The sequence below is a fragment of the Hydra vulgaris genome, chromosome 09, assembly GCF_038396675.1.
Source record: "Hydra vulgaris chromosome 09, alternate assembly HydraT2T_AEP".
Classification (NCBI taxonomy): domain Eukaryota; kingdom Metazoa; phylum Cnidaria; class Hydrozoa; order Anthoathecata; family Hydridae; genus Hydra; species Hydra vulgaris.
In genome coordinates this window covers 51,075,382-51,129,134 of record NC_088928.1, presented here as the reverse complement: position 1 = coordinate 51,129,134, position 53,753 = coordinate 51,075,382, and the positions used below count along the sequence as shown (strand labels likewise).

Here is a 53,753-nt window from a genome sequence, read left to right as displayed (position 1 = left end):
CGATTCATCACTGAACAGGACAGTTCGCCATCTCTTCACATTCCAGTCAATATGAGATGTAGCAAACAGGAGTCTTTTCTTCTGGGTTTTTTAGTGAAATCAGCGGTTTCTTTGCAGGGCGTCAAGAAAACAATCCGGCTTCAACAGCACGTCGTCTGATTGTTCGGTCCGATACAGGCAGCTCTAATTGCTTTTGTATCTCGACTGATGATATCCAGGGATCCTTCTTGACGGATCTGAAGATCATAGAATCCTCTCTAGAAGTGGTGGAACGCGGTCTTCCACCTTTGTTATCTGCTACCAACTTCCCCGTAGAACGATATTTGGAACATAGTCTTGATACGGTCCATTTTTTCACGCGATTTTTATCACAAATACTTTTTTGTGACATTCCACTTACGTAATTGCCAATAATTTTCTTTCTTAGTTCCAATCCAAGACTGTTGGGAGCCACTTTTGCACTTGAAGTCATAAAAATAATAAAAATAAATAATCACGCTTCTCAAGGCTTACCGTGATAAAACTCACTTCGATAAACTGTCTTGATAATACTGACTGATTGACTTCCATATACTGACTGAATTACATGTCGACTTACATGTCTCTTATATAGTAAAATGAACCTGTGTGAACCTATTCTGGAAGATTCTAGATGCTTCTTTTCGATGCTTCTGAAAGCTTCTGGATGCGTCTGGATGCTTCTGAATGTTTCTGGATATTTCTGGATGCTACTGAATGCTTCCAGATGCTTCTTCTGGAAACTTCTGGAAGCTTCTGCATGCTTCTAGAAACTTCTGGATACTTCCTTTAATTATTAAAAAACTTCCGTGACGTTAACACGGACCATGCTATGACTCTAGACTCCTGAAATGTTTGCTGTGGTAGTATAGTTCGTTTCGTTTTTAAGACATGTAAAATTAAGAACACTTTTTAGCATTGTTCGATGTTGGTTGCAAATGTTTTGTCCAATACTGTATAAACATCATTATTGTTTTACTATTATATTCACTAAAACTTTTACACGCCCAGGCATCACTCTTCAGCAATAATAATGTTTTCTTGCATTTGAACTTGTTTTTAAAATATTTTCAAAAATATTGAATCTTTCAAATGAACTTATTGTATTTTTTCCATATTGTCATCATTTAAAATAAACACCTCCACTTTGTTCGATGGTTTTAAGCCTATCAAGGATTTGGGCTTGCAAATCTTAAATCAGCTAAAAAAATTTCTGCAAATTTAAAGCTAAGTGTATTGAAATTCTAAACAAAGAATGAAATCAAAAAAATAGATACATGGAGACATTCATGTATCAACAAGATTCATGGATGTATCCAAGATACATGAATGTAACAACATTAAAAAATCTTTTATTTTAGAGTAATATTTTTTTAACAGTTTTATAATCATTGTTCCATAGTAGTGTGACATAAATAGCCTTGCTGTTTCGTCTCTTAATGAAAATTGCCATCCCTTGAAATATGTATATATATATATATATATATATATATATATATATATATATATATATATATATATATATATATATATATATATATATATATATATATATATATATATATAAACTTTATATATATATATATATATATATATATATTTTTAAACAAGTTTATATATATATATATATATATATATAAACTTGTTTCTCCGCAAGGTTCGTGTTTCGGAGTTATAGAGTTAAGAGAGGGCTATAACCACAATTAAATAGCCTCCTCACCTGAAGTGGCCATCTCAGCCTTGGGGAGGTGAATTACAAAAAAAAAAAAGATAAAATAAAATAAAACTACCTTCACTTGTTTTTCTTAACTTCTCAACGCATTTACAGCTTTTTCTATCATCGTTGTCAATAATTTTACAAGAATTAAAGCAACAGGTTACAAAAAATAGCTACCTTTTCTTTTTCTTTAACTTCCAACTTGTTTAAACATAAATTTGTTATATATATATATACATTTATATAAATACATACATATATATATATATATATATATATATATATATATATATATATATATATATATATATATATATATATATATATATATATATATATATATATATATACATATACATATACATATAGAAGTAGTAGGAAATGCCGTTTCTGGCTCAAAAAAAAGTTCATTATCAAAAAAAGTGTGTGTGTTAAAAAAGTATGGTATTATTTCAACCATTTTCAAAAAAAAAGTGTGAGCTAGAAAGTATAATACATCTCAACCACTTTTCAACATTTATATTAAGGGATCTCTTCAGCATGACATGGTATTAATTTAATTATTATTTCAACAAAGAAATAATAATTATAAGGTGAGCTTAAGCGTAAATGTAATATAGCCTAAGCGTAAAACAAAACTTGTCCTACTAAATCATAAAAACTTCCAGATTGTCAAACTTGTGCATTCCCAAAGTTTATCGTAACTACAAATTTTCTTCCACTATTTTTTACAGACTTATCAATTCTTTATTGTCAACCCATGAGTTGAACGAATCAGGATATCCATACTACTTTACTAATGATTTGTTTTTGAGTTTACGAATAACTTTTTCAATTCTAAATATTTTTTGATCAGTTTTTTGCATTTCTTGTTCACAAAATGTACCTTGTATTTCTTCACCATTATCGTCAGTTAATTTATACGTTGGTGGATCTGTGAACTGAGTCTGTGACACAGTAAAACCTTCCTCAGTCCATCTCGGTGTGTATTCTTTTTCAAATGCTATCTTCTTTTTAACTATCCTAACTCTATCACCAATTGAAAACTTTGGTTTTACGGACTCTGATCGTGCATTTCCATTTAGATTCAACCAAACAATGTTTTCATTCTTTTTATCGCAAGCTTCAACTGGTGTAATTTTAATTGAAGAATGCCTTGTGTGGTTGTATTTATTTACCATTTCATCTAAAACGTCAATATATTTTCTAGTAGAAGTAGCTGAAAAGTATTTGAACATTCTCTCTTTCACTGTTCTATTCCAACGTTTAACTGCACAACTTCTTTCTTCATTTTCAGTTGAATATAACTGAACACCCAGCGCTTTAACATGCTTATTATAAAATTCTAAGCCTTTATCAACCCATATCTTATTACACCTTCTTTCTTCAAAGATTTTATTTAATGCATCAGCAACACCAACTCCAGTTTTACTCATCAATAGAACAATCCATCCGTACTTTGAAAAAACATCTATCACCGTTAATAAGTATTTTATGCCGTCATTCAATTTGGAAAAAGATTGCATGTCAACTAAATCAACAGCCCATAATTCATCGATTCCATTTACAATAACTTTTCTTTTTCTGAAATGTTTTACAACTGGTCTATGAAGTTTGTTTGCAAGTTTGTCAGTCCATTTTAATTCTTTATCCTCGTCTTTTTTACTGATCGTTGGTAGTTTTTTTGAACACCCAACCCAAACTTTGCTTTAGATGATATAATTGGTTTTATAATACCTCGTTCAATTCTTTCAGGTATTGTTGGATTTTTTATAGCATCCATTTCTTCGAGCATAATTTTATCAGCTAAATTTCTTTTTGCCGTGTCTTCAAAGTATTTATAAGCAAGATAATGATGGTAAGCTGCATTATCAATTCTATCTACAGGTTTCCTCCATTCTTTATATGCGTAAGTAGAAGTTAATCGTTCATCTAAATTAGTACCAGGACCTGCAAAGTTCATACCAAGTAAATGCATTTCAACTGGAAATTTTGACCACGGTAGTTTTATTTTACTTGTTGCTGAAATAATTGAACTAACTAAATCACCTCCTTCTTTTGCTGATACGAATTTAGTTTTTGTTTTTCCACAAATAGCACAAGTTCCACGTTGCATATTTCTTTTGTTTTTACTCACAACATTTTGTAAGTTTAGTGTATTTGTTTTGTTTTTGCATTTAACACAGTATATTTTTTTATATATAGTAAATGAAAAAATGGATATTATAGATTTATCATGGAATGTAAATAACAATAAGAGAAATAATAATAAGTTGTTACCTAAAACTATAAGAGGAATTATAGTTGGAAAGTCAGGTTGCGGAAAAACTACTTTCTTATTGAATTTACTTTTGAGACCCGGTTTGTTAGACTATAATAATTTACAAGTTGTTGGAAAATCTCTTTTTTAACCAGAATACAAAATATTAAAACAATCTTTTGAAAAAAAATTAACAAAAAAAAGTTATTCTTGAACTATTTAAGTTACAAGACAAAATAGAAAAATTAAATGCAAATCCTGAGCTTATAATTGAAGACATTTCCAAAAAACTTAAATGAGAAAAAGTATATGGAGTGCAAGTTTTTTGAAACAGCTGAGGATGTACCAGATCCCAAAGATCTTGCTATTCATAAGAATAACTTGATGATATTTGATGATTTACAATTAACAAAGCAAAATAAGTGTGAAAAATGTTATATAAAAGGAAAGCATAGTAAGATTGTTTCTATCTTGCACAAAATTATTTTATGTTACCTAGACAAACTATTAAGGAAAATACAAATTTTATTTGCTTATTTCCACAAGATTCAAAGAATTTAAATCATATTTATAAAGATTATGTTTCAAGTGATATGACAAAAGACGAGTTTATAAAATTTTGTAAGGATGCCTGATCAGAACCTCATGGACTTGTTATTATAGATCTATCTTTTAAAAGAGATTATGGAAAATATAGAAGTGAATTAGATAATTTTTATATACCAACTTGTGAATTTAAAAATTTTTAATAAAAAAAATTATAAAATTTTTTTTTTCTTGTATATATAAAAAACAAAATGTCATATTTATTAGTGAGTGGAAATAGCAATATCTTAAAAACAAAGTTTGCCCCTATTATTGAACTTAGACAAGATAAAGAATATGAAATGGCTCTAGTTAAATTAGAGACATATTACAGTTTTCCTAATATCAATTCTTCAAACAACAATTTTAGATATAGCGCAGGTAACGGAGCAACTTGGAAGGATATAAACATTCCAGATGGATGTTATGAAATAACTGATATAAATAAATATATTCAATTTATTATGACAGGAAACGGTGATGCAAGTGGAGGAGTTGCAAATATTACAATGGAAGGGAATAATAAATTAAGGTTAGCTTTAACTATTGCAACTGGTTATAAAGCTGGTTTTACAACTTCAAATTCAATTCTACAAATTCTACTGTCAAAACCAAAAACAGTTCTGTTTTTGGTTTTGACAGTAGTTTTTGGTTTATTCAGCAGACTACAATATATCAACTAATATCGTAAACCTATTAAATGTTAATAGTACACGTATTACAAGTGATATAATAGAATCATCGTATATAAATGGAGGAACTGATAACGTTATATACTCATTTTTCGCAACTGTAGGTCCTGAATACAAAATTGCTCTAGAGCCATATAACTTAATTTATTTACTAGTAACACTAAAAACAATTTCAAAAATGCAAAATAATTTGCTTGATCAAAATGGAAATCTTTTGAATTTACGAGGAGAAGAAGAAACTATTACATTTCATATAAGCGATGTAAAATAATTTTTTTATATTGTATATAAAAAACAAAATGAGTAAATATACTGATATTAAAATAAATGTTTCGCAAGGGCAATTAGAAAAAACTTAAAAAAGCAATTGAAGATGGTTATGGAGCTAGTATTAAGTTATCACATTCAGATCTTAATGGTGAACATGTATTAGCTGTAACGAATACACAATTGAATAGAATTAGAAGAGCATATAAAAAAGGTACTGGTGTAATAATTAATTTAAGTAAAACACAACTAGCTCACAGTTCTCAAATAGAGGGGGGATTGATTGGTGCACTTTTACCTTTACTTGGTACAGCTGGAAGATTTTTCTTATCAAGCGTTGCTCCAGCACTTGCAATAGAACTATTAACAGGAGTAGGTTCAGCAACTGGATCAGCTATGGTTGATAAAATTGCTGAAAGGGGTGTTGTGTACTTAAAAAAGAATGGAAAAGGAGTTAAAATGACAGCTGCAGGATTTGGTTTATATTTGAGACCATGGCATAAAGGAGGTTCTGTAGGTGATGGAATGTACTTACGTAGTGGGAATGGATATACATTAGCAGGTTCTGGTTTATTATTAGGACGAAATTCACCATTTGCTAATATTCCATTCTTGAATATGATTCTCTGATTTCTTAAAATTTTTTTATATGTATAATAAAATGCCAAGATATAATCCGCCATTACATAAATTTATAAACAAAAATATACTAGATGAATTTCCTAAAATTCTTTTTAAAGTACATTCTAAGATACACAAAGATTTTAAGCACCCTTCAGTATTAATAAATGGGAATAATTATGAAATATTTGCACAACACGACATTACAAAAGAGTCTTTATCACATCAAAATATTATTTTAAAGTTTGGTGTAGTAGTTAATGAAGGTGTTGCGTTAGTTTCACTAAAACAAGAACTTAAACTAAAAATGTTATCAACAGACTCTGATATTACAGAGTCTTGTAAACTAAAGTTTACAAGACTCTGTAATATCATAGTCTGTTGATGATCTTGTAGTAAATGTTGTTAATAATTCTAATTCTGATGTATCAATCAAAAAAGGAGATAGTTTATGTTTTGTTTAAAAAATATTTTATTTTACCTATTAAAAATAGAATATAAGTTATACTTAACTCTTCCAGATGCGCCTAATGAAAATGAGGTGATTAATGAACATATATATAATATTAATAGTCTAAATAATATCAATGAGATTCAAAAAGAAATAGAGAGAGAGAGAAAAAAGAAATATGTTAAGTAAAAAGTATCATAGAGCTTTAAAAATAATTTCAGCAATTGATAATGCATTAATAGCAAGCACTATGACACTTGGAACTATTGGAATTGGCTTTTTAGCAACCATAATTGCAGCACCAGTAGTTATTGCATGTGAGGGTATAGCATTAGGAAGCAGGTATTTTATCATTAATAGGAGGACAAGTTAATAGAAAATTAAATTTAAAAGCAGAAAAGCATGAAAAGATTAAGGTACTTGCTGATTCAAAACTAAATACAACAAGTGGTTATATTTCTAAAGCTTTAGTAGATGGTTATATAAATGAAAATGAATTTGAACTAATTCTTGGTGAACTTGTAAAATTTAAAGACATGCTTGAACAAATTAGAACAAAAACAAAAGCTGAAATTAATGAACAAACTAAGGAATCATTAATTAAACAAGGAAGAAATGAGGCAGTTAATATACTCCAAATTTATATACTCCACTAATTTACAGTTAGTCAAGCTGGATTAAAAGAAAACATATCTAAATTGAATGATCAAGCTAATAAATTTGCACTCACTTTTTTAAATGCTCATCCTGAAATAATGGCTGTGCATGCATATAAAGAACTAACTTCTTCTTATGAAGAAAATAAGGACTCGAGGCTTGGAAAAGTTGCAACAGATTATCTAAGAATGTATACTAATAGTAAGGAGTCTACAGATACTACATTTGGAATACATTCTAAAGATGATAAGTTATGCATTGGAAAAAAACCAATATTTATTAATCATGATGATACAACTATTGATAAAACATATTATGGTACTCCTGGTCTTTTGGAGTTGATAACGAAGTTTAATCCTGATAAAAACTTATATATTGAAGATGATCTTAAAAATTATAAAAAGATATTAATACAAATAGATGCAATTACTACCGAAAACCCATACAAACCAAGGTCATCTAGGAGTGGAAAATACAGGGAAATAATAGTTCCAATTTGGAGAGATATAAGGAAAAATGAGAAGCGTGAATCAGAAGGAACAGGCATGTGAGGCTTTCCTCTCGTTTGAAGGAAGACTTCTTAAAGCTGATGGAACAGCTTATGCTAATGCAGATGCAGTGTCACTTACAAATAATGGTAATATGCACTTATTTAGTCAAATAACATACCAATTAGCTAACCGAGAAGTAGAATCTGTTTATCATCCAGGTCAAGCAACTACAATGTTAGAAATGCTTAAATACCCAAACGACTTTCAATTAGCGCAAGGATTAAATCATTTGTGGTATAAAGATTTTGGAAGAACAGCAGTATTTGCTGATAACTCAGGGTTTGCATTAAGACAAGCATACATAATTCAGAAACCAACTACAAAAGAAAAATTTTCATTTTGCACACCTTTAAGACACATTTTTGGATTCTGTGAAAAAGTGATGATGATGCAATATTTAAGCTTGCTACTGTAGCTGCAAGAAAAATTTATCTTAATAAAATATCATTGTTTATACCACATGTGATCCCATCAGATGTAGAAAAGATTATTTCTTGTAAATGTATTGCATTAAAAGTTACACTTCCAATAAGTTTTTATGCACGGCAGTGTGATACTATATCTGTTCCGCAATCTACTTCATTTTCTTGGAGATTGAGCGTAAAGACATCTCCTGAAAACCAAGATACATTATTGTTGGATTTCAAACAAATAAGGATGGAGACCAAAATGTTTATTCTTCATTATTTGATCATTTTGACTTGAAAAATTGAAGCAATTGTAGTTGTAATATCTGATAGATTGTTACAATTTCAATCAGGCGAAAATAAAATGAATATTGCTTATAAAAAATTTTTTGAAAATTAATTAAATTTTTTTTCTTCATATATTAAAACAATGAAATATACAAAGAAAAGTTTAAAAAATCTATTAGAAGAAAATGATATTTCAAAAACATCTGACAATCTCGCTACATTGCTAATGGTTGCTATGGATAATGGGTTATTAAATAAAAAATCTATTATGACTGAAGTTAAAGAAGTAAATGATAAAAGACCAGTTGGCAGACCTAAGATACATCCAGTGAAAGAAATAAATGAGAAAAGAGCAATTGGTAGACCTAGAAAAAATCGTGAAAAACCAGAAAAAATTATGGATCTAAAATATGAAAGATTAAAACCAATAAAGAAAAAAAACAGTAACTGTAAAATTAACAAATATGGAAACTGGAGAAATTAAAATATATAAATCATTATATAGTGCTATGCGTGAAACTAAGCATGGATGGAGATATCTTGAATTACGTGATGGAAAAGTTGATAATGGATTTAAGATTGAAATATTAAATTCTGAAAAATTAAAAAATAAAAATGCTTAAAAAATATTTACAAAGCACATGTAAATATATTTAATAAATAAAATCTTGTCATATAAAAAAATGGAAAATAAAAATGTCATAGAATTACAAAAAAATATACTCGATGAACCTATTCCAGATATATCATCTTTAGAAATTTGAACTCCTACACCTTTTGTATATAAAACATTGACAATTTCAAAAGAGCAGGAGATTGCAAAATATCGAAGAATTGAATATTATTATAGAATACGAGGATGGGGATGTATTTAAAAATTAAAGTCAGAATAAAGATATAATAATAAAAAATACAACAAGATTTAAAAAAAAAAAAAAATCATTAAAGATAATGAAAATTAAAAAAAAAAACCTTGCTATATAAAAATGGAAAACAATAATGTCTTAGAATTACAACAAATCGCACGAGAGCGAAAAATTAAATATTATTATAGAATGAGAAAAAGTGAATTATTAGAAGCGTTAGCGCACACACCAGTTGTGCATACGCCTGTTGAACACATACCTGTTATGCACACACAAACGCAATCTACAGCAGTTAGTAACACACCGATTGAACAAAGACGAGCACAATCTACTGCAAGTTGGCTAAAAAGTAAATTTTGTTCTATTGCAGATTGGATTGTGTCATACGTACCTGATCCAATTAAGAATAAAGTCAATCAAAAAGTCAACTCATTAAAAAATTTATACAATAAATTAGTTATAAATAAAGTTGAACTTGAAAATAAAGTTGAAGAAATAAAACCAATAAAATTTAAATTAAAGCAACCATCTGTTAAAAATGTGACAAAACAATTTAAAGCTAAAGGAATAGAAGGTTACAATGCTTTATCCTTCATAAATGCTGCTAAAAAAAGTGCGATTAAAATACTAAATGAAAATAGAAATTCAAAGGTTTATATAGCTCTCTAATGTGAAATGCAAAGTACTTCTATTCTAACAGGAGAAACTATATTCACAACTCCTATATTTAGAACTAATAATCAAGTTATATTTGAATCAACAGATTTAGATGAGTTTTATGAAGTAGCTGAGCATAAAATTTTAGAATCATTATCATCTTTTCAACAGGCAGGATCAGGTTTGAGGTTTGTTTCTGTTGAAAAGATAGAAATAAATATTATTGAGTATAATCCTAATGAAGCTAAATCATACATTCCACTTGATAAAAATTTAGCAACTAAAAAATTATTAATTAATATAAAAAATGAAGATAATCAATGTTTTAAGTGGTGTATTGCAAGAGCATTTAATCCTAAGGATAAAAATTCTGAAAGAGTAGATGAAGAGCTTAAAAATCAAGCAGAAAAAATGAACTGGGATAAAATAGAATTTTCAGTATCATTAAACCAAATTACACAATTTGAGAAAAATAATCAAAATATCAGTGTTAATGTATTTGGTTATGAAAACTCAGAAGTCAATATTTTGCATGTGTCAAAGAATAATGATCGCAAACATTTAATAGATTTACTATTAATCTCAAATGGTGTTACTAATCATTATTGTTTAATAAAAAGTTTAAGCAGATTACTTTCTTTGCAAACATCTAGACATCAACATAAAGTGTATTATTGTAAGAATTGCTTATTAAGATTTAGTTCTGAAGAATCTTTATCTAATCATAAACTGTATTGTGAAACACATAATTCAGTGCGTATTAAACTTCCACCACCAAATTCAACAATGCAATTTATTAATCACAATAGATCAATGAGAGTTCCGTTTGTAGTATATGCCGACTTTGAAAGTTTTATCAACCCAATTAATACTTGTGAACCAAATCCGAATGATTCCTATACTAAGCAATATTCCAAGTTTATTCTGTTATTATGTTAAATGTTTTGACGAAAGTATTTATCAAAGCAGTCCAGTCACATTTACTGCTAGTAATAAAACGGATGATGTTGCACAAAAATTTGTTGACAGCATATAAGAAAATATTAAGAAAATCTTTGAAATGATTAAATTTCCAAAAAAGATGATATTTACTCCTGAAAACAAGCATGATTTTAATGCAACAACAGAATGTAACATTTGTGGAAAAGATCTTGAAAAATATAGAGGTACTGCTCATCAAAATTGTAATTTTAAATATGTAATTCCAAAATTCTTTTCAGTACTATTTCACAATTTATCTGGTTATGATTCTCACTTACTTATAAAAAAATTATTAGGAGGAAAATTGAGCTGTATACCAAACAATGAAGAAAAGTATATTAGCTTTTCTAGAGAAATTAAAGTTGATGAATTTATTTAAGATTGAAAGAATATTGAAATTGAGCGTGAACTCCATTTCATAGATAGTTACAGATTTATGCCTTCTAACTTAGATAGTTTATCAAAATATCAATGTAAAAATATAGGAAAATTATATTCAGGTAAAAAATTAGATTTGTTACTAAGAAAAGGTGTGTACCCATATGATTGGGTTGATTCTATTAATAAATTTTCTGAAACACAATTACCACCAAAGGAATCGTTCTTTTCAAAGTTAAACGATGAAGGTATAAGTGATGATGATTACTCACATGCACAAAATGTATGGAATGAGTTTAATTGTAAAATATTTAGAGATTGTCATGATTTGTATAACGTTTTAGATGTGATGTTACTAACTGATGTACCAAAAACTTTTGAGTATGAACCTGAATTCTTACCTGAAACCAAAAAATTCAATTTTTATTTCAAAAAAACTGTTTTTTCAGTGCTTTAAAGTTATTAAGATACTTTTGGAAAAAATAAAATTTCTTTTATAATGACGTCTCAATTTAAAAATATTAATGGTAGCTATACTAGTTAGTAGCTACTTTTACCATTTTTTAAATCACTAAAAAATCATTCTGGAATGTAAAGAATTATCCAACTTTCTTATGTACAAGATGTCAATAGCATCACTAGTAGGTGCGATGGATGGTTTCAAGTCAGCAAGAGATTATACTATATATCGCCTTTAAACATTATGCGTGAGAGCTGTCCTCAAGTATTCTTAATAATATTATGATCAGGTAACCTATCGAAGTTGTTGTCAATAGTGATTTTCGCTGAAGTTTTGTGCGCCAAAAGTGAAAAGTGAATTTGTTCGTAATTTTGTGAGTTGTACGTAATGAACTGAATTGTACGTAAATTAACAGTCAAACCTGTTTCTGTAGCAATTTGAAGTTCAAAAGATAAAATTTAATTTTTTTATCCGCCACTGTATTCACGGCGGTTATTTTTTTACTGTTTTTCTCCCAAATGCTTTTTTTTAAAAAAAAAAATATCAAATTTATCGAAACTTGATACAAAACGTCCGCAAATGATAATTTTTTTCCGAAAAATTGCTAAAAAATATAATTTTTAGCATTAAATTAGGGTTATATAATTGTATTTTAAGTATATTTCGTTAAATAGAAAACAAAGTTCGAACAAATATCATTCGTTTTTTCATAAAATCTGCTAGTTAAAAGTTATATAGATATCAAAGTTCAACTTCTTTTAAAAACTAGTTCTAAAACCAAAACATGACGACGTTATTAACTATTAATATTATTACTTATAAAGAGAGGTTTCTAGTTGATCTCAAATTCCAGTTTACAGCTATATGTCTAAATTAGAGTTATATTGTAGTTCAAGCAAAATAACCATCAAAATGTCTGTTTTTTTTACAAAATACAAATATATTTACGACATCACATAAAAGAAAATATATGTTGTAAACTGAAATTGTAGATTTATATATTAGGAATCCATGCGGGAATTTTCAGATCATATGATTTATCATGGATGATCTATTTATCTTAGAGTTTGTTAGTCGGTTATTTTTTCAATCAAAAAGATGACTCAGAAACCATTATGGATTTTTAAAATATATTATTGTCAGTGTTTTGTTATTAATTGATGCGTAAAAATTTAAATATTATTATTATATCATACATTTGGTAGGGTAGAAAGTGTAATTTTGTTAATAAATTTTAACTTAAACATTTTTAAATCCGGAAAATTTTAGTTCAAGATAAACAACTTTTTTATTTAACTAAATGTTTTCCTTATTCAAAAAAAAGTTTAAATTATTATATACTTAGTTTTTAAATATTTTATATTTAATAATTATTATTAATAATATAAATTTAACATACTTATTAAATGTTTATATATATTTTTTTAATTCATTTAATTACCTAACTTTTACACAATAATAAATCAAGGGTATCTTTCTTTGCAAAAATACACCAGAATTATCAATAATTGATATTCTGGGGTAGCATGGTTAAAGTAAAACTTTACTTACAGTGTTACTATTTTTACTTTACTCTTAGTCTAAATCATATATGCTTGTGACATTTACTTATAGTATAAGTAATACTATAAGTAAATATTAAAAGCATATAATATCATTCAGTTCAAAAGTTATAGTCTTAATTTTATTATATGCCTTTAACTAAAGCTTAGTCATCATCATTGTGTCATTCTTCAATGAATTTTATTTATTTGTGGAACAAAAATATTGTAACACAGTGAGATTGTAGAAATGGCAGCTCTAACAGATTGAAACACTTGGTACAGTACATTTACAGTTTTGTTTATTTAGCGTGTTTTATTTTTAAAGATGTGGCAAAGAAAAAACTTACTACGAATTGGCAAACCATAAATCAAAAACATCATATGTACCTTCGATCAATCATTTTAGAATTGAATAATTCAACTACAATTACATTTAGATAGTTTGTAGCAAAGTCTTAAATTATTACAAAAAAACATGGAATTTATTCGATAAGGTAGTTGTGATAATAGCTGATCGTTATAAAACCTTATCGTTACGTTTATAAAATTCTTGTCATAATATTATTAAAGTTAATTGATGTAATTTATTAGTCAAATCATAAGCTATTTTTGTATATAATTACGCCCTCGAGAATTTTTGTTTCTGTATAAAAGTTGTAAACAGAATTTAATAAAAAGAGTCAAAAAATAAAAGTAAAACAAAGTTGTCGTAATAACAAACTATTTCGGCAGTATGGCATCTAAGGCGAAAATGATTGGAAAATTTGATGGATCTGGAGATGTTGTAGTGTGGCTGAAAAAGATCAAACTGGTGGGAGAGCTTCAAAATATGGGCGATCTTTCATTGATCATTCCGTTGTTTCTTGAAGGCAGTGCGTTCGCATTATATAAGCAACTTGGGGAGAGCCAAAAAACCGCCGTTGCGGACATTGAAAAAGCTCTACTAAATGCATTTACAGTCGATGGTTTTCAAGCTTATGAGCAGTTCTGAGATCGGAGATGGGATGACGGTCAATCTGTTGATGTGTATTTGACCAGTTTACGTCGACTTATGGGTTTGGCCAACATTGAAAGCGAAGAATTATTGCTAAGAGCGTTCATAACTGGATTGCCGGGTGAAATTTCAAAGCAGCTACAAGCACAATTGAAAATATTTGGGATCAGGTTACAGGATGCATTAAACCATGCACGAGTACTCATGACGGAAAAAGCAAAAGAAGAGTATGTTTCAACAACAATCTCTGGTTTCTATAAAAATGTTAAAAAACCATCCGCTACTGGTTTTAACTGCTACAAGTGTGGCAAGCCTGGACATGTTGCCCGAATCTGTTTTTCGAAGAAACAAATTGTTAATGATGGAATAAAAGGCTTTAGATAAGGAGAATCTAGACACATTGCAAGATTTTGTTCGTTGCATCAAATGGAAAGGGAAATCAAATCAAAGGGAAACTCAAATGGGAAATCGCGAGCGCCAGCTGTTTCCCTAAACAACTAACGGCGCTTCCAATATGCACTTTGCAAGTGAACACCTTTGCTGAAAAAGCACTGGTTGACAGGGGATGTACTCGAACTATTATTTCAAACAACATGGCTCAGAAAGCCGGTGTTCGTATCAGAAGAAATGAACTAATGGTGTTGGCTGTTAATGGAGAACTTGTGAAAACGGAGGGAGAAGCTACAGTAACATTGATTATTGAAGGAAAAAAGCTCAAAACATCAGTAATGATTCTGAAAAGTGTTGTCAACGGTATTGATGCTATTATTGGTATGGATGTCATTAATTGCTATGGAGGAGTGCATTTGTACAATGGAAAAATTGAATTTGGTTTTGTTTCAATTCATGCAGAGAAACAAGCTGTTGGTATAAAGGACAAGGATTTTGATGCTTATTTTGATGGTACAAAGTGGACTGCTAAATATAAATGGAAACAAAGTCAACCACAACTGAGAAACTCTGTCGCGCAGTACAAGATAAAACCCCAGTTGTTACATCAATTTAATGACGAGATGGACTTATGGGTAAAAAATGGCTGGTTGAAACCATGCAACAAAGAAGAAAAAAGTACAAAAGGGATTGTCCCGTTAATGGCTGTTGAGCAGGAAAATAAAGGAAAGATACGACCTGTTCTGGATTTTCGCGAATTGAATCAGTATGTTAATTCACATAATGCCTCAAGTGACGCATGTGATGAAAAAGTTAGAAAATGGAGAACTGTTGGTGACAAATTTGCAACGCTTGATCTTAGATGCGCCTATATGGAAATACATATCGATCCGAGTTTGTAGGAGCATCAGAAGGTAGTCTACAAAGAAGAAAAGTACTTCTATCTTACACGTCTTGGTTAAATTCTGCCCCCAAAATAATGTCTTCAGTCTTAGGCAGTGTGTTGAATCTCAATGCAGGTATTAGTGAAGCAACTGACCACTACATTGACGAAATAATTGTTAATTTGGAAAAGACATCAGTTGAAAAGGTCGTAAATTATTTAGCGTGTTATGGATTGGTAACAAAAGAGCCGGTGCAATGAGATACTGCACGAGTGTTGGGTTTGCAACTGTTTAGAAATGAAAAAAAGGAGCTTTGTTGGAAACGTGGAAACATCATTCCAAAGTCACAAGATATCAAAACTGAAAAAGTAACACAACGGAAACTTTTTTCAATATGTGGACACTTATTAGATCACTATCCTGTTGGAGGGTGGCTTAGAATTGCCTGTAGTTTTATAAAACGTCATAGTCAAGGAAATACTTGGGATTATCTAATCGGAGATCAAGCTCAGTCACGGTTAATCGAAATATTGCGCCGATTAGAAGTTTGTGATTCTGTGAGAGAGAAATTGAATGCTAAAGAGATTCAAAATCCTTACAAGGATACAATCTTGCTTCGAAGTATAAATTGAATTGGGAAACTGAATGCTAAAGGGATTCAAAATCCTTACAAGGATACAACCTTGCTTCGAAGTATAAATGATGTTATGCATATTAATATTGCTGAATTAGATGCTGTGATACGTGGGATAAACCTAGCTGCTAAGTGGGATATAAAAAATTTGTCAGTATTCACTGATTCAGTAACAGTTCATGGATGACTAAAAAGTATGCTGACTGAAAGTCATCGGATTCGATCAAATGCATTATCAGAAATGCTTTTTAAAAGAAGACTTTCTCTATTGCAAGACCTAATAAAAGAATATAATATAAACATCACGTTAAAATGGGTTCCGTCCTCCAAAAACAAAGCTGACGTGTTGACAAGAGTTCCAAAGACTTGGTTAAATGAGCTTTCACGAAGAAGTACTAAAGAGCTATGTGGAGTAAGTATTGCTGAAGAAATTCGTAATTGTCACTCAAAGCATCATTTTGGCGTTAATCGGACAATGTTTACAGTGCAACGAAGACTTCCGCACGTATTAAGAAAAGATGTTCAAGAATGTGTTTGCAAATGTTGTCAATGTAATTCAATTGATCCAGCGCCAATAAAATGAGAAAATGGAGTGCTAAATGTACCAGACACATAATATCGAATTGCTTGTGATGTGACTCACTATAAAGGGTCGTTATATTTAACAATGATTGACTGTGGACCAAGTCGGTTTGCAATTTGGAGAAAATTGCCTCGCGAAGATACCAAAAATGTAGTAAGTCAATTGGAATCCGTATTTAGGGAGCATGGCCCACCGCAAGAACTGTTGATGGATAATGGAGCGGTGTTTAAATCTAGTGAATTTTCAAATATATGTGAAAAATGGTGTGTAAAAAAGAAGTATAGATGTGCATATAGACCATCAGGAAATGGGATTGTGGAGCGTAACCACCGCACAGTAAAACGAACAGCTGCGAGGGCACAAATATGTCTGTTAGTAGCAGTATTTTGGTACATTGCAACACCAACGGCGGGAACAAACGAGGAATCTGCACCTGCTTTTCAAAAAAAATAAGTACGTTTGGCGTCTACCAATTCAAGAGGAGAAAAACACTTAAACTCAGGAAAGATCACGACAAGTTATGAAAACTTATAGAATTGGAGAAAAAGTTTATGTTCGCCCCACTTATGCAAAGTGCACTTCAGTTTGGAAAATTGGTACTTAAACTGACATACTCACATACACAAATATTGAAATTGATGGTGTACCAAGACATGTGCGAGACGTGAGAATAGCTCCTACCTCAAATTCTTCAAACGCTTCAAGTAAAATTGTTATCAGTGAAGAGGTTGACAGTGATGAAAGTGATTTAGAAGATTTAGACATTTTTGCTGCACGAGAGGAAGGAACTGAAGAAACAGTTGTTGAAGCTGAGGAGGAAGCTGACGGCAGAGAAATCGTCGATAATTTATTACCAGCGATCGTCTATCAACCAGAGAAAGGAGAAACTTACATATTTAAATGACTATGTTACTTAAGAACTTCAGTTCTTGGGGTAATGTGATAATAGCTGATCGTTAAACTTTAAAACTTTATTGTTATGTTCATAAAATTCTTATCATAATATTATTAAAGTTAATTGATGTAATTTATTAGTCAAGTCATAAGCTATTTTTGTATATAATTACGCCCTCGAGAATTTTTGTTTCTGTATAAAAGTTGTAAATAGAATTTAATAAAAAGAGTCAAAAAATAAAAATAAAACAAAGTTGTCGTAATAACAGTAGTGATGGTGGTATTTATGGTGTGGGATCTTTTGTTTAGTAGTACTCTGCATTAAGTAGTCATGGCATTATTATCTGGCAATAAGTCTCTTGCATTATTTCATCATAATTAAATTTATTTATTTATATTTGTTGTTATCACATACCAATATTCCACTTTTACACGTATTAGAAACTGTATGGAGAGTGTTTATGTTCATATTTTTAAACTTTAGCTTTATATACAGTTATTTTATCTCATGTTTGTATTAAGCTTATATATATGTAATAAAATTGTTTTAATTTATATATATATAATTTTTAGTTTGTTTCATTCATATAGCACTTGTATATATAGTGTACTATAAACAAAATAATTATATTTGAGTTTTCCCTTAAGTGCAACCCAACCCTTAGCTAGACCTTCATGGTTCGCCCGTTCCATATATTTAATTTTCGTATGAGTTTTATTTCCATATATTTAGTTTTCGTATGAGTTTAAAAATTACAGAAAAGTTGTACCATGCAAATTACCACGTGTAGCTTTTGGTACTTCTTTTTGCTGAAAGGTTTTTAAGGAAGATTATAAAAAGTTATTTTCTTTTGAAAAAATTGATGTTTGCATACTCCCAATATAACTTTGTGTTTACAAGTTATATTGGGAGTATGCAAACATCAATTTTTTTAAAAGAAAACTTTTTCAGCAAAAAGAAGTACCAAAAGTTACACGTGGTAATTTGCATGGTACTACTTTTCTGTAATTTTTTAAAAAAATTTAGTAAATATGTTTTTGTTACGTCCGTCACTAAATTTTTTAAAGCCTCGTAAAACTTAGCAAGTGGGAGAGAAATTATCAAAAATAACCGCCGTGTTGTCCATGCGCTATCATATAATGTTAAAATTACTCTTTAAGTTTTTGTGCACAATTGTGTTTTTTTAAATTTTGGGCATTTTGGGTCATTTTATCGCACAGTGCTTGACAAAGTTTGTTTGATCGGTTTGTACCCAGTGGCTTTAAAGTTCAACTTATTCGTAAATAAGGGTCTAATTAGGTTCGTTTCCCATTTCTACTCAAAAAATAGGCTATCAGAACAATTAACAAGTACATTTAAGAATGCACTTTTATCTGTGCCACTTTGTATTAAAAAATTTTTTTTATTATGAGTATTATTATATTTTTTAATTTCCGATTTAGATGCCACAAGAAATCCTAATAATTTTAACACAAAGCACTGCGGAAGAGCATTCAAGGGGCAACTACCCTCTAAATTTTTCAAAAATTAAAACAAAATTTTTATAATTTAGTTTTATATATATAAAAACTTGCATAAAATTTTGAACTAATATAGTTCAAAATTTTATGCAGGTTTTTATATATATACAAAAAAATGCAAAAAAAAAAAATGTCTCTTAATAAATTTTTTCTAATATTTGTTGTTTAAAACCTAAGTTTAAAAAATGTTCATAACAACGGAGAAAATGCATTTTTTTTTTGTTCCTTTTTAAAATTTTTGTTTCTAATACAGATTAAGATTTATATCTTATCTGACTTCTAAAATATGATTTTATCAAGTTACCAAAGCTTATTTATACAAAAAAAAAAATAAACAAAAATGCGAAAAAGCTAATGTGGCATTTGAAACGGCATAAACTTTATTGTTGAGTTATTGGTATGAGTCTGTTATTTAAATTTATGAAAAACCTAAAATGAAACAAGGGCACTTTACTTTAGCTGGTTTCAGACATAAACATTTAGGACGAGTGAAAGTTTTAAGGTTAAACGTAGATTTTTATGATTTCTACACTTATCAAAGAGCGATAAGTCAAAAAAATATGCAGGGAGCACTATGAACCTGGTAGCTTTTAAAATATAATATTTACAGTTTGAATCAAGAAAATGTTAGTTTATGTGTTGTTTTATAATTTGAGGGTAGCTGCCTCTTAACAAAGAAGCTTACGCCTCCTTCCTTACCAATGACATGAAATATGCCCAGAGCTCGTTGGATTCCTTGCTTATAAGGGAAGCGGTTTAACCTCTGCACCACAGTCGCTTTTTTTTTACTATATTAAGAATATATATATACTACACTTTATCAATTTTGCCATTACTTATGGTGCAATGATGTTTTGAAAACAATGCGCTTGCAACTCGTATGCCAACGCAACCGGTTGATGCGACAACTAAAGCAAATTGTAGCTAAGCCAACAACACAGGATACACAAAAGTGTTGATCGTCTTTTTTTGTTATTTAGGTGCTCCAAGAAGACCTCGCGGCAGTGCATTTAACTAGTAAATTCACGCCTCTTTCCTTACCGTGACGCGGAAAGTCCAGAGTTCGCTTCGAACCTCGATCTCCTGCTTCTAAAGTAAGCCCTCTAACTACAGCGCCTCGGCCGCATATACGTTTCTGATTTATGCATTTAAAAGAAAAGCCTTACCTTAACTACAGTTTTTAGTAAAAGCTCAATGCAAAAAACGGGACGACTGAATATGTGCGAACCAGTTACAGAAACTGGCAGTGCGAATCGGTATAAGTGCGCCAAATAAACCTGCAAACATTGGCGTAAGTGCAAAATACCAATTTGCAATTATGTCAATATTTGCAATTTTATTTGGCGCACCTATGCCAGTTCGCTCTTATGCCAGTTTTTGTAACTGCTTCGCACTTATCCATAAAGTACGCAACGCAAAGTATATCTTAAAAATAAAGGAGATACTAAGCTCTTTTACTCGGCGATTTTTATTAAACTTTATGGGCTATTTTGGTTTTTTATTTAAATTAAGACTCTGCGAGGGAAAACTTTTGATCGTCCTTGTTTTCTTGATTGTGAAAGTTACGTTACGTAATTTATGGACGATCCCTTGTAAAATTCGTGCTTATTCAGCCTCGCGCCAAAAACTTATCAAAGTAAAAAAAAAAAAAAAAAATCAGTTTGTAATACAAAATCTATTTATTTTAAAAATGGAAAGTAAAATAAATAGCAACAGAAATAATTTATTCCTAAAATTTTTAACTAAGATCATAAAGTCGAACATAACTAAACTTTGGAAACTTGCATTTCGTCTAATTTCTTGTCATAATCATACGAAAAGGCTTTCCTTTTACAATTTATTCATCAGGACAATATCTTCATTAGGTTGATTTTTATCAAGTGTCTTTTTTTTTAAACAACATAGTATATTTTTCAAACTTCCGTTGGAGCCTTCAGGACCGATTACCCCAACGATAACGCAAAACAAGACAAGGGCGTATATAATTGCAAAGCTGATAGTACAAAACATAAATATTCCAAATTGTAAAAAAAATTTGATTTGAGAGCCAAGCATAAATGATGATGCCCCGATTGTTGTTGCTGCTCCAGCTATAACAGACATGCCAACATGACCAAGCATAAAACGAACTCTGTGATCTCGTTTAAAATGCAGTGATCGAACGTAGCCATCGGCAAGATGGACAACGTAATCAACTGAAAGACCGACTACGAGCGTTAAGTTAATAGATTCAAGAACACCGAGCTGCCATCCAACTAATGGTATCAAACCTACAACTCCGAGGGTAATTAGACCGATCACAGCAGTTGCTATTACACCGATGATCCAGTTAAATGTTGCCAAAATAAGTACCGGAAAAGCGAGACAAAGACCAATTACAATTCCTTTCCTTGCACTGCTCATTAGCTCCTATATATATATATATATATATATATATATATATATATATATATATATATATATATATATATATATATATATATATATATATATATATATATATATATATATATATATATATATATATATATATATATATATATATATTATATATATATATATATTATATATATATATATATATATATATATATATATATATATATATATATATATATATATATATATATATATATACAGTATTGTGAAAAAGTTAAGAACCACTAAATAAAAAAAAAAAATTTTTTCAAATAAATTTAATTAATTTTTATTCTATAGATAATAAAATAGTCTTTTTTTTTCAAACATATTAAATATAGCATGAGAAAAAATAAAAATTTTTTTTTTTTGAAAGTTAGTTAATAGAACCTATAAAAAATAAGGATTAAATATTATGTGTTAATTTTTTTTTTTTTTTTTTTGTGAAAAAGTTAAGAACCACAAAGAATTTTTTGTGCTAAATGCGGCGGAAACGTCTTTTAAATTTATTTTTTCCTTTTTTTTTAAATATTCTTTTAATGACCTGAGTTATTACCAAAGAACCAATAAAAACATTTGAAAAAAATTAATTTTTTTAAATACTTTTAAAAAAAGTATTTAATTTCAAACAAAAAAAAATTCTTTCCTTTTGAAAAAATGAGCAGAAAAGCTATTACCTATGAAGATCGTGTAAAAGTGGTGCATTTTCACCAGGAAGGTAAATCCGCTCGCGAAATTGGAAGAATAGTAAAGCGATCACATAGTTCGGTGCTAACAATCATCAAAAGATTCAAAGAGACGAAATCTTACGTTGATCGCCATTGTTCTGGAAGACCGCGTTTGACGACACCCAATGATGATCGCCTTTTAATCAGATTGGCAAAGAAAAATCGAACCATGCCGTCGCATGAATTAAGAAGGGAATGGAAGCTTTCAAATGGACGTCAAGCCTCGGCATCACTTGTGCGTAGGAAACTATTAGCTAACAATATGTTATGGAAAAAAGCTGTTCTAAAACCGCGACTTACCAAACGACATATAAAAAAGCGAAAAGAATTTTGCCAAAGCATCAAAGAATGGTCTAAACAAAAATGGAGGACAGTAATGTTCAGTGATGAGATGAATATCGAGGTTGATAACCGAAAAAACCGAATTATGATTCGCAGGCAGCCTTCAGAAAAATATAATCACGATTGTATCGTTCAAAGAACAAAACAAGGTAGCGGGTCGGTGCGAATATGGTGCTGCATGACATATTATGGTCTCGGTATGTTTAAATTATTTAATGGTCGACTCAACTCTACTTATTATGTCGATATTTTAAATAACAACTTGTTACCGTCAATTGATGCACTTGAGCAAAGCGTTCCGTTCATTTTTCAGCAAGACAATGCACTATGTCACAGGACTAAAATTGTCTCTGAATGGTTCGAAAGTAAAAATATTGAGCGTCTAACTTGGCCACCAAATAGCCCAGATCTAAATTGCATTGAAAATCTTTGGAGTTGGCTTGATAAAGAGATTGCCAAGAAAGCACCAAGGAGCCTTGAGGAGTTGCGCAATATTTTACCAGCAATACTTGGAACTGTTCCCAAACATATTTTAGAGAATTTAATAGACTCAATGCCAAATCGTATAAGTGCTTAAAAATTCATGGTAGAATTACGCGGTATTAGGTGGTAAAAATTATCGTTTTTTATTCTGTGGTTCTTAACTTTTTCACAATTTTTTTAAAATAAAAATTACCTATAAAACTTTAAATACATTTTTTATATTTGTTTAAAAGTTTTTATCACTATTATTATTTTTTATTTTGTTTGTCTATTTTCTAAAATTTATTATTATTATTCTTTTTACCAGAAAAATATATTCGGTTAAAAAAAAATTTAAAAATAAAAATAAATTATGATTTGTTTTTTTTGTGGTTCTTAACTTTTTCACAATACTGTATATATATATATATATATATATATATATATATATATATATATATATATATATATATATATATATATATAAAATATATAATATACAGAGGCGATTTTACAGGGGGGGTGGGGGTATTCCACCCCCCTGTAAAATCGCCTCTGCATACATATAAACACACACACACACACATATATATACAATATTGTGCAAATTAATTGTATCAAATTTTTTTTTTTTAATTAGTTTTATTTTACGTTTTCTCTAATTTAACTGTGATTAGAATAGTAAGTAAATTAAAAAAAAGAAATAAAAAAAAAGATAGACACTACACCAAGAAAAAGATTAACTTTACTTCAGTATTCTGTCAAACCTAAACGGGAAATAGCCACATTATGTTCAATTAACCAATCTACAGTTAGCCGAGTCAAAAAGCATTACTTTGCAACAGACAGCTTATCACCATTATAACAAGGAAAATGTAGTCAAAAAAGACCTTAGTGAGAGATGACCAATATCTGATGCTGGAGAGTATCAAAAGTCCAAAGAAGACAAGTAACCAGCTAATGAATAATTTAGCTGCGCATGGCATCCATGTCTGCTCAAATACCGTGCTGAGGAGGTTGATAACTGTTAAAAGGTTTGCCAGAAAACCTTCTACAACCAATTACTACAGGGCTCGAATTAACGCAAAAAAATCTAATCGCGAAAACCCCCCCCCCTTCCCCTTAGGAGGGAGGTCCTTAGTATAAAATTGTATCTTTTTCTACATTAGTTGGTAATTGTTATTTTTTAACATAATTTCTTTCATATTTAAAATTATATTATGATTTTCTCGTTTGGTGGAGCTTAAAATAGCGTAAGAAACTGTTATAATTTACAGATTAAGTTATAATTTAAAGTTTATATTGCAGTTATAGCGTAATGATCAAGTTATAATGTAATGCGCAAGTAACGCATTTAATACTAGTACGATATGTCTTTTAATAATTTTTTTACTTAGCATGATACTTAAAAAAGCAAAAATAAAAAAGTTAAAGTAAAAACGCAAATATAAAAATATATTTTTAATTTAAAAAAAATTTTAAAATTGATACATTACCACTTTATTTAGTTATAGAACACTATTTAAATACGTTCTTGCTGACGATAAAACACGTAAAAAGCTATAAAACACCAATAACACAAGCTGCAAAGTTTTTTTAACAATATGAATAGCTTGTGTTAGGGGTGAGTAAAACCGGATATCCGGTCCGGTTTGCTGAAATCGGATTTTTACGAACCGGATCCGATATTGCTCACCCCTAGTTTAAACTTCTAAGCTGGCAGTTTTAACTAGGGGTGATTTCAATTGGTCAATTCCGGATATCCGGTTTTGCTCACTCCTAGCTTGTGTTAATGTAAAACAACTTCGCGACGCTGTTTTATGCAGTTTATAATATTAATAACATATAAAGGGTTTAAAATGAAATGAAATTTAAAATTTATTTACTAATAAATAGAATTGTTCTAATTATATATAATTATATTTTATATTATATTTATATATAGTTATATATAAATAGAACAATTCTATTTAATTACTTCGTTTTATATATATTATTTATATTACAGGCCCGTAAACCCTGAAATAGTTTAAAGGCTATTTTTTTTAAAAAAAAGTCATGTTTCAGTCAATTTCTTCAAAATTATTTATTTGAAAAATTATTGGAGGGAGGGGGCAAATGCCCCCTCCCCCAATAATTTTGGTTGGGACGATATTGTTTTAATTTAGTAGCATATATACTAAATTAAAACAATATCGTCATAAAACTTTAAATTTCATATTTGTGCAAAGACATGCCTAAAGACCATGAGTCTATAATCTATTGACCAAACAAAGAAAAAAACATTACCACGTTTTTATAATTTATTGTTTCTTGATTTTAGCGTACTCTCAAAAATTTAAGTATAATTAATTTTTTCATTCAAATTGTTTTTCAATAAAAAGTGAAAGAAAGAATTTGGTTTAATAAATCGAAAAAAGTTATTTAATAAAAAAAAAACTAAAAAAAATTTGGTTTAATAAATATTTCCTTACGTTTAAATATACGGTTAAACTATTTTTTTTAGAAAAAAATTTCTTTGAAATTAATTATTTAATAGTAAAATAATTTATTTTATTTATTTGAATTTTTTATAATTTATTTTTTGGTTTAACGTTTGCAATAGAATGTACATCTATCTACGTTGAATCTACATTGAAAAATATTCGTTAAGGCTAGCGCAACGGTACTGTTGCTTTAATTTTTTATCTTAAAGTCACTGTAGTAAAGTTTGATTGGTTTATTTTAAGTCACAGCTGCGAACATTATTGATTGATTTTGAAAGTTTTATTTGCAGAAATTTAAAAAGAATTGCAACTCTACATTGTGCGTTTAGCGTTGTGGTATCTCCTTTGGTTTCTCTTCCACGGTGATCAGGGATCGAGTGCTTCACCAAGAAAATGTTTTTAACTATTTTTTATTGAAAGTTATTATTATTGTTGTATATTAAAAGCTACATTGATTTTTATTATTTACATACATCGACTGATATTGGGTTAGGCACAGTGAGTGTACATAAAGGGTATGATTTTTTTTTCAACCCCATGCTCCTGTACTGTAGTTTGATGAACTTTTACCTAAAAAACACGAAATGAACTATTATTTGCATATCTTTTGAAAAAAGTTCACGCCGCCATTGAAAAATCGATTTTTAACTACGCAAACCGGTTTTTGTTGTCGTCATCATTGAAACTTATTTAAATTCAGTTAAATATTTTAATAAGTATATTTTTTTAAATAAAAAATTTTTGAGACTTTAAAGCGACGGTACCGTTGCGCGAGCAACAGCAAAAACTATTTTCAAGAAACAAAAAAAAAAAAGACTATTCAAAATGTTTTCGATTTAAATAAAACTTCTATTCTCAATTGCACTACGTTTTAAATTTAATATTGTTACTGCAGGTAGATATACGTTTAACTTTGGGTATTTCGGGCGCCGCTACAATTAAGTTTATAATTATTGAGCGTTAAAATTCTTTTAAAGTTTTCAAATTTTTTTTTTAATTTCAAATTTCAATCGCAAAACTATTAAAAAAAAAAAATATTAAATTATATAAAAAAAATGGTATCGCGTTTTTCATATTCTATTCAAGATTTCTTGTTAAAATAATCTTTAGTTAGAAGTTTTTATTATGTGTTATCAACATATAAGATACAAAGAGAAACATTTGTATGGCATACTTTTGCAAGTCTATATTAAGTAAATTTAATGTGCGAGTAACTGTAAGTTACTGTAGTAATTTAACTAGTTGTTTTGATTTAGTTCAAAGGTAAATTTACTGCGATGAACTTTATCCTTCCAGTAAACTTAACTTAAAACTTTATTGGCTTCTACGAAGAGATTTAAAGTAATTTATATTATTAAAAAAAAGCGCTCCATGTTAAATAACCGGGCAAAAGAGTAAAGATCAAGGGAGTAAAGAGATTGGAAAAGAGAACCCGACAAGAGAGCAAAGATCCGGGCAAGAGAGCAAAGATCCGGGCAAGAGAGCAAAGATCATATCAAACAATAACTTTAGCGTGACAAAAGATCTATTCAAACGATAAATTGTGCGTGACCTACTTAATGAGAAACTTAGACAAAAACATTACATTTAAGAATGGCCAAAAAAAAAGGTGGCCGGTTCTAGACAAGAATTCAGGAAAGCCTTTCTATGAAAGAAACATGAAAATTCTTGCTATGATAGAAAAAAACATGATTACTTTTTAGGATAGAATAATTGAAGGATAGAAAAGAAAAAAGAAATACATATATCCTTTCTGGCAAAGAAAAATGAAAAACTTGCTAGCAAAGACTTTTTTAGGATAGAAATCGCACAAGTAAAAGTCATTTTCTTTCTAGCAAAGAAAATTGGAAAAACGTACTAGCAAAGAAATTTTAGAAAAGAAATTTTAAAAACGTGCTAGCAAAGAAATTTTAAGAAAGAATTTGCGCGCAATTTGGTAATTACAGTTATGATTTTTAATTGAATAAATGTTAAATAAGTATAATCTAATTCTAACAAAATCTTTGTGAAATAATAAAGATTATCTGAAATTTCTGAATCATTCATCAGTGATTCACTTTTATTATAAATGGTAATTCTGTCCTAGCAAGTTTTTTTGGATTAATGAAATAAAATTCTGTCGTAGCAAGTTTTTTAGATTTATTAAATAAAATTCTTTCCTAGCAAGTTTTTCGCATTTATTAAATAAAATTCTTTCCAAGCAAGTTGTTTACGTTTATTAAAAAATATTCTTTCTTAGAAAGTATTTCAAGTTTCTTTTCAAAATTTCTGCCAAAAAATATTCTTTTGTAAAAATTCTTTTCTAGTAAGGTTTCTTTATTTCTATCATAAAACATTCTATTCTGAAATTATTCTTTCCTAGTTTTCTATCCTCATTTTATTCTTGTCTAGCATGGCACACCAAAAAAAAATACCAAGTTTAATGATAATGGAGAAGAGTACGACAAAATGTAGTTGTTAAATTTACAGCTAGACCTGGACACATTAAATAATATGCCAAGTATCCAGAAAAGAAAAAAAAAGTTTTGGGGTTGTTTTTCTGCTGTTGGACCAGGAGCACTCTACTCAGTTACTAACATGATGAACTCTGGATACTTACATTGAGGTTCTGCAAACATATTTAATTCCAGAAGTGTTAAAAGTGTTTCCAAATGGAAACAGGATATTGCAGCAATATTTAGCCACATGCCATGCGTCAAAAAAACTTGTTAGAAAATATTATTAAAACACTTAAACGGCCTGACAAATCCCCAGATCTCAATCCAATTGAGAATCTTTGGGCAATTGTAAAAAAAAAGACGGCGAAAACATGACTATTTAACTAAAACTAAGCTTACCACCACTATCTTTAAGATTTAGCTTTAAAGACCCAGAAATCCAAAACATTTGTAAAAGTTTGGCAGATTCTATACCGAATGGTATGCATAAAGCCATAGCAGCAATAGGAGGACACACAAAATATTAGGGTGTAAGTTTTTATTATATCGAAAAAAAAAAGAAACTTAAAAATTCCTGGATTTTTATTGTTTTTGATTTTGATGCAATTAATTTGCACAATACTGCATAAATATATTAAAACTATTTTTTTTTACTAAAAAAAACAAAAATTCTTACTTGTTGAACTTTTAACCAATGCCAATTATTCCATTCCGGTGTACATTGAAATGCATTTTTACATGTAACTGGCATATCTTTAGTCTGCAATTTAAAATATTCATAAAATAACTATAGCATACCTATAAAAATGATTTTCATAAATCTTTTTAAAATAAAAATATTTGTGCAAAAAAATTATAATAAAATAACAAACAAAATGAAAATATATTTAGTATATTAGGCATTTACGAGTTACTTCAAGCTAATTTTTTTTTCATTCATTTTTGCAAGATGAGCCTCAATAGTTATGTCCTATGCATCTTGCAATAATAATGTATAAATAAAATATATGGGAGCAATCAGCCTCATTACTCATACAACCAGAATTGTTATAATATAGAAAATCATTATTTTTATTCAAATGTCAATATATAGCATTTGAATAAGAATAAAAATTTTGAAGAATTATAATAATACTGATTAATTTTGATTTTAATTAGAAATTAAAAAAAATTATTTATAAAAGAAACAAGTTAAAAAACATTTTAAATAATATTGCGGTTTTTAGATCCTTTTTATTAATGATTTTTTAATTTTAGTAAATCTTTTTAACTTAATACTTTTTTATCAAATAAACTTATTTTTAATCAGTACAATAATTACATCGCAAGTTCTTGGGCCATTTTGATTTTTTTTTTAAATATTAGTTAATAAAAAAATGTAGTTACAATATACATTTGCTCTAGCGCTCCAAAAATGATCATACTTTATATATTATAATAATTACTTTTGGGGCCTATGATCCATTGACTTGTGTCTTGGGCCCTAAATCTTTTAGTTTTGTGGCAGTGTTTAACAACAAAACTTATATAAAAAACTCTGATTTATTGAAAATGGCAACAACAACAACAACAAAAAAAAACTATAATAGATAAAAATAATAAGATGAATATGAAAGAATCAAATGATGCAAAGTACCGGCAATTTGGAAAACTCAAGCAAGTGCAGAAATATCAAACTTTAAACAAATTTTAAAAATGACTATTATTATTTTATTGAAATATATTGAAAAAAAAATCAAATAAATTAAAACAATTATTTTATTTTTTTATATTCAAAAAATTGATTATCAGAATAACTGAATACCTCTGTTTCAATATAGTTTTCCCAATTTTCATAAAGTTCGTTTCCTTGTTTATAGCGCAATGTTGATCCGGATATAGTTGTGTTTACTACAACTGCAATGTAGCGCAACCTATTTCCATATCTCCCACCTATTGCCAATAAGACTTAGGTTATTATATTTTTTATACTTTTATCATTGAGTTTAATAAAACAGTCAAGTATTTTAAAGTATTTAAAAGTGGTCTTTGGAGTCAAGGTTTTTTTGCTCAATGTCAATCATGCTAGTTTATTACCAAAATATTCAATATTTGGACTATTGATTGTAGTTATGTTTACTGAAAACAACACTAGAACAGTTTTTATACAAACAAAAATAACTCACAGGAAATTACCAACTGATGTTAAATCTGCACTATAAAGAAATACACATTTACAGCTTTTCTCGATTTTTTTAAATTTTTTTTTCGTTTCTTTTCTGATAAATAAAGTTAAAATACTGGGCCATATTTTAGGAAAATCTCAGCAAATCTGAATTTCTATAATTGTGTTATCAGTGATTTCTGTGAAATATTTTAAATATCCTTAAACTTAGAAAAAATTAATTTTTGCATAGTTATCGAATCCACATATTAAAATGTTGTAATATTGTCATAAAGAATTAACTCCTGATTAATAAAAACAGTCACATTAAATTGAAAACCTCAAATAATTTGAAAGGAGTGTGTCAGTTAACATAAATCGTAACATTTGAAAATAATCTTACTACAATAATCTTTTAAAATCTTCTCCTTTGACTCTGAAATGCATGAAATATTTTACCAAAATTTCTAACATGACATATTTTACCAACATTATCCTAACATAGCAATAAATGACAATAATTAACTTTTCTTTTTTTTTCTGTTCCTTTTAAAAAAAGCGAAGAAGATTTTGACAATAATTGCTGCTGAAATAACAAATGCATGATTCACACAGAAAGAGAGTGATTCAGAAGATCCTGTACTTCCTGAGTCATCTGATACTGATGAAGATAAATTATTTCTCTACAAGAAACAATTGAGGCACGAGATGAGAAAATGAACCAAACTATAACTTTTAGAACTGTAGATATAATTCAAAATCAACTAATTAATTTTTTGAGTTTAAATATCATTAAATTAGAAAAAAGGTAACAAAGGTAAAAAGTCTTATCAACATCTTAGAGTGTTTTGCAATAAGATTTTAACTGTTTACTTTAAATGAATGTTGCTTTGTGTTTTGAATGAATGAATGAATGTTGCTTCGTGTTTTAAATGAATGAATGAATGTCGCTTTGTGTTTGATTATCTTAACAATTATTATAATCATAATTATCATTAAAGTATAATGAAAATGAAAAATCTGTTTAGATTTAAAAGCATTATATAAGTGTTGAATCACACAAAATATCACAAGATATATAGCCAAGTTACTAAATGTGGTGTGGAACCCTATTTTAATGCATGGAACCTGGAACTTAAAGAAGTGTGATCTTTAATACTTTTTGTGATTTCTTTGGGGATCAGAATCCCTCATGTTCTGATAGCATGGATGATATTTCATCATGTAACATAAAATCCAGTAAAGTTAAACTATCTTCCTTGAAAGAAATACCAGCTACTACTAATTACGATAAACTAACAGCTGTGAACGCACCAATGATGCTGATCTAATGACACCATAATCTAGTAATAAAGACCTTATACAGTAGCAATAACATTATTCACCACTTTAAATCAAACCATACCTATTGCAAATGTAGCAGTAAAATATTCTAAAAACTTTTATAAGCAAAAATGACCAAGTTATATGGGATGCCATTTTGCTCCACCCTTTTGAGTTCGAGCTGCAAATATATTACAAACCATAGAAGTTCCATTTGGAAAAAAAATTCAAACTCAATCAAAAATAAAATAGAAGCTTTTAAAAGTTTCATTGATAATAAAATGTTGCAACAAATAATCAGGGTTGTTAACATAATATATATCAAAAAGTCTTTATCAGAACTACTTTTCAAATCAGGTAAATGTAACTAATAAGAAAAGCAATATACTTTACATTTTTGTTTTTCATAGTTTGACTTTAAACATTAGCACAGATAAACTAGAAAAGATTATTAATTACAATAAAGTACATATATATATATATATATATATATATATATATATATATATATATATATATATATATATATATATATATATATATATATATATATATATTAAACATCTTTACTTCCATCAAGGCTGCAAGCAAACACTATTAGAGTTGAAATTAACTGGAAGAGAAAAGATAAAGTTTATAAAGCAAGATTACGATTGACAAACAACTTAAAAGACTGCAAATTATATCTATTAGGAAAACTAGATAAAGGGAGCGAAATCCAAATAAATGAACACATATATGTATGTATATTTATGTATGTTTTTGTATGTATATGCAGGCCTCGGCAGGAAGTGAGAGCTTTAGCTCTCACTCTTGCCCACACTTCCCTAAAATGATTTACAGGAGCAATTTACAGCTCTTGCAAAAGTATAATTTTTTCTCTCAAAAGTATAATTATCATTGTAACTAAAAGGAAAAACACAAAGCCATTTTTATAAAAAAAAAAATTAATTACATAATAAACTGCAATGGTTTTTAAATGACACGGTTGTTGCACAAAAAAACAAAATTAAAAAAAAATGCCAATTTAAATGCAAACATTTTTGACTAGATTGGACTATTTGATAAATATAAAATTATTACACTCTAAATTATTGCACAGTAATTTTTATTTTATGTAATGAATTATATATTTTATATATTAATTACTTCAATATATTAATTACTTTTATTGTAGAATTTTTAATTGTTGTAATAATTCATAAAATGCAATTGCATTACAATAAGAAAATATAAAACATTTTTTACAAGCAGTAAAAACTTTTATAGCTCTTTGTCAAATTTTTTATCAAATAAGTAATGTTGTTAATAAATAAATGGATAGCTTGTGTGAAAACCCAAAGACAACGCTTGTCTAAAGAATTTTTTACAGCGCAATAAATGATGCTTGTTATGTATATATTCATGTAACATTAACGTAACAAACATATGCTTGTAACAAGTATAAAACCAAATTTTGTATTTAATAAGCAATTTTTCAATGAATAAATAGATGCAAAAACCAAATTTACTCCTTTTAAATTTAATATGCACCTATTTACTCCTGCCAAGGCCTGCAAATGTATGTAAGATGTATATGCATGTATATATATATATTATTAATTATTAATAAAATACACAATATATTATAATATATATATATATATATATATATATATATATATATATATATATATATATATATATATATATATATATATATATGTATATATATGAACTTCATTATTCAATAAAGATTAAAAAAAAACTTTAAAATTAAATAAAAATTTGTAATGTAAAAAGACACTTTTTCACAAAAAATTATTTTGTTATAAAAGTAATTTTAATGTGAAAAATAAAAGTTGTTTTACTTATTAATGTCAGCTTAAGTACACAGCAAATTGTTAATTGTACACTTGTTAATTGTACACTCTGCTGCATGTTCTCCCTATTTAAATCAGTCGATGTATGCGCAAAAAATAAAAATGTAATCAAACAAAACAAAATAAGCAATAAAAAAATCTAATCAAACTGCTCTAAAAATAGAACTGCGTTTTTTAATAACAAAATAATAAAATAATAACAAAAACAACAATAACAATAATAATAATGATAATAATAACAATAATAATTAACAAAAACAGTAATAAAAAAGTTTATAGAAATAAGAAATATAACTGCTATTTATGTGTCATTTATGTGTCTCTAAATAATAGCAACACTTGATTTACAAGATGGTACCACATTAGTTAACAATACATAAATTCAAATTATAAAAAATGAAACTATCAAATAAAAAAAACCTTGAACTAAAGATAGTGTAGAATTTTTGCTTGGTGATGTAGTGTCCAACGAACCTCCCATATATGAAGCATACTTATAGTAATCAAAGTTTGTTTTAGGATACCCTCCATTAGAGAGCCAGTATCCTAATGCTACTTCAAAATAATGATGGTAGTCATCTGATAAGATTGAAGTATTATATATGTTTGGTAAAGTTTCCATTAATGATATTACATCATGTTTGCTCAAAGGAATGCTGTAGTTAATTCTTTTAAAGTTAGTCTTTATACTTACTATTTGTTCAGACTAAAAAAAAATTGATTTTTTAAATTTTTTAAGTTCTAGTTTTTTCAAATTTTTTTTAACATATTACAATCAGTATAATAACATATTACAACCAGTATAAAAGATATTACTTTAATATAGCCTTCACAACACTTATTTTTAACTATAATTTTATAAATTTATCAAATTATATAATACAAAAACCATGCCTGAAAATATTTATTCATTTCATCAATGAAGCATGACACTTCCAACTCACCAGTTGCAACATCTCTACGGATTGCTAACTTTTCTGCCTCATGAGAAGACAAATTTTTCAGCCTCCGACAGAAATTCTAGACAAAAACAATTTTTATTTGAAAAACAAACAAAAAAACTCAAATAAAGAAAAATGTTTGATCTCATCTAAATGTGAAATAAACCACACAAAAAAGTAACAGTTATCTTAAAATATTTCTTAAAAACAAAAAAAACAAAAAAAAACAAAAAAAAAACAAAAAAGTTTTTGACTTTAAAAATTATTTATTATTGGAACTTGCTGCGGGGTTTTGCAAAGACTTTATCTTTTCTAACAATTTTGTCCCATGACAGAGATTTTTTTAATTTAGGTGTGCTTTAAAATAAAACTCTAAGCAATCTTATTACCAAAAAATTCCTAGTTAAAAAACATCAAATTTCCCTTAGATTATCTTAACTTAGACTTTGGGAGTATTTAATAGATCAAAATATAGTTGTTTTTTTTAAAATAATAATTAATTTGTTAAAGATTTTATTCTAAAGGTAATAAAAAGAGTTTTTTTTTTATGTGAGAGATTTAAGTTAAACAAGACTTCAAGATATACTATATATGCTAAGACTAATTATTTATATATTAGGAGTTACTATATAGTAAAATGTAATGTTAGAGAGCAAGAAAATGGTTGACAGAAGACAGAGACAGATGTGACAGAAGACTTAAAAAAATGTATTTTGTATGAGTCAGGAAAATATGAAGACTGGAATTACTTAAAAAAACTTGATAAATAAAAGTTTTTTATACATAAAGGAACAGTTTAGATGAAAGAATGACGCTTTGAATAACAAGTCATGAAATATTAGGTTTTATTGGTGAAACAATAACTAATTGAGGAGAAGAGAAAGTGATGCAACCCAACTCAGAATAGACATCATATTTGAAAATACTACCTGATCTAAGCAATAAAAACATGAAAACATTTTGTCAAGACTGAACCATATAGTTGTCAAGGCGATCATATGATGGTATTTTAATAAATATCATCATAACTATATGATTAGTTAGATGGTTAAATGATCATTAAAATTGATGAAAAAGAACACATGATTAAAGATAAAACTTGTGGTACGCTAGAGGTTACTGAAAATGAAGAAGGGTGTCATCCATCATGGAAAACTTTAATATTGTAACTAGAAAGAACCGATTCAATAATTTTAAAAATCTTTCCAGGTGTAACATATAAAAAGACTTTTGTCTCACCACTCACATCTAATACACACTAAATTTTTTCTGCTTTTATGGTTAACAAGACAACTTTATGTTATTACAGTTGTTGGGCTCAAGATAATTGAGCCTAACAACTGTAATAACATAAAGTTGTCTTGTTAATCAATTGTAATAACATAAAGTTGTCTAACTCTAATTATTGCACATTGATTGAGCAATAATTAGAGTGACCAGAGTGATCTTTAGACCTTTTAAAAATCAAAGCAACAAATATCATTTTCCAACAGGCAAGAAAACAAGATTTAGTGAAGTATTTATTTTATATATATATATATATATATATATATATATATATATATATATATATATATATATATATATATATATATATATATATATATATACATAATCAACTTCTTTTTTTTTTAATGAAAAATCACATCATGATTTATAAATCAAGCAACTTATTTTTAACTATTAGCTATGCATATAAATGCTTACAATTGAAAGCATTTTACCAAAATGGCAGCTTGGCATCCATTTTTATTCATATCAAAATCTTCATCAAAAACAGTCTTTCCTTTACATTTAAAATCAGTAAAATGACAATCTTTTCTATCTTGATTTTTCAACCCCCATACTATATAAATGCGAATGACATCCATGCCTCCTCCCATTTCTGTGAAAGATTTTAACTTAATTTGTCGCATATCATACCAATTTGTTCCTTTAGGCCACACTTGAACCTAAAAAATAAAAAAAGACTTGAATTTTATAAGAACTTTATTCTTTATAACTTTATATATTTTTATTAAAACAATGTCAAAACTTTTTATATTTATCAAATCAATATCAAAAAAATAAATATAAACTTTGTTTTTTACTATAATTTACCATTTCTTCATCAGGTCCAATTTTCAGGGCGAAGACCAAAAAAATCACAGACATAACAAAAAATACAAGTAATACAACCCAACGAAGTTTATTATGTAATACAAAATTGACACTATACGAAGTTTCAAACCACTTCACTACATTTTTAAACATTTTTGTCATATCATCTTGTGGAGCATCTTTGGTGCTACTATCAATTGCACCATTGATAACTGATTGAGTATTAGATTTGGAACAAAGATGCAAATCTTTCCAATAATAATGGTAGGTGACAACAACACTTGGAAAAAAGATGCATACTGAACAAAAATTCACCATTACCAGTATACCTAACAAAATAAGTTATACCTACTAGTATATCTAATAATAATATATAGATTTTAAGTATTTTGCAATAACATTTTGGCATACTTTAACATTTGTGAGTAAAACATTAAATTTATTTGCACATTGACTGATTGATTTAGCCATAGTCTAAAAAACTGACACTGCCAGACTTTTATAATTTTAATTATAAATAAATTAAAGAAATTGTGCTAAAAAATTATGTTATATAATGAAAAATATTGACTGTTGTTTGGTAAATAACAAAGATAGTTAGAATCATAAAAATCTTTCAAAATAAAAAAAAGTTAACATTTGCGTGACAGTCCAAAAATCAAAAAAACAGAAAATCTGTGATTGTCGAGAAAAACATTATTTTGAGTCCATAACAATTTAAGCAAAATAACCCGGTGGGAAATCAGATGGCAACTAATTATAACAATAAAGACAGTAACAAATTAGGAAAAAAGTATTGCTAGCTAAATAAGCTAGCAACTAGCTAGTGACAACTTGTAACAATATAGACAGTAATTTGGCCACAAGGATTACTTACTACATAAGCTAAATTTTTTGTGTTTCTATATAAAATTTATTTAACTTCTTATTCTCAATAATAACAACTCAATTGGTATCAAGCCATTGAATCTCAATTATAAAATATTAAAATACTTAAACATTTTGATTGTTGTACCATAAATATATATATATATATATATATATATATATATATATATATATATATATATATATATATATATATATATATATATATATATATATATATATATATATATATATATATATGTATATATATATATATATATATCTGATACATCTCCTCCAAAAATTACTACATATTTTAAAAAAACTACAGAAGACTCACTGGCAGTAATCTTATCTAGAATGACAGCACTTGATGGGCTTCCATTCAGAATTTTCATAACATCTGATGATCTTCCAAAATCATTAAAAGCATTAAATTTAAATGATAAACTTCCGAAATCTGCCACGACTATACCAAAAATGGTCACTAGTTATAGCAAAACTATCTGACAGTTAGTAATTAAAGAAATATCAGAATACAAATTAAATGGAAAAGGTATTACTTTTGGTTTGTGAACTTTCTTAAGGGACCAGTAATACATAAACGTGAATCTTCACTGGGAGTCAAAGTTTTGGAACTTTGTCTTACTTTTAAGTGAAAAATTGAATCAGTATGGTTTGTCATTAGAAAAGAATATTGTTTGTTTAACAAATGATGGTGCAGCAGTTGTGTTTGGCCCATGCAATTCAACTTGCAGTTGTAGATGTTCTATATAAAAAAGAAACAACCAAAGAAAGAACCTTTTGCTCAAATGAATCAATAGACTTCGACTCATATTCAGATGCCAAAGAGCACTAAAACTATGGTGCCTTTGAAGATATTTCAAATACATACGAGGAAGGATTAGTGATGGATTACGATATACAAGAAAAAAGTACAGAAATAACACATAGTCAAATTGGTCCTCTTATACAAAAAGTAGGGAAAATTATGCAAATATTCAAACGTTCACCATTAAAAAATGAGGTACTACAGAATAATGTAAAGCTTGAATTTCATAAAGAATACTTCTTAATTGCAGATTCCAAAACTAGATGGAATAGCCTATTAGCAATGCTCGAACATTTTAACCAATTAAAGTCATGCATTCAAAAATCAGATATAGATTTAAAACTTAATATAAACTTTACAGAAACTGATTTTGAAAAAGTTTCAGCTACTATCTCAGCACTTTAGCCAGCAAAATTATCTGTTGAGTCACTTTGTTGCATAGATGCTAACTTAATTTTTGTGGATGCAGCATTGACATTTATGTTTGACAGGCTATGTGAAATTAAGTCATAATTGAGCATAGAATTTATGAGTGCTTTTAGACAACGTATTATTGCAAGAAGAACGCAATTGTCCGATTTAATTTCTTATCTGCATAAAATTCTAGAAGATGGCATTAAAAACTTAAACTTATTAAGTTTTAACTTTCCACATGGATTAAAAGTAATCTCAATTCACTTTTGAGCATTGTAAATCAGAATGGACTTTGGAATCAAAGCGCTGCTGTTGAAGAACGAGCCCGGGATATTCTTCACTTTGAGGTTAGCAAAGTTAAGATTGATGAAGGTAGAAAATTCTGAGAAATCAATGAAAAAAGAAATGTACAAGGCTATTTGTAAACAAGTAAACTATAAGATTGTCGGGAAACAACCACAACGTGCTGGTGATATAATCAAGTGTCTAAAAAAAGAAATGAGTCTCTTCAAAGATGTGCGAGGAAAATATCTTTAACAGGTTTATGATCTTCTTTTAACGATTCGGCCAACTAGCGTTAAATCCGAAAGAGCATTTTCTATTGCCGGTATTATTTTAAACAAATTGCAGTGCAGAATGGAAGACAAAAATCTGGATGCTCTTTGTTTTTTAAGAGGTTACTTTCATGGAATAAAAGATAAAGGTTCTACCAAATAGATCAACAAATTTGCATTCTTTTTAAGTTTTTGTGATTCTTAAACTTATTTACTTATTTAAATATTTAATACTGGTCTTAATACCAATATTCCTGTGTTATATTTTTATAATACTAAAATACCGGTATCGATTTTTTGACCGTTATTGGATACACTAGTTATAAGGTTTTTTTGATGCGCAAGGAAAAAAACTGGATTAATAAAAAAATTTTTGGCATGAAGGGACAGATACAGTAAAATGATGCAACTTGTTGAATAAGATATATTAAACTGTTATTAGTTTCTTTATATAGTGTATATAAAGAAACTAATATCAGAGGGAAGACTTATCGTAGGATAGTTAGAGAGGTAAAAGTTTTTTCTAGAGTTTTGAAAAAATTGGAACCACTTATTTAGCATTTTTTTAAAAATAAATATTATGAAATAATATATAATTAATAAGATTAAATATTAGACTAACTTTAGTTAATGACATTGTTGAAGACTAACCAAAAGTCTCTAGAACCTAACATCTGATATAAGATACAAGATTTAGTAAACTGAGAATAACAGAGCTTAACATCAGACAAGACCTTTATACATTGGCTCATTGGAATAATAAAAAGGACATTATTAGGATATTCTTAAGAAAGATGTTCTTGTAAAAAAGATGAAATAAATGATTAATAAAGCAACTGCTCAAGATGGTGAAAAATATGGACTAGAATGAGGTTTGACTTAAAGAGTAAAATTGGAGAGTAGGAATAAAAGCTTCCAAACTTTTAGTCCAGAAGGAATAAAAGCTTCTGAGATGCGCTTTATGCATACATATTATGGACATAAACATATATGTTTGCTATTTATTTAGATGCTGGCATACAATATCCTTTCTTATTTATATAAACTTTATTATTCATATGGTGTAGTATATGCCGAAAGAATGATGATCATAATAATGTTTATATATGCATATATATACAAAAATAACATGAATTTTAATTTAAAAAAATCACAAACCGGTCACAAACCTGGCCCCGGCTATATTTCATCAAACCCAGCCCCGGCCAAATATCAAACCTGGTCATTCACTAGTGCGTATACAAATACATATATATATATATATATATATATATATATATATATATATATATATATATATATATATATTATATTATTATTATTATTCTTATGGGTGCCTACCCTGATATACACATTATATATATATATATATATATATATATATATATATATATATATATATATATATATATATATATATATATATATATATTAGGGTGTCCCGTTTTCAGGGTCACATTTTTATTTTTCTGCTGCGTATATGTGAGAAAATGAGATCTGTAAAGTTTTATAGCTCTAACTTTATTTTTGTGACTCCACAAGCAACACTAAGTTTCGAACATCATGATTTTTGGGTCAAAAAAGCCTATTTTTACAGTGCTTGTGTAGTCACAGTTTGAAAGATACAAGCTAATCTTATGTTGAACCATGTACTATTAACCTGAATTAGTTAGAAAAAAATTGGTAGCAGTTTGAATAAAACTGTTAGTTAGGTTTGAAGTGAGTTCAAAGAGATGCAGTTGAAACAATTTACCCATTTTTATGCAATTTGACGCGGTTAACAAAATCAGACAAAATACTGATCTAATCATTATGAAATGGGTCTAAATCGATTTCCGAACCCTTTTCACACCTAATTAGACCAACGAAAATCCAAAACCAGTTAAAAAGTAGTAATTATATGTTTAATTTTATTTATATATTATACTAGACACATTTTAACCACTAACTCTACAATATATCAACATTTTCTTTTCTTTCCACCACTCTCTTGAGGTCTTCCAGCCTTTCTTTTCTGGTTCACTGCTAGGAGAAGATCTTACCTCAGCTCTTAATCATGGCTTCCATCAACAAAGTCCTGTATAAGCTTAACATTCCTCTCTGCAGCATCATTAGTTACAGGAATGTTGGAGATAAAATCTTTGAACTTTGTGTTGCCAGACAATCTGTTCCACATACTAGGTGGAATTTTAATCCATTCAAGCTGCTGGCTATCCATTTTAAGATGTTAAATATCAAAATGGATTCTGAATCAAGAAACTCAGACAACCTGGGCCTCTCTCCTTCTTTGTCAATGAAACCTGATACATTAACCTTCTTATACATAAATGACAGAGGATCCTTTTCCTTTGAATCATTTATCATCGGGATTCTTTCAGCAATTTCAGTCATTTCCTTATCTGACACTCCAGGATCCAGTAAACTAAATGGGATCAAAGTTGGATGAAGACACCATGTATGGTTTGCAATGCTATTGAGACATTTGACTGCAGCATTAGGTCTGCTCTTTATGTATGACTTCATCTCCCAGATTGCTTCTATATCATGTCTTGGAGAAATTACAGTCTGAGATGAGGTTAAGAACCACTTTGCATAATACAATGCTACAAACTCAGAGATGGCCTCAACTTCTCTTTTTGCAGAAGCTGTGGAAACAATAACTGTTATTTGACTCAGAATTTACAGCTTCATGTAATATATAGCCTGTGCCATAAACTTTGCATGATGAATTGTTCCAGGTTGTCGAAATGTGAGTTGATCAATCTCTGGGGATAAATAGAATTGAACAATTTCTGCTACCTCCCAATAATCACCTCTGGGTATTTTGACTTCATCCAGCAACTTGCTAACCGCTCTCTTTTGAGTTTCTTTTCATCAGTATACTCTTTGACTAGATTTTTATCATAATGAAGAATCATGTTTGATCCATCTTTTGCTCTTAAAGCTTCCCTGACTTCCTTCACTGTTTCCTGTATGATCTTTCTACCAATTCTGTATATAATGGATTTTGACATACCTTTACTGGAAAGTCCATTTGTAATCAGCCACCTGCTTTAGAATAATGGATTGAACTCTGATGCTTACATGTTTAACCTTCAAAATAAGGCCAGTATCTCAGTATCTACTATGCCAGCAGATGTAGATGGTTGTGGATCTATCTCATTTTTACTCAAGTCTATAGAATTAGAGATGTCTGTTTCCTCTGAAGATATTTCTGTTTCACTTGAAGATGAAACCTGCAGCTCAGACTGATAACTCTGGTCATGATCTGCTCTAGACATTTTTACTCTTGCCTGTTGAGATATTTGAGCAGAATAAATGTATCTTTTATCTTTCTTCCCAATGTAAATTTTCCTGCAAATTCTTTAATCATTTATGAAAATGATATCTTCTGCCTTGTCTACCTGAGATCTTTTCTTATCTTTCTCTAATATTTGTATCACATCACTAGGCATAACATCAAAAAGAACAAGCAAAATATTTTCTTTGAAAATTATTCTCTTTTCTATTTCAGCTTTTCATAAATAGCAGTGACCTTTTTAACCAAACACTAATAATTTTCATCACAAATGAGCTTGAAATCATGAGAGAATCCACAGCATAGAAGGGTGTTATCTTTGATCTTTGGATTTTCAGACTTTAAAAAATAATGATGCTCCAAAATGTCTTTATTAGAAGGGAGTTGATTGTTATTCAACTTGTCACTTATACTCTTAAGATATATTTCTTTTTTTTCCCCTGGTTTTAGCCATTCTGTTCAATTAAGTCTACTCTCTGCACTGGAGTCAAATAACAACTATAATAGACAGAAGTTTAAAAAAGTGTCCTATCACTTACAGAATTATAAAGCGCTCTTTCACTTAAAAAGATAAATTTCTCAAAGTTCCAATAATAGTGTTTTATCACTACTTTGAAGCACTTTTAGTAATCCTTCAGTTAAGCGCTGTAAAATAAAATTATTATTTTGCTTTTAAAACGCTTCAGATGTTTTTAAGACAATGCAAGAAAGCAAAATACTAATTTTATTTTACGTCGCTTAACTGAAGGATTACCGTTGCAACTAACCCCTAGGCCCCACCCCTTGCCGAGGAAATGCATAGTTCTAAATAACCCCCCCTCCCCTCCTCAAACCCCCAGGTTAGAATTTGCTCACTACATCTAGATTGTAGTATTCCCCACCCCTCCCCCTTCCCTAATTTATATAACACACAATATTATAGGCATTTTTACATGTTTCAAATCATGTCACTTCAGGAATGAATATTTTGGAAAAATATACATAACTTTAACATTTTTCAAACAATTTAGGATTTTTGTTGGTCTAATTAGGTGTGAAAAGGGTTCCGAAATCGATTTAGACCTATTTCATAATGATTAGATCAGTATTTTGTTTAATTTTGTCAACAGCATCAAACCGCATAAAATGGGTAAATTGTGTCAACTGCGTCTCTTTGAACTCACTTCAAACTTAACTAACGGTTTTATTTAAACTGCTCCTAATTTTTTTTTAACTAACTTGGGTTAACAGTACATGATTCAACATAAGATCAGCCTGTATCTTTCAAACTGTGACTACACAAGCACTGTAAAAATAAGCTTTTTTCACCCAAAAATCATGGTGTTTGAAACTTAAGTTGGCTTATGTAGTCACAAAAATAAAGTTAGAGCTCTAAAACTTTACAGATCTCATTTTCTCACAAATACACGCAGCAAAAAGAAAAAAAAAAAGGTGATCCTGAAAACGAGACACCCTAATATATATATATATATATATATATGTATATATATATATGTATGTATATATATATATATATATATATATATATATATATATATATATATATATATATATATATATATATATATATATATATATATATATATATATATATATATATATATATATAGGGTAGGCACCCATAATAATAATAATAATAATAATAATAATAATAATAATAATAATACATACATATATATATATATATATATATATATATATATATATATATATATATATATATATATATATATATTAGGGTGGGGCATAAAACACCAAAGTCATTAAAAAAAATACCATAATAATTTTTCGGGTTCCTTTTGATATGTGTATTAAAAAAATGAATAATTTTTTTTTTATGGGTACCCCCATTAGAAAATTTATAATTTTTGTAAATAATAAGGGGGGCAGGGTCATTTACAAATATTTTAAAGATATCTTAAGGGTTATTTTTGTAGCCTAATATATCTATTTTTAGATTATGTTTTGTTTTATTGCAAAAGATGATGGAAATGGTCAGCCCTACCCATTAAATTAAATGATGTTTATATTTGGGAGGTAAGGGGGGAAGGGTTAAGTTAAAAAAATTGGTAGTTTTTAAAATTTAATCTTAGTGTAAATAAAAATAATGCAAACAAGCAATAGTTTTGGAAAAATGTCTCATTGTGAAGTTTTTCTTGTTGGAAAAAGAATTGGAACAATACCTAATACACAATTGCCAACTAAAAAAACTGTATTGCAATATTACCAGACAGAGATCTTATGCTAAGAGCTGATTTTCCAAACATTTCCTCAGTTAGTATAGCTTCATGTCCTCTTGGTGATTTCTTTACTGCACAATGTGCTGAAATAGGCGGTTGTCTCCAAAAATGTTTACCATGCGTTGTTTATGAGGTGAAGAAAATATGGCAAAAAGCAGGAATTCCTTTTATTAATACTGACAAGCATATCAGGTTTTTATAAATTTAAAATAATTTTCATTTTTAGTTTAATCCAATTTCAAATTTATGTTATATAAGTAGCAATTATAAAGTCATACAATTTTATATATTTATAATAAATTACATTTATTTTAATGCATTCTTCTACATTTGTTTTAGAAACAAGATTGTTGACTTAGAAAAGAAGAGAAAAGATTTAAACAAACACAGAAACCGTTAAACTACAAATTTAGTTTTAAAAAGAGAACAGTTTTCAAGAATGCTAGAGGAGGTATTTGATGTAAGTCAAAAGAATTGTGAAGGTATTATTATGAAAGATAAAACTAAAGAAGAGAAGATGCAGATTTTCTTAACAACCAGAAAGGAGCGCGTGTTCAGAAAATGTTGGGTAAAGATAAAATTTCACAAAAATTTGTAAAAAACAAAACAAAAAGAGAAATGAAAATAAGAAATCAAAGAACAAAAGAGTCCGTAAGAAAACAGAAAGAGTTGGTTACTGAGAAATATGAAAACAAAACAAAAATTTTTAATACTTTAGATGATAACCAAGATGAAGAGTATCTACAGCCTTCTAGAAAAATTAGAAAATCTAATGTTGTTCCTCTTATCATTCCAAAAAATATAGGAAAAGATTTAGCTCCAACAGCATCACGATATGGAATAAGTTCCACTGCACTGAGTGCAACTCTTGCTTCTCTTATAAATAATAGTTCTGGAACGACAGATGATTTTTCTATTTCTAAACGAAGTATTTTGAGGCAGAAAAAATTAAGTATAAGAAAAACTGCCTGTAATATTAAAGACAACTTTATTTCATTGGCTAAGGGTAAAAGTCTTACTGTGCATTTTGACCCAAAAATTATGTTAGAAATGAAAGAACTTGGTAAAGAAAAAGTTGAAAGAGTAGCTGTACTAATCAGTTCACCAGATCTCTCAGAATCCCAACTTTTGGGTATTTTAATTGTGAAAGATGGCACTGCTAAGTCTTTTGGGAAAGCAATTAAAAAAACTTTACAAGACTGGGAGCTATTTGACTATGTTGATTGTCTTTCCTTTGACACCACAGTTACAAATACTGGTTGGCTAAAAGGAGTCTGTACTCTTATTGAGCAGTGGAGAGGAAAAGCTTTAATTTGGATGGCTTGTCGAAAAAAAAATTATATCTTTTTTGATATAATTTTTTGATATAAAAAGATATAATTTTTTTTTCTCAGTAAAAAAAATTATATCTTATTTGGAAAAGTAGGTTGGTTTAATTGTCCTATTTAGATTAATGTGTTTAATTATAAGTTTTAATAATAAAGTTATTTTAAATTTAGGCTTCTGAATCATTAACATTCCTTCAAAATTGCCTAGATAATGATATATTTCCAAGAAATTACTACCAGTATTTTATACAATTAGCAGTTCTTTGGTTAGGTGGCAAAGTAACAAAATTTCAATTTAGATTTCCAATGGCTTCGCATCATGTCAGGTTTATGGCACAGGGAGTTTATTATTTAACATATGATCTTCTTCAGCCACAATTCATTAACTTATGTCCTAACATAATATCATTGCAAGAGGGAAAGCTGATTTATGAAATTGCTTCATTTACAGTACTATTTTATGTGAAGCACCTTCTTTAGATCTAAAAGCTATTAATGAAATGATACAATATTCTGAATTCAGTTTCAAACCAGAAGAAGCCGTACTGAAATCACTTAAAAAGCACAATTGGTATTTAAATGAAAGATTTGTGGTTATGTGTCTTGCTGATAAATGTTTATCTGTAGATCAGCTACAAAAATTAGCTCTTAAATTAGCTCAAATAGCGAAGCCCGCCAGTTATAAGATGGGGAAACTGAATTCCGAAATTTTTACTGACAATAAAAAAAAAATTACTAAAAATATTGAAGATTTTATTGGTTCTGAAAGCTGGTTTTTATTTGATTTATTAAAAATGACATTACATGAGACAAAATGGCTCAAAATCAGTTCATCAAACTGAGAAAAATTTTCGGGTTACATTAGATTTAAAAATTATGTCACTGGTCTTCTTGTTGTAAATGATAGTGCAGAACGTGCTATTAAACTTGGTCAAGACTTCATTAAAAACTTTCCAAAACAAAGAAGATAGCCAAGCTAATTTATTAGTTGTTGCAGATCATCGGGTAAAATTTCAGACAACAGAAAAAAAATTTTGGTTGAAAACTCTAAAATAATCTTTCTTTAAAAAATAAATGCAAATGTAAAAATATTTTTATTTAAAATATGTAGGAAAAAATATATATATGCCCCCCCCTACCTCTCAAATATAAACATCATGTATTTTAATGGGTAGGGCTGACCGTTTCCATCATCTTTTGCAATAAAACAAAACATAATCTAAAAATAGATATATCAGGCTACAAAAATAACCCTTAAGATATCTTTATAATATTTGTAAGAGACCCTGCCCCCCTTGTTATTTACAAAAATTATAAATTTTCTAATTTTCGGACTGCTGGGACCAACCATAGAATTACTCATAAAAAAAAAAATTACATTTTCTTAATACACATATCAAAAGGAACCAGAAAAATTATTATGGTATATTTTTTAATGACTTTGGTGTTTTATGCCCCACCCTAATATATATATATATATATATATAGAACCCTTAGATGTTGTCCGAAAGTTTTTTCGATATTTTGTTGACAAAAAGTAAAAATTAAAATGCAAGACCGGAATTTTTTTTTTTTAATAATGATAGACTGCCTGCCCCAACCAAACCCTCAGTCGATGTAGCAGCACTCCCTTGCGGGTCAGGCTATTTGTCAGTCGATGTAGCAGCACTCCCTTGCGAGTCAGGCTATTTGTCAGTCGATGTAGCAGCACTCCCTTGCGAGTCAGGCTATTTGTCAGTCGATGTAGCAGCACTCCCTTGCGAGTCAGGCTATAAGATAGTCGATGTAGCAACACTCCGCGCATGATTTACAGTAAAAAAAATAAAAATAAAAACATTTTATTAAAAAAAAATAAAAATAAAAACATTTTATTAAAAAAAATAAAAATAAAAACATTGTTTATATTGTTAAAAACATTCAAAATGTTATAAAAACATTCAGAATGTTTTTAAAAACATTCTGGTCAATTAAATTTGCGTTTTTGTGGTTTTTTTAAAAAACGATTAATTTGTAATTAAATTAATGGTTTTTACTTTCGTCCAACACGGAAATGTTGGACGAAAGTCAAAAGTAATTAAAAGTGACGTATGTGTTGGCGTAAGAATCACTTTTTTCCTTCCGCTCTTCCTAAAGCCAACAAACTATATAACTATATATATATATATATATATATATATATATATGTATAAATATATATGAAAATATGTATATATATATATATATATACATATATATATATATATATATATACATATATATATATATATATATATATATATATATATATATATATATATATATATATATATATACATATATATATATATATATATATATATATATATATATATATATATATATATATATATATATATATATATATATATATATATAATGTGCATATGAGGGTAGACATCCATAATAATACATAAAAGCCTTATAAACTTTCTTTTTGATTTCAAATTTGTTTATTTTTACCATATTTTTGTATGTATTACTTTAATTTTTGTAATACTTCCATTAATGAAATAGACAATACAAGGATGTAAGAGTAGTGTTGCCAGATGTTCTGCTTTTACAAAGGAGAAAACAGTTAAAATCTTTATTTTTATAGCTTCAGCACTGTATTCTCCGACATAAAAGCCGGACATCTGGCAATCTATATAAAGGTTAAATTAGGTAAAATATATTTTTTAGATCAGGTAGGTTTTAAGGTGCCAATCCTGATATATATGTTGTAAAAAGTTCAATAAATGTTATATAATTTACATAATAAAAAATTTATACCTGAAAATACACCAAAGGAAGATACTCCCAGTAGTGGAGATGTTGCACTAGCAAAAAATGCAACAGCTGTAGTCAATGATGTCACAAACATTGCACCAGAAGCAATTCTGAATGTTTCTGTCAAATGTTTTTGTAAACAACTGAACTTTTCATTTTCCATAAGTTTCCAAGTGTTATAGAATACAAAAATATCATCAGCTCCAATACCCAATATAATAAACACTGATAGAACATGAAATATGCCTATGTATCTAAAATCCAAAATAATTCTGTAAATCAAGTTTGCACCAAAAAAATTAGTTATTATGCTAAAAATAGCCCATCCCGTAATCCATAGAGATCCTGTCTGAAACCAAATAAAACAAAATATAAAAACTAAACTTCCTCCTGCTAAAAGAAGATCCCAGATAACTTGCTTCTCTACAGCATTGAAAAATAATTCTAAGTTCATATAAAACACATTAAGTTCACCAACTCCAGACTTATATTTATCAGCAAGTAACTTACCAAAACCTTCTACAATATATTTTTTTAATGAAAGAAGCTGTTCATTTTTTCTATCTTCTGCATGCCTATAACCATGCAAAGGAAGACCAGCAAACAAAAGTGAACGCAAATGAGTTGAAAAAACTCTATTATTATCCAAAACTGAGTGTTTATCAAAGCTAAATGCAAGAAGTGGTCTCAATTCACTTATATTTTTGGCTAAATTAAGAACAAAAGTAATATTTTTAAAATCAGGATCATAAAACACTGGATCAATTGAACGATATGTTCCATCAAACAAATGTATCAGGGACATTGGAGGAGAGCAAACCATGGAGTTGTTCAAGTTCATTAAATGGCAAACTCTTTGGTACATTGGATTTGAAAACAACTCTTTCTCAAGCTCTGTTATAGATTTTAAATTTTTTGCTGTAACGACATTTTTTTTAAAATCCTTACACCTGTAAACAAGTTCTAATGGTGCTGCTTTTATATTTCTTTCTCCCTGAGAAATTGCAGTCACTGGCTGCAAGTTTATGCGATTATCTTCTACAACAAAGTTGAATGCATCAGCACGAAGTTTTGTTGGATCCTTTTCAAGGTTCAAAGGTACTTGCGTAAAATCGTAAGGAAATATATCATAATTAAAAATGTATAAACCAGCGGTAATAAACACCAACGAAAGTTGAATACATAATCCAACAGCTAAAAAAAAAAAAAACTTAATGTGAAACTATAACATAAAATTATTATACAATATAATATAATAACAAAACATATTAAAAAAATTAAAACACAATTATAAATTATAGGCTTAAATAATTTTATTCTGTAAACAGAAAATATAGAAATAAGTTCATAAAGCATGGACTACAAACTATGTAAACTAGGAACTAGGAAGTACAAACATTGTAATGTTCTTAGTAAATATGTTTGAATAAACTAAACAGTAATAAGCTTTTATTTCACGTTTTGTGTGTATGTGTTTTTTTTAGCTTTTCTCTTATCCCCATCAAGTTATAAACTTTTCATAATTAAATTCATTACAACATACTTGAAATCAAGTAAACAATTTCAAGTGTCAAAAGATTTGCAGAAATAATGAAATAATTACTATTAATAAAAAAGTTACAATAATTTAAATAACTCAACTAAGGTAGCTTTAATTTTTGGAAAAACTTCTACAGAAATGAATTTTGGTCTTCTTATCTTGAGTAGAGATACCATTTACGATGGACTGTCTATTCATGATAGGAGAATTATATATAAGAATTAATCAAAATCTTTAGAACTAGTTTTAAAATTTTGCAGATCAAAGAAAATCAAAGCAATTATTTAAGTTTGGAATTACCATTATCATTAGTTAAGGAGCAAGAAAGAATTATTATAAAGCTGCAAAATTTTTTTGAAAAACACAATAACTGATAAGCAAACAAAAAAGCATTGATGAACACAAAAAAAGAAACTATATTAATAAAAAATTTTGAAGCATGAAGGAACAATCAATGGTAAAAAAAGTGTTTAAACAACAGCAACAAAATTTAAGGAGCGATGCTTTTAAATGCTACAGCATATATACATATATACAGGCTATTATTTCTGGCATTTAATGCACCAAGGCACACATAATATATTAGGGCACAGTCATCAAGCTTATAAAAAAGTGATGTTAAAATTTATTTAGATGCATTCTGAAAAAGTACAAAAAATAAAGATATGAAAAACTTTGGAGAATTTATAACTTTTATTGAGAAGTATCTAAAAAGAAAGAGAACATCGTTAAATGGGTAGAATATTGTTCTTATCAGTTAATTAGCCTCTTTTAAAAAAGCAAAAAGAAATTGCAGGTGGGTTTTTCCAGATTTTATTTATGTTATAATTTACATTAGCTTAAAATAAATTATAATTTGATTTTTTATAAATTTAGGTTTGAGAAGAAAAAAAGTGATATTAATTATAACTGATACATGTACTGCAATTGGAAAGATCCAATGATTTTAAAACCATTTAAGATTTTTAATGATTCTGAAAAATTTTCTTGATTTTTTAATATTTTGAAAACTTTTCCAAAAAAGTATTATTAGAGTTCTTAGATGAAAAGCTTTCATTGTCCCTGTTTCAAAAACTTTTCAATCAAATCCAATAAATAAATTTTGTTGTTGTTGCTGGAGGTTTTTGTGTCTTTAAACTTTGAACTAAAATCTATTAACCCGATCCTATATGAATCACTCCTTTTTTATTTTATACAAAGGTATAAAGTAGTAAAAACAAAGATGTACTTTGAATATAAGTTGGCCTAGAATATTAAACATCCTAAATCATTTTATGCTAAGATGTTTACTTGCAAATTTTTAAGTCATTTGTAGTTTTGAATAGAAGAAATTATATTTTTAAGAAAGTGGCACACCATAAAGGTCAGTATTGGTTTCTATTTTATGATTTTATTAACATCTTTATAAATTATTTTATTTTTAGTTATTAATAGAACTTAATACCTATAAGAAATTGAAAAAGGAATTTCAAGACTTCTAAAACCTGACAATTATAGAAGTCTAAAACAGTCGGCCTGACTGTTTTAGAGTTGAAAACTTGGTCTTACCTGACTTTCAGGTAAGACCAAGTTTCAATCAATTAGAGATTATCTAAGATTAACTAATTCCAAGACTAAATCTAAGATTTCCAAATTTAAAACCAAAAAAATCTCAACTGTTAATCAACTTAGATAAAAAAATTGTGTGGTGTGTCTTAGGGAGGAAGTGAAAAAACCATTAAACTAATTGAATCTTAATTTTGTTTTATTTTCATCTTTATTATTATTAGGTGGCTTCAAGTTAGACAAACTTATCCTTTTCATTAATAATAAGAGGCTTTTTACTATTAACTTTATTTTGGCATTAAGTTTATATTAGACCGATAGTCGTCGTTAAACAAACATTAACTTTTTAAAATAAAATAAAAACGCTTAAATTAAATGAATAAACGCCGCTTTGACAAGATTACTAAAACGCAAACTTACTGAAAGCTAACTTAGGTCGATTCACATAAAAGGCGCAAATAACTGCACCTAAACGAGTAATTGTTGAGGATATTATGTTGCATAAATCTTTCTTTTTCAAATTGGATTCTGGCCTCTGAGAGTCAAAACTTTCGATGTGTTCACTATTCTCTTTAAAATTTCCATTTTTTATTTTATCTTGCAAACGTTCAGTTTCTTTAAATTCTTCAGTTTTTATCATTCTATAGGCTTCTGCTCGCTTAAATGCGTAATTCAAAAAATTAGTTTGCTTTTCGAAATTTATGCTATTTCTATTTTAAAAAATTTCAAAGAAACCACGATTTTCATGCTCAAAATCATCAAATTGTCGATTCAACGATTGACGTTTGCTGAATACATCCTCTTGGGAATACACTCGCTCATTTGTTTCATAACCTTTACCTAAATTATTCTTTAAGGCAGGTGGTGCAATATAAAAAGTTGAATTCATTCTTTAATGCCTTAAATAAAATATGTAAAATGTATGCGAAAGGTAAAATAGATGAATAGCACTTTTATCAAAATAAATGAATAATTGAAAGAATAAAAAGAAAAAAACAAAATTTGCTTAGCGGAAAAACAATTTAAAAGTGCTACAGCTTTTAAAACAATAATCTTGTTTAACAAAGTATATGAATTTTTAAGTGATCGAGTAACGAAAGTTTGTTCTCCGCCTTTGTTATAGATTATCATTAATGTGTTACTATAAAAGAAGTAAACTGCTTTGCACGGTTAACTCTAAACGATTTGACAAATAAATTTCACCGTTAACTGAGAGTATTTCATAAACAAATAAATTTGATACCACAGGATTTACAGTAAAATTTATCTATTTGCTTCAGTTTAATTCATTAGAGCTTTTTTAAAATTTCAAAACTAAATTATCAGAAGAAAATTTAAAAAAAAGTATAAGTTACTTTGTTTTTCAGTTTTGTAATTTTTGTTTATAATTGTTTTCTGTTTATTTTGTATTATGTTGTAGTGCAATGTGAATATTCAAATATACAAGTCAATAGAACCAAATCTTTTATCTAAAAATAAACATTGATCATATATAAGTGATAAATTATATTTTTTAATATTGAAATAAATATTTGAATGAATAGGACACAAAGAGAAAAAAACTAACGCATTTAATCTTTGACCGCGAGAAGGCGTCGTGTAGGGGGGGGGGGGGAGGGTTTGGAGGAAAGGGTGTCATAACAGTTTTGCCGACCAAAAAAAAAAAAGTCCTCGTTTTTTGAAATTTGTTGACTGCCTAGTCCGACTGACTGTCTAAATTTGCCGTCTGACGTGTATAAAGGGTCTACATTTGCCGACTTGTCTAAAAGGGTCAAATTTGCAGACTAAATGAACAAAAAATCGTTGATG

At 28.3% G+C, this 53,753-nt stretch overlaps 1 protein-coding gene across 1 annotated transcript; it reads right to left on the bottom strand.

Annotated features, from left to right (window-relative positions):
* Positions 1–20,960: 20,960 nt before the first annotated feature.
* On the bottom strand, positions 20,961–53,004 carry LOC100205658 (protein dispatched homolog 1). The gene is made up of 9 exons (XM_065806004.1): positions 52,365–53,004; positions 48,863–50,053; positions 36,543–36,871; positions 36,167–36,394; positions 34,396–34,521; positions 33,922–34,207; positions 29,978–30,105; positions 28,850–28,933; positions 20,961–21,709 (listed from the first exon to the last, which is right to left on the bottom strand). The coding sequence occupies exons 1-9, from the start codon at positions 52,582–52,584 to the stop codon at positions 21,131–21,133; spliced, it is 3,171 nt and encodes a 1,056-aa protein (XP_065662076.1). The 5' UTR covers positions 52,585–53,004; the 3' UTR covers positions 20,961–21,130.
* Positions 53,005–53,753: the final 749 nt, after the last annotated feature.

Coding starts and splice junctions, on each gene's coding strand:
- LOC100205658 (XM_065806004.1), bottom strand. CDS start 52,584: ATGATAAAAACTGAAGAATTTAAAGAAACTGAACGTTTGCAAGATAAA. Junction 36,872..48,862: donor TTCCTTTGGTGTATTTTCAG/GTATAAATTTTT, acceptor TTATTTTGTTAG/GTATACTGGTAATGGTGAAT. Junction 34,208..34,395: donor AAATGAATAAATATTTTCAG/GCATGGTTTTTG, acceptor ATTTTTTTTTAG/TCTGAACAAATAGTAAGTAT.